Consider the following 67,240-nt stretch of genomic DNA (forward strand, 5'->3'; position numbering starts at 1 on the left):
AGTCATGCTTTATCATTTCTAAACAGCAATTTAGTTTCATAAACTCTAATTGAACAAATCATTTCCTACCTGTTATATGGTTTTAATTCTAGTATGACTGCCATAGACAATTCAAATCAGTTTAGCCTAAGTATTACAATGCCCTTTTGCGACTTGTTCATGCATGTCGTATCGGCTAAGATATCCATTTTTCCTCCTATTACCTTACTTAAGTAATTTCTTCGTCATAACTGAGTTTAATATGAGCATTTTACGTATTCTCCATATAATATATATTTTAGAAGTATTTAATTTTTCGGTTTGTGGTCTTTTACTTACAGTATCATATTAAAGTTTAACATTATAGGAAATGAGGCGAAGTTAATTGACTCTTCTCATGTTAGATTTACTGATCATGCATGATATGTCCTATAAGCATACGAAAGCAGTATTCAATTTTTTCGCCGTCATATATCCTTTGATACATTAGATTATGACTATAATTTGAAATATGTCTTAGCTATATAGTATACGAATTTATTACAACTCTGATAACTCTTTCGGTTAGCGTAATAGCTGCAAATTATTGGGAAGCACGTTGTTATGTATAGAAACAGCTGCAAACTATTTTTCTCGAGTGCCGCATATCGGCTGAGCTTGAGTCAACTAGATGTGGTATGTAGTTGAAATATATAATAAAGTTTATAACTAAATGATTGACAACATATGAGTATAACTAGACCTGAGAGATATGAATTCTATTTGCATGTATATGGTTAGATAGGCTACTGTAGCAATAGCAAATAAAATGCGCACGAAAGTGAATACAGTCTTCAGAAATCGTTGGGTAATGGAACAAATGTATATATATATATCACTACCTTTAGATGTCTTGCCAAAAGTAGCGTGGGTGCAAGTTTATCTTTCGGTTGTGGCAGGGTATCTCTTTACATTAATACTCAATATTAGTTTATTAAAGCCTCCATTAAATTTTATAAGTGTACGCGATCGTCATCAATACGTAAAACAAGAAAATAATTAATGAATAATTCATTACTGACCATCGTGTGGGAATACGTTACATCTTCAGTTAATTTGAAAATTAAAGCGTATATGATAATATAGTCTGTAAATGAATACTAAATTACTATTTACTTGCACTAGAGTGGCCGTTCTCGATAGCCAGTGCACACTGAATCTGTAGCATGTGCTTATAGTGAAGCACAATTCTTTTAATTCTTTACAAATTTTATGCTATAGATGCTTAATAGATTAACTGTAGCATAGATACATCCCCTTCATATATACGCATACGATTCGTATAGATTGAAATAAACAAAATATTTATTCAAAATATACCTTCACTGTTGATGTGAGAGAAGTACGAATACACGTATCTTTCTCACACATATCGAATCAATCTATGCTCATAAACCACCCTTTACTGTACTAAATACACATACCGAGACGATTTAGTGCAGTAAAAGGATCGAATATACAGTAGTAAATTATCTACTCCAATCTTTTGTAGTTATTAAACGCCGCATTAGCGCAACACCTGGGCAGAATTTAAAAAAAATGCGTAAGTGAAATTAGTAACTGTGTAATATGCAGCGCTTATTAAAGGTAGTAGTTACAGAAGCCCGATTTTTTATACAGAGATTAACTAATTATTACTTTTTTAGTAGTCAGATATATATGAATTTTGCTATAGATCCGCATTTTTAGATCATTCGTATTTTACAAAATCACATTCTACCATACCTTAAATTGATTTAAAATCGAAGAAGTTGCTCAGAAATACCTAAATACATGGGCATAATCGACGCTTTGATTATTTAGCTCAACTTTTCCAAATGTATTCGTAAAATTCACTCAACAAGCTATTCTGCTTGTGTTCTACATGCATAGGCAGTGAATTATAGTGAAGAATTATGAAATAATAACGGGTTCACCAAGAGTTATACGCAGTGCTTCGTGTTGAATCATACACAGTATGTATTATAGAATTGTTATTGTTCGCTTGTTCTTTCTTTAATCATTTTAATGCAGTAATAGAATAATATTCTGTCAATGTTACCGTGAGTAAAATTCACAGCATCGTTGATACTGTGTAAGAAGATTGGGAATAAAGCCTCGATAGTATACAAGGTCACAAGTAGAAGTTAGTACTTCATTTTTTATTCTTTTTTCATAAATGCATTATTTTCCCTACATGTTGTAAGCTGTAAAATGACCACAAGTAGAGTTAATTGATGTCGGTATAAAAATGAATAACTGTAGTAAAATGTTTGAAGTTTGCTGTTTGCCAACATTCTACTATACGAACACTTAGTTATTGAATCGCAGTAAGCTTCATCACATTTATGTTCATTAAGGACTTGTTTCACAATAATGACTAAATATCTAAAAAGCATAAATTAAAAAGAAAGATTTAATTACCCTTTACATTTAATGATTTTAATTAAATAGTTAAGCAAACAAAATAACTTATCTCTATTTAATGCAAGGACGTACAGATAGGAATGTTTGTCTTTGAATTAAGATGGCATTCACTAATGCATTGAAGTCGTCCCGCACTAAAGTCATAAAGGAATCCTTTAGCCTTTGCTTTTTTAATAGTTTGTATCCCGAGTTATTCGATTACTTTTACTAATTGTAATAATATACTAAGATATTTTAACAACACAAGTCATCTCGTATGCTAATAAAATGCTGTAATATTATTCAATTTCAATATGCTATACTGCATACCATAATATAAATCCAAAAAATTGAACAACCTTCAAAAATGATAGAAGAGTTGTGACTATCTGGAGCAGTTCGATTTCAGTAATTCAGTTAGCTTCTTTGTTTCAGTAATGGAAATTTTTTTAATAATCTGTTCTACGTAGAAAAGGCAGTTTACAAAGTATGCCTATATTATCTTTGCGTGATATCTCTGAGTTACTTGGTGACCTTCCTTATAGTAAACAATATGATGCATTATTAATAACACAGCTCGAAGTGAAATCATTAGCATGTCATTGCAGTTGCTATTCTTCGCTTAGGAGTTATTGTTAATTTCTGAAAGGTCACATATCGATTTATATTTTGTAACTTTACCTAATAACCCCATTAAAAATCTCCATCTTCGTTATTCTTATGAAATAATGTAGTAAAATAAAACAATAGTTTAAATGAGATGAAAAGTATGACTGCCATGCCATGATCATTCCTAAGATATGCTTGAATACGACTTACATTATTTTATGACCTATGGTTAGAATAATCTGTAACACCTAGACATTCAGTTAAAAATTGAATTATTGACTTGTTAGCATTAAATTAGCTCCATCCTAACATTTTATTCGTTCCCTATATTATTTTACGTCCTTTACTTTCTGTATAGTTTAGAGCTTTAGCCAATTAATTCATAATTTATTCTGTCTAATTATGATAGTGTTATTATAAGAATTATTGTAGTAGTTAATTCGGATATCCGGTAAAACCATATGAATGGCGTTATTTTTTGTATTCTACATTTAATATGACATGTAAGTAAAGATGATATTAAATTCTTGATAGTATTATTTTATTTATTAGTGGTAAGAAGCAAATACGGCATAACTAATAATTCGATTATTTCGGCATATGGCGGGTATACTGTATACTTAAATTCGTTCATTTGTCAGTATTGTTCCTTCGTTAAATGAAAAATAACGTAGTATAAAATAATAACGAATTTATTCTAGCAATAAGATTTAAGAATGATATGCGAAAGCTGTAGTTAATTAGAGTATGCAGTCATTTAAATGGTATGAAAACTTGTTTAAATATTGTGACGATTAGCTAATAACATGTTTTATTTGAATAGCTTTATAATTGTGTGAATTAAATTTAACGGTGATGATTGATAGAAAATGTTGTTCAGTTACGCCATAATAATCATGCTATATTTGATATTAACAATAGTTTTGAATTTAAAGTTCATTCTAATTTGCTTCTGCATAAGTACTTGAATTATTATCGATATGACTAGTTAAGAAAGCCTAGAGTATTGGTACCTTCTGAATCATTCTTTTTGTTCTTAGCCTGCCAACCAAATGTTAGCATTATTATGTCAGAAAGCCAAGCATGGGGTCTGTTCGATGTTGCCCATAAACTTAAAATTTAAGAGTTACTTGCATCTATCCCTGCATTCTTAGTACTATCGATAAGTAGAGATACAGAAAGTTTTTAATCTGTACTAGATTTTCTTTTACTGTTGCTAGCATCGTTAAGAAAATTAGACTTTTGCCACCCTATAACATTGTTAAGATAAGGTGTTACAATAGCTTTTCTTAATACAACCAACCCTTAACACCATGAGATTTTACTTATTTGGGGTCTCCGACAGTATGCAAACCTTATTGAAACTATAAAATAAGTTGAATAAAACGTTTTTTCTAAGTGTATAGAATGTCATTATGAGATTTTTTATCTTTCAATTTTTAATCTTTTGATAAATACTGACCAGTAAGGTGTAATGCAGAGCTAAAACACCTATCGGTTCTAATCTAATACATCTTAATTCTATTCATGTTACCATATCCGATTAATTTAAATTAATCTTTCCTTTCTGCTTTGCTACACCCTAAAGGACCTCCAACGGATCATCAATTTTGGTTATATAGGCAATCCTATTGTGCCGCTAGTTCAGACGACGACCGTCTGTGCCTGCAGCGACAAAACGTCATTGCCGCTTGATTAAACTATTTTGATGACTAATAGTATATTTTTAACAAACTATAGATAAGATATCTGTGATTTTACTATAGTAAATAACGCAATTTCAAGTTACTCAATGGAGTAACCAAAATTAAATTAAAAATGTGCAGGATACCACTATCAAAAAGAAAATTAACTATGTTTTGGTGTGTTAATATTTAGAAAATGATAATGTGCTCACTCGTATTATAATTTGTACTCTTTCATGTACAAAATGTATCACATAATATTAAAAATTTGAAGTAAATTAGAATGATATCCACGTTGTAATATTCGTTAAAGGTAATGCTTACTCTCGAAGGCTATAGCTAAAGTATTTCATACTGAGGACAGCTTAATCTATATGATTGTAATTTGTAGTAATTAACGGTAAATAGAATTGAATACTTTAAAATTTTTTTCTGATTAGTCATTGGTAATGTATTACTTTATAGGCAATCATGATTATTTTCAGGTAAGTTCGTAAGTGAATATACCCTGATCGGTGCATAGCAGTGGTTTATGTCCATAAAATACTGAAACTGGTCTCTAATGTTGGCAATGTTCAAATAAAAAATTAAATTGTTCTGATTAGCTTAAAATATTAGCCGGATGATAATATTGAGGAATTACTAGGTCGTCAAGCAGTCACAGTTTATTGAATTTCTTTGACAGATTTATGAAAATTTTTATACAGTTACATAAATGCAAAAGATAATGTACATACAGTATATATGTATATATATATATATCTATATATTAAAAGTTAATCTATATTTATATTTACGAATACAAGCATAAAGAATTCCTTATCTAGTCTGTATTTTTACGCGATAGTGAAGTATAGAATCTCAATTTTATAGTAGTATTTGGTGTACACATACATTTTTACGAATGTAGTAATTTCTTATCGAATCGACATCTTCAAATAAAGAGTATATTAGAACCGTATATGAATATTTCTATATGTATGTATTGTGTTTTACGAATTCATATCATAAGAAATTAGCTAGAATTATTGTCTAAATATTATCAAATATTGTAGCAATTTCGATAGTAATATATCATTTACTATATTTCAATTACTGCCTAAGAACAGTTAACATGAATAAATCCAAATACCATTAAACTATCTTATATATCAAGTGTTTTACATGAAGATAGTTTCCATAACTTTATCTTATTTAGTGGAAGGGGATAAAGTTATGTAAGGGATAAAAAATGTCACATATGTATCTTATTACTTTTAAGATCCATGCACGCTATTGCTACAGTATCAGTGTGTTTATAGTACATACGAATTTCTGCATGATATGTCATAGGTAGAAGTAATTTTATTTCGAAGAACTTATTAATTATCTCAATAAAAAAGAAGTTTAGTTATGTTTTGTTAAGAAAATAAGTGTAGCTAGTCTATCTAGGATTTATGTGTAGTAGGTTTCTACCTTAATGCGCAAAAAGTCTCCAAACTTTAGAAAATAAGTTGTCATTAATTGTCGGTTTAAGCATCATGTATCTTATATGAACTTACTTTGTGCCTTAATGAACATCTTGAGGTACAAGAGCGGATTTACTTTCAGAAAGTAAGAGAATTACCCGCCATTTTGAAAGTAATTAGGAATTATTCGTGTATATTGAATTGGTCTGCATTATATGCAAATAAATCCAAGTCTTTATATTGCATGTTTTTCGTGAGACTTGCGTCATTCGTACGTATATGTTTGAGGAAGGCCGAGGATAATAAGTTTTGAAGGAATTAAATTGTAACAGACTTGAATTTAGTTCATTATCTACGACACTCGCTACATGCAGTTGTGGATAGATATTAACTTTGGCGATAGCGTATGGATTCTTCTAACACTTTTAAACTATCCAGTTGAAAAAAGTAGCGCAAAATATTTTAAAATTCTATAATAATGACGGCATAGAATATTGATCGATTACCTACTTAATTTACCGCATATTTAATAAAGTCGAATGCATAATGGATAGTTTTAAAGCCTATTTGTAAGAAATTGTTGGAACATAATCATAAAGCTATTTAATCCGTGTTAACTTATGGCATTATCGTATTTGATCGAGAACATCGTATTAAAATGTGTGTATCCATTAAGCTAAAATGTATAAAGTCAATATTATTTTGATGGGTTGATCAAGTGCTAGTAAGGTGAAGGTCAGCTGTCACGATTTGCTGTAAATCTTTTACTCTTCCTATCAATCATTAGTCTTATAATATGATTGAATAATTATTTCTTTTTATTTTATTTGATTTGGATAGAGTCTAAAACAGTGAAAAGAGAAATAGAGAGAAGGAGGGAGGAGGATTAAAATTTACTGTTGTATAGGAATACATGATGATTGTAAATGCAAGTAAATGGAGAGTTTGCTTTTAAGAACTATTCTTATGTTAATGATGTTGTTCATGAATAGATATGGTAATTATTCGCTAGTCAATTATTGTCCTTGATCTTTATCGTAATGTTCCTACTGCTTTTTAGTTGTAAACCTTATTCTAGCGTTATTGCAATGCTATTAAACCACGTGAGCAACATTGTGCATGATGATTATGCAGTTACCAACGACAGAAGGCAACAAGTATACCTACCACCTTTTTTTAACTGGTTTGTCCGCTTTTCATCATTTTACTTGAATCGATTCTTCTTGCGTCAGTGGCTCATCTGCGATCCTCCTTTTTTTGCCTACAGCATTTGGATCTTGAGCTTACAAAAACAAATTCAATTCAATTCATTGATTGGCCTTTGGTGATTGCTATAAGAATCTTTATCTTGATTCTTATCCCACTACTTCACTTAAACAATCTTTGAATATTCTTTTTCAACATACCTTGGGCACGCTATCGTTGCCGATGTGCATCATATAAGCGCCATGATTTACAAGTATTGGATATTGGTGTTAACAGTGGCTTTTACTGTAATGGACTATCGTCACCAAGTTACTGCTGCTTGCTTGCCTGGTTGTACTTGCGGCACAAATCAATATGATTGTAAAAATGCTGATTTAACTTCAGTACCAACAGATATTCAATCCAGTATTGCCACATTGTGAGTACCTATTTGATATTTTTTTTTATTTTAACAGTGCTATTAGAATTGAAATATTGTAACCACAATTTTATTTCTTTTCAATTTATCGCTGATTTTTAACCACAACGTTCTTACGATCTTCACTTATGTTCATTTTTAAATTAAAACTGAATCCTATTTGGGATTCGATACTATCGGGAAAGATCTTGATTGTAAGCCATAGTCGGTATCGCCATAAATTAAGAATCGTTTAAGAAGATATGTAAAAATGTTTACGGGAATCTTTTTTGAGAAGATTATTCCGTTACCCTGACTTTAATTTTTAGTTGAAAAGGAAAATAGAATAAAAGTAGATATCAAGCAACTATAGCACCTGAATGATATTTAATACTGGGTCAATAGTTTTACTTTCATCATCGTCTAGTTTAGATCGAAACTAATTTCCTCTTTTTAAACTCTAAGCCCTTCAAGAGAAAATAATTCAATTAAGATATACTTCTAACGTACAAGTCACACTTATACATCACTTTGAAAAAGCTTGTTCTAATTTTCCCGTCTCTTCTAGTTATCTATAACTTTATTAATTTTTTAAGATTACATAGACCGAATTCATTTTTCTAATAATAAAGCACAACAAAAATAGGAGTGGGGTACATTCTACTTTTCGCATGAGGTGATGCAATCTATTTCAATCCTTCTATACTTGTCTTTACCTACAACGGTAAATTAAGGGATAAGTTCATGTTACTAGATATAACAAAGAAAGAAACAACTCAAGTAGTCCACGTTCACGTCACAATTATAAATTGATTTTTTTCCCCTTTCTCGTCTTGGTCCTTAAGGGATTTAAGCCATTTTTTTAACCTTACTTCTTATTTGTAGCTATATCGAATAAGCATACCTTCAAATGAATTCGAGTTTGTTACAGATAAATCAAGATAGAATTTATTTCTTTCCGAAGGAAATGGCATAAAAAAATTTCGATAGTAATAAATCTATCTATTATCTCCGACTTTTTACTCCTAGCTATAGTATATATATTGACATTCCATGAGGCTAATGAGTATAAAGAAGAACAAACATTTTCTATATGACGACCATTTAATTCGAAGAATTTTGCTCTTTATAACGTATTGACAGTAGAGGTACATTCGACCATCGATTAAATGGAAGTCATTGATAAGTACAATCACGATAGAGTAAATATCAAATTTTTGACACAGATTATCTAAGTTTTATTCCTTATCCACAATTTTTTGCGGGTTTCTTTAATTTTTGACCCCTATCATTTCATTCTAGGATCATATTTTTTCGTCATGATAGTGAGATGATACATATAACGGAAATGAGGACAAAAATACAACATTAATGATTCTATGACAATTATTATCTACATTATTAGTTATTAAAAATGGCCCAAGTTCTAGTAGAGTAGAATACAATGAAAAGTAACCTATTTTACTTCTCCACTATAACCGTGGGCAAAAAATGCATCAAGGGCAATTTGGCGATTGAACATGTTATTAACATGAATAGCGGAGAAAATAATGACTAATTGATATAATTTAATAGGCATGACCTAATACATTAGCTACTTTCTTGGTAGTAAATTTATACATTAATTTAATTTTCAATCTAATTGGATGATTCCTAATCTCTGATATGTCATCATTCAATTAAGATTGTCAAATTGAAAATCTTAACATAGGAATACTGTATAGTGCTTATTATGATTTACAAGATATATATCTATTTAATAGTTTAGTAATTTATTGATAACGATAGTAATAATTTAATCCTATCTACATTATGACATCGTCATGGTTGAAAGTTAAAAGGCGATAGATATATCTTATCCTATTAAATAAGGCAACTGCATTGCTGCCTATGAATAGGTTATTATCGATATTGTTCATCTAATGAGAAAGAGTAGATATAGAGTAGAATCTTTTGCAAATAAAAATTCAAGAGAGTTTGTAAAAGGGGAAAGAGTATGAGGATATAAGTGTGATAGAGAAAAAGAATATACGATAAATTGTTCTCATTTTTTGGCTATTTTCTTTTTTTACACCATCATTTCAATAGGTGATCGTTATTGTACTACTTTTAATCGTAGTGTCCTAGCCATGGCAGCCTAAGGATAATAATAGACGGGGAATTATTGTTTGAGAGTAGATACTGTTAAGGTGCAAAAGGCTGACAACGCCATGTCGATTTTGTTATTCCTTCCTTTTTTATACTATCATTTAATTCTATCCTATTGTAACAATATAAAAATATCGGAACCTTTATAGTTCAAAAGGGTATAAATGTCATCTTAGAGTGATGCTTAAGGCAATAAGATTGAAAATGTCATTGTCTACCATGATTAATCCATACTATCTTCAATGCAGTTAAGCCTTACTAGTAACGTTGGGATTGTATACAGGATCGGCGATACTATAATAGAATGCTTTTATAGCCTATCGTGATCTACCTACGTGGCCATGGAATAGCACCTTATCATTTCAACTTCAGATACACACGTTAAAGGAGTGAAATAGAAGTCGTCCATGATTCATGATTTGAAATATTCAGTTTTAATTTAGGGGGATTTCTTACCGACATCTAAGTTGATCAAGTCATGCATTGGCCTAAAAACATTCTTATAATTGTGAACAATGTTTCCGACTAGACTTTATTAAATAGCGGAAAAATTGTTCAATGGCTGTCTGGTTGTTTTAATTTTGTATCGTAAGCACGGCATCCTTAAGGAGACCAAGAATATCAGACTACTGTTCCACTGTCGCCAATAACTTATTCTTACTCTATCTTGGTTTCCTTCATATGAAAAACAAGTTAGACAGGTGATTCATCCTTATGTTCTATTCAACAAAAATATTATGCAAGTTATATTAGTCCCTACTGATTTGTTTCTGAGAGCTTTGTTGCACCTCGTTAACTAGGCACAGTATGATAGATTAAAAATAATATTGTACATTATCCATATTATTATCCAAGATGTAAATTTACTTGCCTATCCGTTCAAGAAGGACATTAATGTCTAGCTAAATTGCTTCTTTGTTCTTGTATAGACTATTGTTTGGTAGGGTAAACTAACAGTACTTGCTACATTCCAAAGTAATAGCCCACAATGTGGTCATCCAAGATAGAATTAGAGCTTGAATAGCCAGCCACAGACAAAACTAACCGCCTTATTTTTTCAATTCCATACAAGCATTAATCGAACACTTTTTTCTGTCTGGCTCTTGACAGTGGGATATATCGTCCATTTAATATCAACGACTTGCCAAAATACACTTAAAAGTTGGGCTTCTGTACAGTTACCGCCATAACTGTGATCGCTTAATGTTACGCATTGTCGTAATGACAAATGCTAAGTGACAGAGTAAGAGCAATAAAGGACTACTATATATCATCATTTTGGGACATGAATTTTTCGTTATTAGTTATTTGATACTGAAATGTTCCATTATTGACCGTTCCGATATTTTCCCAGTCATAAAAACAACGAATATCCATAAAATGCAACTTTAAAACAAATGCTATCGTAACAAGAAACTATCGTAGTACGGTAAAAGGAACATGTCCTCATCGTCAAAGCATGGCGCAGTCCATCGTTTCTTATACTCTATTTTAGGTGATTGTGATTAAGTCATTAGTAATATGTTTAGGGCTTAATACTATGGCCAAGGATTAGAGTTAATCTTGAAATAAACGCAAACGGTACTGCTGATAAGAATAGATTTACGCGTATATAGTTTTGGATATCGTAACCTTGGCTACACATTCTGCATCCATTTCAAATCAATTTTGTTGATAACTACCTTATCGATTTGAAGCAGCTTCGTTACAGATTGCTTGACTATGACTGTAAGTAAGTAAAATAATTTCGTTTATTGGATATCAAAATTATGCCAGTATGTACCATGGTAAAAGTTAATGAATTGAAGGTTAGAAAGATTTCAAATTTAGACTTCGCCCTAATATGACCAAAGTAAATGCACTACGGACAATAGTTTAAAATAGTAAATAAAGAGGCAACGTAGGGGTCGCCAATGGCTATTATCTTCATTAATCTGCCTTTGAATGATGGGGTTTTCCACATGCTGAGCAATTAATACTTTTCTATTAAGGGTATAGAGGCAGAAGATACGGTAGAAAATACAGAGAGAAGAAAGAGCAGACTGTTTCTTTTGCTCTGATCAGCTCTCAATTGATACACAATAATAGCTGGTTGTAGTTTACCGAGGTTATTGACGAGTATATTCTCGCCATTGCCTGGTGATTGTCGGTACTGGAATTATTCTGATTTATTATTTTAACTATGAATAAAGTAACAGATTGACTGCTTCTTTGTCGATGACATCTTTCACTTCCTTCTATTGATACTGTTATGATTAATATTGTAGGATCCAATAGTAGTCCATTATGATTATTATTAGTTTTGCAACAGCGATACATATTCTATATAGACGAGTGGATACTTTGTATTTTTTGGCGACTTTTGATCGCTACATAGGAGTAGTTAGTACCCAATTTATCCTTGACGATGCTTATCGGTATACGTATACAAATTTGGACGGTATAGCGCAATCTTAGCAGACCAGGCATTTACAAAAAACATGATTGTCATTGTAACCTTGAAAATTAATTCTTACTTTTAGCTTATTACACTTAGGAGTATTTTGTAAGGAAAGAAATACGCTCTTTTACCCCATTTCACGTGCCTTCTTTATCCACATACAAGTGTAAATCATCTATGACCAATACTTGCATACTATACTATTATATATGGCAATTATTATCTAGTATGCTGTAAGTTCTATTCTTGTCTACCGTAAATGGATATGATTCAATTTGGTCATTTTGCATCAAGCTGTATTACCACGGTAAAATTGAAATCCTAGATTGACATTTTTGGGGGAACCGTCAACTGGGACAAACTGGGAAGACTAAAAGAGTTTTCCATAGGCTCATTTTGACTATTGGATAAAATTGTAATCCATGGATGAAGAAGTGTTATCATGATTTAGCAGACTGGTCGTAAGCGAGCTTATTTAAGAATTATGCGACGACATAGTCGAAGAGTAATCTAGCCACCAGTCGATCTTACTAGACTGTAGTTAGCGGATATCGGTGTGCAGTAAGAGTTATTGATAAAGTAACTGCGAATCGGTAAAAGATAATCAGCGCTAGTGACTCGTATTCGTTTCTTGGATCGTTTATTATCCTAGTCTTTTCTCGACTATTTCATAACAGTGGACAATGCTGTCGTTTAGTGATAGACTATTTCTCCACCATTTCGATGATGGTGTAGAGACGCCATAGATCAACTTGTGTTGCATATAGTCAGTATCCATTCACAAATCGATGGCAATCCAATGAATTTTGATACTTTTGACATCTTGTCGCCGACGAGAGCTTATCGTAGACGACTACAAATTAGAATAAAAACTGTTGAAATCTCGATTGGGCTAATGGGAGTCCCATTTCAACTACCATCATGACTACTGTCGACAGCTTGCAATGCCTGTAGGAAACGGCAACTATTTCTTCAAGGCTTGACTGCCATTTTATATACTGTACTGTTCAGTTGAATTACCTTAGTGATTGACTCAACCACTAGGCCGTAGCGTTGTAGAGTGATCGAGCAAAGCAAGACTGAAGTCAGTCTTGGACACGTACTATGGAGAGTCAATGTGGCCACTTCACCTCTCTAGGCGTCATCAACACTGTTGACTTTTGGCAACAAACGACCCAGTCGGCTGATTTACGCTGCAGGTGGTTCAAGGTCAGCGATAGACTGTACACTGTACAGTGTACAGTACTGTACGAGGAGAGAGTGAAGAAAAAACTGTTTTTTCTCAACTCCAAGTTTACTGTACAGTACACTACTACTGTCAGTAGGCACTAGGCAGTACTGTATTAGACACTCCAGATCACTCTCGGATAGTAGTCTACAGTACAGTACTGTACTGTAGACTGTAGTGTACAGTAGTACTGTATAACCTTATTACGGACGCAATCGTAGTGTACTGTATGTACTGTAGCGAGCCAGGCGCGCATTTCACACCGCTTCGGTTCCGATCCAGCACGGCCAACGATTGCAGGAGGATTGACGGCTATGATTTTAGTATGGCGTTCCTACTGTAGGGAAGGAGCTACAGGAGAGGAAGGCCATCTTCCATCTTGGAGGCGAAGGGGATATCATGATGGTCTTATACAGTTAATTTTCCTTGATGTTCATGTCAAGTTGTCTACTTAAGCTGAAGTAGGCAAAAAAAAAAGCAAATAGGTTTTGAAGTGCAATCAATTGGAGAGAACGGCGTAACTACTTTTCTCAGTGGAAAATTGCATGACAGAAGAGATAAGATCCATTTGAACTACTGACTGGAAATATTTCCAGTCAGTGATTGTCAACCGAAAGGGTTCATAAAGTAGAGAACCCATTCACTATATGCCGTTCTCTCTAGTCAATCAATCATTGATTCTTCAAAGCGTATAACAGTGAAAAATGATTTTGACAAAATGGACATTGTATCGGTTTCGTGCTACGATCGCTAATCTCTGGTCTACAGTACACCATGTCCAGCGGTCAAATGGGTTGATTTTGAATTTTACGCTTTTATCACCCTTCCTTCATACAAACGAAAGCAATTCAAAATTTAGGGCTTACATTGTAGCCAAAATCCCACATGTACGATGGAATTCAATTCGGTTACTTTTGTAGTCATGGATATTCAAAGTTAAATTGAAAAAGCGTTTTTCCGCCTCCAATAATGAATCAAACCGATGGATCACGTATGCGTACATTGACAGAGGATAAATGTTTTCGCACATGTGTAAGTCGTTTCAGTACAGTAGTAATTTAATACTGTAGTATAGTAAAAGCTGATTTCCTGCCAACAATAATGAATTGATCAAGACAACTGATCGTTAGGGCACATAGGATCGTGGTTGAGCGTTTTAAGACGTTTCCAAATTTCAACCGTACTTCTTTTCTACTATATTCAAACCTTTCTACTTTTGTTGCACACAATAATCAAGTCAATCAAACACTGTTACACCTATTACTACCGAGATTGAAACTACTTGAAGTCAAGATTGATTGAACATTTGAAGTCGTTTTAGCTGCATTACGTAAAAGCTTTTTTTACCCCGTTTACAATATACTGCAATGATAGGCTATGCAGTATGCAGGTACAGTAAGTTGAATATCAATCAATCACGGCGTAATGATACAACAAAGCAAGAATAACTTTCTCGTGATGGTATTTATATTCCATGAGAAATGAGTTTGTACTGAATTAATGAATCATAAAATCATTCGGTAAAATTGAACAGCGTCAATCTAAATTTACCAGCAGTCTTCTAGAAATAAATCGCTTAAACCTTAACCCTTAATTACCATACTTTATACTACAAATTGATCGATTAACCACTACAGTAGCAGAAGCGCTTATAGAACACAATCTCTTTCCCATCTTAGCCTATACTAACTAGTACATGTCTATAAGTACCATTTGATCGCAAAAGAACACATGTCTAGAATAATATTAAGCTGTATTTGATGGGATGCGATTGTCATCACTGCGGATATATGTATAAAGTTAAAAAACACAAATCAAATGTTCCGACTGTTTGACATTGACTTAGTTGATAGCCCCCCCATTAATTACGCATTCCGGAATAATAAAATTGTAATGCCTTGACCGTATAGCACCCAATGTGTACATTATACCGAGGTAACACAAATAGAACAAATAAATGATAAAATAATCAATAATGCTTCTCTATTTGCTGTTATTCTATATAATTATAATTGAAAGAACAGGCAAATCTGGCTATGCATGATTAACGTCAACAGGCTACAGCAACACCTTGTAACCGTAATACAGTATTACCGCCTGCAGCAATAAATATATTGCTAGCGTAGCTACTAATTAATTATACACATGGCCTACATTTAAACACGTACAACTGTCATTCCTTCTACCCAAGCAATAAAATAAAATTAATTGTATTAGGCTTTCAACTAAAAGAGAATCAGTATTAGCGATATAAGTTATCGATAATGGCTACAGTTTCTACTGCAAAGTAGCTATATCTTAATCGGTAACAGGTAAACTTTTATAATTTAATCCTAATAAACTGGCATTGACTTGTTCATAACATACGGCAATATAATCTGATCTTTCAAGACAACACCGCGTTATGATAATATTAATGAGCATTACATGTACTTTACGGCGACATTGTTATTGATGCGATAGATTTAAATGATTTTGGATTTGGAAGCGATGTAAGTGATTTAATTAGATTGATTTACGCTAGCATTTCTTCTTATTTACCGAATAAAATAATGCGAAAATAGACTACAATTTAAATTCTATCATCAACCAAAAGAGTCAAGAGAAGTATTGTTTATTTACTTAAAGTGACCGCATAGTTTAGTGGAAAATGTTATGACTAATACATTAACTCAACTCGCTATTGGTTAACCTTCAACTTTTTAATCCTTTCTATCTTTTCATCATGTAACGCTATTGTCATTCCATTTGATAGTTGAACAACAAAGAGTGCAAGAATGTTGATTATTTTCTTAGCTATGATCACCTTCAATAGTATTGTTTATAATATAACATGATAAATTCATTAATTATTCATTAATAACATGTATGAAATAACTACCTAATTGTAAAAAAGGAAAAATGTGTCGATAATATAAATTACCAACTATAGTATGCTATTACCTTACCTTTTCCTTCTGTATTAGTACCGTAGTTATAATTGGAGTGGAAATAGTGTAGGAGTACAATAAATGCGTAAAGAAACTGTTAAGCAAATAATATTACTGCAAGTTAGAAAATTTTGCGTTAGAATCTGACTATTTAATACATCAACTTTATTTATAGGTCTTTATCCGGCAATAAGATCGCTGCCATTGGCGATAGTACATTTTACTATCTAACCAATTTGACAAGCTTGTAAGTAATATTCAAATAAATACTTTGTTAATAGTTTACCGCTATTTCAGTATGATAGACTGTTAAATTGAAAAACATACCGTTATTTATATTTAAATTGCTAAAAAGATTAAAATACCGAATAAATAAGGCTAGTCAATTATATAATTACAGTAAATTTGTGATAATGATATTTCGTACTTAGATTGGCAATAATGAAAATCAGATCAATATAACTGTATAGTAATATCAAATATCTTATCTAATTATATAGCGCCTTGCATGTTACTAATTACATTATCTCTCTTCTCAATCGAATTAAAATTTCAATTATAGGGATCTGTCCGACAACATTATCAATTATATCTCGCCTAGAGCTTTTAACAGATTGAAAAAGCTGAGATACTTGTAAGTCTGATCGAGACTGAATGTAATTTTTAGAAGTATAGCGCAATAATTTGCTAAGATTGAACTATAGTGAATTTAAGTAATCCCTATTTGATAAGTGAAAAATTTGGTACAACAGTAATATTGCTAGATCCGTAAGTTGTTCAATTATATCAACCAAATGATACTATTTATACTCACAGATATTTGGAAAAAAACAAATTATCAAATCTTAATGTCAACTTATTCCAAGAGTTACCTGATTTAAGAAGAATGTAAGTAATATAATTTTGATAAATATTAACAGACTAGAGAATACGTAAATTTGGTCCGTTTTAATATATAATTTTTACGTTATGATTTATAGAACTATCAACGATAATCAAATATCTAATTTACCTGCTCAGATATTTGCTAAAAACCCCTTATTGGAAACATTGTAAGTTTATTAATATAGATTATACGATGCATTTAGCTATTAGTCAAAACTATAAACCTTGAAGTATTTTTCTTTAATTAAAAACGCAAATATCATTTTATTAATAAATAGAAACTTCAAGTCCAACACGTTGACAAACTTGCCCGGAAATGTCTTTAAAAATCTGAAGTCACTAAGTACTTTGTAAGCAATCTTAGTACTTCTTGAACTAGTAAAGATGTGTATTTCTAGTTGATCTAGATCGTATATTTAGATTAAGCTTAGTCTAATCAAAATAATATGGTATTTCCGACTTAAAATATATTCATCACGATTTAAGTCTATATTATTCACATTATCCCTATTTGAATACTTGCTAGAACTCTCAGCAACAATCCACTGAAGAAATTAGAATCAACCTTATTTAGGGATCTGACGGGATTATTAGTTTTGTAAGTAACCTTAAAGGATAAAAGTTAACTACATAAAAAGCAAGCCTATTATTTTCAGCCACGGTTGATAGTTACAACTGATATAAACATTTATACATGACAACATTTTTAATATAAAAAGTAAATAAAGAATGAATAATTATTCTTAGCCAGTAGTAACTATTGCTTATCAGTAGGAAATATAATTTGAAATTATTAATAGCTAATGATGACATCGTTAAATAACTAGCTACTTTATTCTTACGTCCAAATCTATAGTCGTAATAATAAAACTGCTGTATACAAGCATTAATTATATTTTTTGTTTTTATTAACGTTAGAAAACTATCTAACTCCAACATAACTGGTAAACTACCAGCTGATTTATTTAAAAATCTGATCAGTTTATTTCAGCTGTAAGTATCGCCTGTAATCGCCTACAGTTCAATTCTTGGAACACCGTATAAGATATAAAATGAATTAGTACTAAAAATTCGAAATATTAAAATATGTATTTCTTTAGTGATATCTTCAGCAATGAAATTAGCGAATTGCCTTATGGAATCTTTAGCAATTTATCCAGAGTCAGCTCTCTGTAAGTTAATTTTTGACTCCATAATATTTTTGTTTATCTCTTGTGTAGTTTAGGTTTTAGAGTCATTTAGTTTAATTATATAATTATCATGAAAACGTAACGTTAATGGACATTGTAAATTTCTGTGAATTTTGGATAGGGACTTTTCGCATAATAAAATTGGATCACTCAAAGATAATATTTTTAGCAATATGACGAGTTTGAACTTTCTGTAAGTATAAGAGTTATGAATCAAATTAAAATAGATATTGAACTGCACTCTTACCGAGAGATTAGCTCCGAAATAGATAAGAGACAAAATTTGGTTAATTTTAATCATCCATTACTAATATTTCTTTACCAGGAAAATTAACAATAATCCCTTCTATTGTGATTGCAATTTAATTTGGTTGAAAATATGGCTAGCTTCTGCGTCACAAAGAAACATTGCTGTCTATCATCAGAAGCAAATCCAGTGTACGAGACCAAGCTTGTTGGCTGGTCGAAGCTTACTAGGAATTGCATCGAATAATATGATTTGTGGTATGTTAAAGTGAACTCGAGCACTATATCCATCAAGCTTATTAATTCAGTCATTGAAGAGCATAAATACATTATTGCCATGAGAATTATTTCAATTTTACTGATGTTAACTACGAATAGTAACAATATTTGCGTATTCCTGGAAGCACATGTCTGCCTCCTAAATACATAACTTGTTCAAAATTTGACTGCATCCTATGATATTTTGACTTGTCTATTTATCATCGAAATTGTAACTAAGTTTGAAGTAAAATTATCAATTAAAATTTTAGAACAATCTACAACCACTCCACCGATGCCAATAACATCGACACAGCCTCCGACAACTAGAGTAACAACAGCCTCGACGACACCTAACGGTCAGATATCGTCTTCTGCAACTCCCCCAGCAGCAAGTTCAGCTGCTCCGTCTACTGCCGGCAATAAAATTACATCTAGACCACCAGTTGAAACAAGATCAACGCCTGCAGCTACAAGGGCAACACAAACTAGCAGAGCAACTACTCTACCATCAAGGACAGGAAGTATGACACCTGGAAGACAGCAAGGTAGAGTATAAGAGTTAAACAGATCGAATGAAAGTAAGAGAATGAGATTAGTAAAGCCAATGCATCAATTTACGTTATTATTTCTTTCTAATAGACGATCTTCCCAAAATCGCCGCTGGATCGGCAGCTGGAGGAGTTATACTGATATGTTTGGTTTGCATAATCATCTACTACATATATAAGAGGTAATTGGGTAACAGATTTATTAAACAATCATCAATAATGCCACCTTAGAAGCACGTGCTTCTGTTATTCCTATGATACGTGTGTTACTGTAATTTGAACTGTTAAAAGAAAAAATATTAATGAAGAATATTACTATTTGATGATGAATATTATAATATTAAAGAAAGTGATTATTTTACTGATCGAATTTAAAATATAATAGGAGGAATCTTCAAAAAAGACAAGAGACTCGCAATCCGGAAGAAGGCCACGTTAGTAGCGATACTGAGCTAGGAGGTGGTGGGCATTTAACTGTTTCGACCGGTTCATCGGCTGGACTAACTCATAATGCTAACAAGAAACCATTGCATGACAGTATAGATTCAGGGTTCACCACGACATCTGTCGATGGTAGCATTTCATCTCGCAGTAATGTCAGATTGATGAACGGCAATCATAATTATCACCACGGCGACAAGGCTGCAAGGTCACAAAACGCACACAACCATAAGAATGGGTCAAACAGTAATAGTGAGCCTAAGGGAAATGCCGATAGAAAAAAAGGAAACCGCAATCTAACCGTAGACGTTGAAAACTACACTTTGAGAAGGGGAAAGTATAATCCAACATCCGATGATGAAAATGATCGTGTTAGTGAAGCAAGGCCGTCTAGTAGCGGTAATGGCCATGCTGAGACTCAAAACGGTATGCGTAATGCAGATATTAATAGCGGTTATAATGAGAGAACGAAAGGAAAGCGCAGTCCTACATCAGACGATAAAAGTAAGCATATTGGAAGACCTGCGAGAGGAGAGCGTCGCTATATTGCAGATGATAGTAACCCGCGTAACAATCGAAGTAAAGGAAGGCACAATCGTAACTTGGATGATGACTACGATTATGACGATAATCGACGAGGAAATGGCAAGTTTTTATCGGATGATGAAGGTAATCGCATCAATAGAGCAAGAGGAAAGTATAATCCCAACTTGGATTATGGGCATATGAGTATGGATAGGATAAGGGGAAAACGTGATTCCGTTTCAGATGATGACGGTAGTTATGTTGCCAGAACAAGAGGAAACTATAAGGAGGTATCGGACGATGACGATAGTCGTTATATTGATAGAAAAAATTGTAAACATAATCCTCCATCAACCCAAACCCATGATCGTTTAATCAGAGCGAGAGCAAAGAAGAATGCAACATTTGCCGATGATGATAATGATAGTCATGAAGCAATTCCAAATTACTCACATTTGGCATCACAAGGTCGTCATAATATGAATACAAGTAGGACAAGCCTAACCGCTAGCCATGACAGACTAAGTCAAACATCAAATGATACTGAAATGAAAAAATTAACTCTTCTACGAGTAGATAAGCATAATCGCCAGCATAACCATTCAAGGAGTAAAACAAATTTAACAGCTAGTCGTGACAGGTTAAGTGAAAATTCAGATACTGTGGTCTAAAATGCCATTATAATATAATTCTGTGAATTATACCCATTTATAATTATAGAAGCAATCAATAAATAATTCTAATATTACTAATGAACATCATTATTAATAATAATAATAAATAATAATAATAATAATAATTATAATAAGAATATTAATAATATTATTATAATAATATTGCAACTAATTGTAAATGGTCGATAAGGAAGTAAAAGTAGTAACGCTACTACATCGCTAAATCTTTACATATTCTAACGCGAATAGTAACACGGTTAACACGCGTTCAGTGTATATTAGATATAATTTGCAGTTGATATGGTTTTTTCAAATAATACACTAGAAAAAGGATTATTGTTACTCACCTAGTGCCGGTCATTTTATGGTAGATTGGATATTTCTTGAAAAAAAGGATTACCAGTAAAAACATTTATGTAGACGTAGATTGATAATGTTAATGATGATAATGATTAGTATTTATCAAGATGCGTTGAACCAACTTCTTGCTACTATTTCATGATATCCAAATGATTACTTCAAAGGAAAACTTAATCATCGTACCAATTGACCGCCTACAATTAAATTTAATAATTGATTAACTACGCCAACTTTATTAATCGCTATGTAAAATAATTTTGGATATGTTATAAATTTTAAAACAATAATTACTAGTCACTGATAACGTCTAGATTTTTTTACTTGCTGTAATCCGTTGCGTTACTATTGCTCATTTATTACTTAATTCTATCCATTCAGTCATTAATAATATTTTCCAAAGATAAAATCTACCATTTCATATTTTTACTTATTTTTTTATTCTTTCGATTTATATCTACTGGTTAATTTTTTATGCTTTTCTCTGTACTATATATCAAAATACGCTTTTATTGGGGTTTTAAATTAATCAATTTTAATTGAAGTTGGTATTCGGATTCATAAACTGCTGGCTCTGAAATTACCTTATAAATTCTATTATAGTATAATTAACTATATTTGCATTTCATCGATATTGTATTCATCGATGTATTGAAAAGCGTAGTTGTTATCATGTAACAAGCAGTACGACTGGTATTTGAGGCAATGCCAAGGAATGTTTGTCACTGTCATGACGGCTAGCTGGTTGCTGAACTTGAATTATAATTGGAAATTTAAATTGGGCGAATTAACAAAGAAAAAAATTATCAATCTTACCTTCAACAGCATACATAATTGCAAGCTTTCATAAGATTATTACGATTCAAGAAGAGTACCGCAAGAACCAGATGATATCGTGTTTAAGAGTACTTTTAGATGGTCTCATTAAATGCTTAATTGACTAATTGCTAATAATTAGCATTCGTCAAATTTGTCTTTGAAAGTGTGTTGATAACCAAAGAGCAAGAGTGAAAAAACGGCGATTATACTATTATATGAATTCACTGGTCTCCAACTGAAGCCTTACATTGCAACTTCAGCAAATCCAGTAACCGAAAATGCTGTGATCATTACAATTGTCGATGAATAGCAATTCCTTGATTTTAAACCTTTCGAACGTAATTGATTTTTCTACGATTAATGCTCATATGGAATCAACGGTTGATCAATATAAGGTATATGTAAACATAATGATAAAAAAAACAAACTGTCCTACAGCTAAATAAATAGCGTTTATTTGAGTACTATTAGCAATCCTTATAATAAAGATACGACCATTTAATTGAATGGTTCTGTCAGTTTCAATTACTGTAATGTATATATCTATACATATTTTTAACTATACGTATGTGCCAGATAATAAACCAGGGCTGTAATTATTTTATATCGTTATCAATATTCAATAAATATTTAACATTTAATTAGATTTGGTGTCATTAACTTGACGAAAAGAAATATTTTTACAGTAACAAGTCTTCAGACTTAACAGTGATATTACCGTAATATTTCTATATCAATAATGAAAGTTATTAACAATAGTAATATTAATTAATGAATAAAACTCTAACTTGTAATTGAAATATTACTCAACCCATCATTGCTACTGTTTCTATATACTGTTACAGCTACTACTATAACTATGCTAAGATTGCAAGATAATGAAATTGTGACTTGTTGTATAATTTCTTCAACAGAAGAACTGGATTTGTATATTCATGTTCAGATAAAATACAACAAATAATTTTTTTCATAAAAGTATGATAATATCTAGGTATATATACAGTAGGCTAATCAATAAATAACTGCTTACGAAACTAAGAGTAAAATTTGATGTGGGTGGAAACTTCTCATTTAATTGCAAACGCAAATGCAAAGGGTTGATTTCGATCAATCGTCTATCTTTCTTCTTATGTGTATATAAATATATATATACTCGCATGTAATATCAATCTATCATCTATGAATGACATTGATTTCAATCTAATATTAATTTTAGTATCTTTTTCAACATACTTGCCATTCTTTGTTACCACTGTTGTTACTAACTTTCTCACCAATACATTCAATGTTCAATATATTATTGTATGGTTTGCTTTACGATCAAAATGTCATGATGGGGTTTTTACAATTACTTATTGAAACTCTTCATGTCTACTTTTGATACCAATAGATATCATCGCTGTTATTATCACTTTCATATTTAAGAATGATTTTCCTTTTCTTAATTTGCATAACATTTTCATGGTCAAATTAATTCTATAATTGTTCTCTTTAAGTAGCATTTACTCGTATACATGCAATGAGTTGATATTAAATCTAATAAAAATCATAATGACTGTTGTAAATGTAGCCTTTGATGAATCTATGTGTATGTAACTTGACTTCGAGGTACTCTGATGAAGACTCAGCGATGGAGTAATACTTGTGTAATCTTTACAAATTGCGTTTATTAACTTCTATCCAAATAGAATTAGAATTACTCTTAGCAATGTAAGAGGTTATATACCACTGATGTTCTCCACAATCGATATCTTAAGAACTTAGCTACTTAGAGAGTATCTCTTGACACTAGCATCCTTGAATGACTGATTGCACGATATACACACTTATAAGTATGATGTCTTTCGGCTACTGATTGGTTACAGATAAGTCAGATAACCTGACCGGATATAGTTCTCATATGATAACAAGTACCAATGCAGTTATCCTATCTTATGTTGTACAGCAGGATGATATCCTTGCATGTTCGTAAAGGTACTAAGTTAGAGTATACAAACTATACTATAAATAATGCCAAATTACAACAATGATACAAAGATTATACTGCTATTTCGCGTAGGAAATTAGCTTATTGGTTGAATACAATTCTTTTATTATACTTATCATATAGAATTTCACGATTTAGTAGCGACGAAGTATGATAGAGCGAGCATAGAACTACGCTATGGTATATACAGTATCATCTAGCTTCAAAATTAGAGTACTTTTAATTTACTTTTTTGCTTGTTTTAAATAATTGAAATCGATTGCAAGCTTCGAATAAGATTATTCATCAGAGGGCTACTATAAATAAATCGAGAATAATTATTACTGTCCTATGTATAGTGCTACCTTTTTTAATTTGGCTCTTAGAAATAACGTAAAATAATCATACTATTCCTCGCTATGCATAATTAATTTAATACAATTTCTAATTTTTAGTTAAAGTAAATAAAAATTGCGATATTTGGAAGGATCTTAAGTTCTGCTAACGTGGGGATCGGCTTTCTTTCGAGTCAAAGAAGTGCGAGTTATCGTTATATGATAGCATAACGAAGCTAAGACATGCCGTAGATCCGTTCAATTAATTATCTTATAATCATTTCATTCTTTTTTATTAAAGGAATAGAATACAATAGGGCAAGCATTCAACTTTACTTTCTGTTAGGAAAGACGTAGCTTGCGGCGGATTCAATGAATCAGCCTTTATTTGCGAACGCAGCATTAATTTTTTTACTTATCAGCGGGCTAATTATTCACATGTTGTTTCTTTTCATATACACAGGATATGACGTCTTTATCAGTTTAAGGGAAGCTTTTGCACCTCCTTAGCGACGCTAATTGCTGATGGCTTGCTGTTAATTTTCAAAGACGACTGCTTTTTAAGTAAACAAGTTTCTATCTTGGCGGTCGGGTTTATCCACTAGTGATCAAATAGCAACGGTGCTAAACTATGAATAAGAGAAGAGCACTTGGAGTAAACGGATACGCCTTTAAAATATAAATGTTGTGAAATAAGATTTGATTAATTATTAATAATTAAAGCTATAAACCTAGAGGAGTATAACAAATTTTATATTCTATTTTGCGATTACTGAATTAGTCTATTACTGTATATTCAGGAGTTTAAGTGATAGAGAAAAATTGAGGAAATAAAGCTCTTTGGTGGTAAAACATTATAAAGTCGAAGGAATTCTGTTATTTTTCCATATGCCTCGTAATAGTTTACCAGATTCCTGACTATCATAAACTTCCTTTATTACTTCATTGTGGGCTATATGTAACTTAAAATGCTTTTAACATTGAAAAATTGATCCAAATGCTAGAGGTACGATGTATGTAATATAAAAATGAAGCAGTAAATTATGAAGATAGACTAGTAGTCACTTTAAGTGCTAAAGGTAGTTTACAATTGCAACCCGACTGGTTTCCTTATTATGCATGCTGTAAAAAAGTTGACAATATTTTTGGCTGATCCCACCCACCCGCATTGGAGATTCATGGAAAATGTAGGCAGCAAAACACTTGATGTCGAAAACAACGAAGAAACACTGCTCAGCTTGGAATAAAGGGAAAACCTGGCGTAACTCCACCTTTAAAATACTTGAAATACATCTTCCGATATGAATATGGTCATGTCAAAAATTTTCAGTGAAGTGCCGTGATACTTCATACAGTATCATGCCTATGCGTTATCCAAGACTATCAGTTGTAATTAAATCAAAATTATAATTGCTACCAGAGTAGTGATGAATTCTGTCGTATACGAGTATATTACAGTCTTATTATTACCATGAGCCAGATCCGTTAGGGTAAGGAGTATTTTTGCTAGTGCGTCTAAAACTCCTTCGTAGTTTAATGTTCTGAAACCAACGCACGGTGTGATTTATGTATAAAGTTACTTGCATCAGTACTACTTTGGGCTTCTTACGAGTTTAAGATTAGCTTTTAAAAATGTCGTATAATGAATGGTATGGTCCTACTTTGCGAATGAACATTGGAGCTAATTTACAAATTTTATACTAGCATGCTGTTGAAAATGATATATCCTCGATTAACAAGGGAATCGAAGTAATATCTTGAGGCAATAAAGGATTTAGTAAGATATTATTGATGGAATGGAAAAGAGCCGGAAGGAGAGAAAAGGGCTAAAATAAGATTCTTATATGAATGCTTTTGGAAAGTTCATGTATTTATGACGATAAACTGACATAGTATTCAATATATATAGTAAATAGAAAGACTATACATAATGATAAGAGCATACAATAGAACTTGTTATTCATATCATCTCCTCAATAAACTATGCTTGCTATCTTGCTAACTCGATGAAATTTATCCATGGTAAAATAGTAGTGATAGCGCCTTTAAGCGTAATAGATAGACGTGCTACAATTTTATAAGTAACGTTTGTAGACTGCATCACTGCAGCCTGGCAAATGTCTAGTTTTTGTTTTTTGTCGCGAATATTTTCATCCAGATTGCAGCCATATGTTGATGCAAATGTCGTAAGAAGCATTTTCAGATAATTATGTCTTAGCATGCTATCGTCAACTTTGTGCAGTATAAATCGAACTTTACAAGCTTCTGAGGAGGAATGTTTCTAGACATTAGGTGAAATGATAGATGCTTAGAAAATAATCTATCATTTGACTGAATTCTCTATATTGGAATAGGTTAGTTTCCTTATAGAGAATGTCTCCGAAGTTAGTCGGAGATTAAGTCGAATGGATAGACTAGTTTAAGTCCGATCACCAAAGATATATTGTGATGGGGCGTTATTTGCTATTATTGCACTGCTTGTGTTTTTCTAGTTATTAGTTCAATGCCTTAACTGTAGAATCCAGCAAAATTCTAGAAAATAGTCGATAGATATGTGTTATGTGTGATCGTACTACTGTGTATAATAGTAATGAATATACATATATATAGGGTGAGTTAGGTTACTAATAAAATTTAAAATTATAAAACTATTCATTATAGGGAGAAGGGCAAGTGAACTGATTAGGGACTTAACTGTAAGAGAGCAGGAAGGTCAGATCGTGATTCTATTGTAATTAGCCTTATGTTACATGCTTTAAAGTATGAAGTTGTAACTCTTTGGATCTAAGATTATACAAATACTGACACAGCTGTTTAATGTTCAATTGCAAGTATGCACTCTGGTAGTTGGCCGCGACTAAAGTGAAAGATAGATAAGCTGGTAACTTTTCACAATTAAGAGAGTTTTGGAGAAGACTCCCGTGTCGGTCTTTTACTGATGTTGCACTGTTTGTTACTCAAGTTGAAGTAGCAGTACAGTTTGCCTTTGTTGCATTGCAAGTTCTATAGTCTATAGATATTACGTTTCTAACTTCATAGCAACAGGAAAATATTAACGCTAAGTAGATATGATTATGTCGAGTGCGATATACAAGGCTAAAAATGAAATGGAATAGGTTGATTGAAGATTTCTTTTGATTCGCTGTATGCTTCCAATGCAATATCTAGTAAAGAATATGAGCTATTTGAAATATCTTAGCTAGATAGTAGATTTTGCTACTAGCACATGAATGCCATATCTTGTTATACTGTTGACATGTTCATATCCTTAAAAATATCTGTAGATATTGTTGAGTACATTGGTGTTGAATAGTTTTGGAAAGTAGTCATAAGCGATTTTAACAAAACTAAAAAATTTTTATTACCGTCAACATTTTACGGTGCTAGAATACAAGCAGAGAGACAAGTAGAAAAGACAAGCAGACAGAACTACGTAATAAAAAGTATAACAACTTGTTTCTAAGATTTGCTCATAAGCCAATCATTGCTTTAGTAGACAAATAATCGGGAAAGGTTCTTTTTCACTGGTTACAGGTCCACGCAATGACAGTTTCCAAAGTTATAATTTAAGAAAGCCATTTAAATTCTCGCCTTCAGCGGCCTCCATAAATTCTGTATAGCCCTAAGAAAAGTAACAATGATGCAATGAGTACGAATCACTCTAAACTGAAGTTATATTATCATGAATTCTATCAGTAAGATTGATCTAAACTAATTAAACGAGCGATATTTTAGTAGTATGCTTCTCCTTCGCACATTATAGTCTGTTACTCTAAACTACTGCAGAGATAAAAGGCCCACTCAATTATAGTTATACCATTTGTAAAATAGAGTATCATTCTACTTGGACATCATCACTATTTTTATAGTGTAGAGATACTCGTACAATTGAGATGAGCATTTATTTAATTCTAGTTCACTTTCTTACCCCACAGTAGGCGCTATCATTGAAAAGTTGAGGGGGTAGCGCTTTAGGGTCGCCGCTCAGGTCTCGCATTTTTTTCTTCATCTCTTCACTGGTTGCAACATCAACTCTTTCATACTGGATCTTTTTAGAATCTAGTATCATTTCAATTTGCTGCTGTGCCTTTTTGACCTAATAGGGTTAGATATTGTTGCATAAAGATCAGATTTTTGAGCAATTCAGCCTTCCAAATTCAAGGAGAAAAAGGATAGAAAGTCTCAAATTTCAATACTTGTTTATTACCATCAATGATGATCAATTCTTCTCGTATACAGTATTAACACTAACTTGTCCAGTAAACTAGGACTCGATCACAACTGCCCAATCATAGCGAATGCTATAAAGATACCGTTTAATCCAAGTGTAAAAACTAAATACTTAACACGAGAGTTCTGCATGCATTATGCATCTAGTCGGTATACAGTATGAGGATTATGCATCCAGGGCATTTAACTCGATTATGGTTAGCCAATAATTAGTCAGTATCCATTTCGCTCGTTGAAAGTAATTGACACTACCGTGCTCTGTCCTATAACTTCAAAAGATTGTTATTTGGCAGCAAGCATTGTCGATATTCTTCTAGGAATACGTACTGTATGCTTATACTGTCCTTTCATCTTGAATACTATGGTCCTAAGTTGTACTTCGTTGTGAGATTGTAATATCAATTCAGATTTGTCGACAAATAGACAGTGATGTTAGACTGCTAGACTGAAAGGTGAGTCAAATCTGTTGTGGTTAGTCCGATGCACTATCGAAAGTGAACCATAGGCCATGGAAAAGAAATGCTGTCCACTCGTTTAATGTAACAAGTTTTTGGGGGGGACTATTCTTCTTACCGATAGCATAAGGGAAGTGAGATCCACTATCAGACTCTTTCAAATACAGCTAGCGTATACGCCATTGTAGAGAAAGTTTATTGATGAGCTTAGTAGTTCATCCCAAAATAGTCCTGTCGTTGGACTATCTGATAGTTCATTATCAAAATGATCTAAATTAAGGGCAATCAGCCGATCTCGTTGTACACCAACAACAAATGATATTATTGCATTTGCAGTTCTCTTCAACTGATTGATGCTAACACTATCGTAGCAAGTAAGTGATCTATATCATTCCTAATTCTAATTGTCATCGGGTGAAAAAGAAAAGAGATGGAGTGGAGACCAGGCCCCATTTTAGAAGCTGGACATGGAAAAGGGCTTATCCATCGATCATTGATGAATTAGAATCTAGCCCAATGGATAGATTATGACCATACACTCAATCAACATATACAATCAGCTAGCTAAAGCTGGTAATAGCTCATCCTTACCTGCAAATTACCGGAAACAGATGACCAGTAGTAAGTAACCGTCATTTTGGATCTTCTATGCCGCAGTTTACCTCTTGGAGAATCAACACCAAATAAACTTTACCGGCTGCCCAACTGCATATCTAGTAGGGCAATAGTTTGCTTTTTCCTGGCCCAAGTTGCAGAGGATAAACAATCCATTTTGCATAGTGAATGACTAGCCGAAATGATACGTATCAGCAACACCCTTTCAACTTGAAGCTGTATTTGCTTTACTGTCCGAAACACCACTGTGACTAGACTCACCAACGGGACTACGCCCTTGGTCTTGTGACTCCAGCTCCCCAGGGACTGAATTGCGGACATGCGCTGTGCGTCCGGACCTTGATCATGTCTTGCGCGATCATTCTCCAATCGATTTTCCTTTATCAACAACGGACCTCCAAATGATTCCTAGACTGGAGTTTTTAGTCAATCAATATGCATAATCTTTCTGAATAAGTATGCAGGTGTTAAGAGATTAAGGGACCTCCAAATGGTTCCTAGACTGGAGTTTTTAGTCAATCAATATGCACAATCTTTCTGACTAAGCATGCAGGTGTTAGCCAGTACTGTACTTTTTCGTACTTGATTTAATATGCTTAATGGGATGACTGATTTGTGTCATGTATAGGATTGTTTGTAAACCACCATACACTCTCCTATTTTCACTTAAAAATAAACTGCAATCTTTAAGATTAGGATTTAGATAACACAATCACAAGAACACCTTTCTATTTTAGGATGGACGTCAGAAATTAGCTGTCTATTTGATGGATGTGATACAATGCCCGTTATAGAACGTTATTTTCATTGTTCTCTGCTTATAACGGTAATAATATGGATAATAAAGTTTAGTTTAGTACACAAGCTCTGCTAAACTCTTCCTACTGTGTGTTATACTAAATCTTAAATAAAAGAAATCGTAACAGCAAGTAAATGTAAAAGCAGTCACTACAGGGACCTCAGAACTCTTTCTTTTAGCAGGAACTGCTGAAAAGAAAGAGAGATGGATTGTCCATGATTTTCATTGAAATACGCAGGTTGACTATTTTGCAGATCATTTCGCTATATCGCAAGACTGGAAGCGTACATCGAATTAGTGTTGATATACTGCAGGCCGATTGAACGTCCCCGCTTTCTTTTTATAATTTGGGAAATCAGTTCAATTTAACTAAGGGAGGTTAAGGAAGGACAGGGTGCCGTATGAAACTGTCAGTCACAGTTATGATTTACTGTAGTAGGCCCCATGGGCGGTAGTCTCATTCTTTTAGTACTGTAACTGTGTACTTTAGTAGTCTCTGGTAAAATTTATTTTTAAACCATACATGTATATGAGGATTTGCAGAGTCGAAGATTGATATGGATTGTGAATTAATAATTAATTACAATATTATTTAAGGGATTATAGATTGCATTCTTGACTGAAGTATGTTTACTGAACTGCACTCTAAATAGTGATTGCTTGCGCGCTGGAGTTCTGCGATAGTAATAATATGATTCCATATAGTTTAAACGTATCAATTGGAATTACATAGTCGCGCAGAGCCATCCTTCCAATAGTAGCCAACACCAATTCAAACATCTGCTACCTCTATGTCCTCATCTGACCAACTTTCTTGCAAGAATAGTTAGGTGCGCAGCATTTTAGCTCCTCTTTAAACAACTCCGCAGAATAAAGATAGCCTTCATTGATGAGGAGTATACCAAAGAAATACAATACTTGTAAAAATGGATGACTAATTGCAATCTCTTGTATAAAGTGATGCTCAATTTTTTTATCCATATCACTAATATACTCGTATATCAATTGGTGCGAAAAAGAGATCTCAATAACCGTTTTGAACCATTTTAATTATCGTATACAATGATGCTTGTTGACGTTTATTGTTGCGTCGGTAATAATTTTAAAAAATGTTGCATTCTACGGACTGTCAACAATATACATATTACCAAACTGATGAATGCAGCCATTGAAGATACCGCAATAAAAATAAAAAGAATAAAGGAAAGATATTAACAATTACGGCAAATTATCGCTGTCAACGTTCTATTGCAAAAAGTCAGTCTAGAACTAGAAAAGTAATCTCATAAGAAGTCATATAATGCATTTTACTCGATAGTGCAATAGTAGAATATTAACTAAGAGTTCTCATTGATCATTCTACTAATAACGTAGTAAAATGACTGCTTGCGAAATGCAAACTTTACACTTGAACATTCAACATCCTTAGGCATGATAAAAATTTGATAGATATAAAAAATGCAGAACAACGTTTATATTTGCAGAAGTAGTTCAATCGGGCAGTGATCGCTGCCTTCAATTTCTGAACGGATGATGCTATCTGCTACATTTGGTATTAAATTTTTGGAAGTAACAAAATAATCCAGTCTCCTATACGTACAAAATATTCAAACGGATAACAAGTTCAATATTACAAATACCGATCGTTTTTCGGCATAGAAGTTACGGCAAAATAGTTCAAATTTCTTACCATCCAATATTTTTAGATCTCGCATTGGACATATAGCTCCAAAAGGAATAAGCACTAGTTTTGTTTGGGTAAAAGTGACGAAAAGTATCAATAAATCCGCAATCCAATAATTTCCCAAATCCTTCCCTTTCTTCTTTAGTGAATCCGGCAGTTTTTGTATTTGTTTTCGGATTAGCCAGATCTAAAATCAATTTACAATTCGCTTCAGTTATCTAGTAATAGTAGAAATGAACATCAGGCATTGAAGAGTAGCTATGACAAGGACATGACATAACAGTACTATACCAATTTCCAAGTGAGATACATTTAAATCCCCGCAAAGTATGATAGGCTTAACTTCTATCAAGTCCTTGCAAGTATTTACGAAAATCAGCATCCCACTCTTGTCTATAATCCAGTCTAATAGAAATGATTATTATAATAAATTTTTACGGAACGTCGTAAATAGTATCATAATTACGTAAGCTGCCGATGCTTATTACCTGACTAACTTTCTACCTGAGTTTGGAATATCTATTACAAGCAACGAAGACACGCATACCGTTATAACAAATTGAACCACAATTTTCTAGCCATGACAATTGGTCTAATAGTTGGCAAACATTATGCAATAATCTGCCACTTACAAGCTCCAACGAGGAAAAATTTATCATATTCTGCCGTAATGACACGCCCTTCTTTATCGTGCTTTTCAATATCTGTACGAAATTTTATATGCAATATAATATTTGCTATGATTTAATTAAAAATTATAATAAATAAAAGATGTACCGACGGAATAATAAGAATTTTCAATCATTTTCTGTCTACTGAAGGCGTTCTATTCGCACAGACAATATAGCTGATATTTTGTGTATGCGATAGTCAAAACTTACTGATTCCGAAAGTAACCTTTAGGGGCTTCACCTTTGATAGCAACCTGAATGAATATCAGGAGTCGTTTAATAAAAAGTTTATTCATACTACCAACTTATCTAGGTCTACGATATATTAGAAATCTAAACTATTGCACAGAACAGCAGCTACTAGTGTCATCAATAAAATTGAGTTTGATCGTAATGATGGGTTAACAGTAGCGTTTTTTAATGGCGTCGTGTGATCGATAACCGATTGGCTAAGAAATACATATATCCTTACCCTGTGCTACTGTAGCCTTTTTGCTCTGCAGAATAAAAATAGGTATGGTAGCCATCTAGTTTAATTTCATTTGGTATCTCTGATTCGGCACATTTCGTTTCTTGCAGACAGATGATATCTATGTTACTGTCAGTCAGGTAGGAATGTCCATTTTTCTATGCCAAAATAAATAGCAAACACTAGAGCCTCATGTCGTCATCAGCTAACATTGAAAATAGCAGGCAGGGTATTCTAGCTAGGTTGAAATAGACTCAACACTACACAGTGATATTATGATAATGGTAGAAGATACCAAATGATGATAATTTGATCCTTTCAATGTTTGCACAGTATATCTAGCTTGTAGATTGGGTACAAGTATGACTGTGCTTCGTAATTAATAATAAGATAAATAAGAATCTTGCAATTAGGATGTGCATTTACCTTGAACCATGCTTTTATACCGTTAACATTCCAAGAAGTAATTTTTGTATTCCAGTTTGAGCTACATATTTAGAATTAAAATAAGAATATTAATGTCTAGAGATAGGTTGCTTCAAAAGCAATTTTGCTTTATCATTTACTGTATGTCATCTACAGCAATTTACTTTTGAGAAAGAACGACAATTTTAAGAACGGATCAAACTTGGTCCGCTTGAGCTATTCCATGAAAAGTGGCAGACATAGTCCCTGCTAGAACATTATCATAATTACCTCGATTTACCATGAGATTGATTTTCTTTCTCTACAGACGATTGGTCATGTTTTATTTCCACAGTTGGCTCCTTATCCACCTAGATGTTAAATGATCTCATTAACAACGATTGTATCTCAGCACCATGTTTGTTACAGGCTTACATCTATCAGCCCAGCAGAAAACGGGTGATTCTTTAAAAGTAAAATCATACAAGTCTACGTCGGATCATGAATAAAGATCCATTTTGACACGATCCAGTATGTTCTTATAGAGATTTGAGAAAAAATACAGTATCTACTCGTATATTTTACAGTACTATACGAATATCTCCATGAATCTTGCAGTATCTTACAGTAAGTTTTTTTATTGGATTTTCATCCTACGCGAATATATTGCGATTTTCGAATGCAATGCTAATGTTATCAATTAATTACTTCATTAATACTATGCTGAATTACAGCAATTTCACATTTGCTGCACCGTATTTAATATACTGCATATTACCGCAGAAGACTTGCCACCTTTAGCTTTGCTGCTATCCGCCGCTTTTTTAGCTTGCTTCTTTGCTTTCCCTACTGCAGTTACACTGGCCTATTGCATACAAACAAACACGTGGGAGATGATTCGGTGAATTCTGCAATGATTCTGCAAGCATTTGTAGTTGTAGCCTTATTTGAACATAATAATTGCATCAAGCTCGTATTTGCTTGCACACTGTGCAGAGTGGAGCTGGATCAACTAGCATGAGCAGCTTACCTTTCTCTTAGGCATATTTACTAAGAATTGCAGGCACGTTTGTGTTTTACCGATGGGATAGTGCGGGTTAATAGTACGATTTCTACTAATAAGGACAGATCGTCGAATTAAGGTTAGCATGCAAATGATGTTGAGTAATGCCAATGATGCAATTGCACAGTCGAGCAGGGGACCAAAAAGTAGTCGAGGTCTGAGCGACCTGTGACCTGTACGATGAGCTCTACTACCGGTACAGTACAGTAGAAGAATGCCTGGACTGGCCACTCTTTTGGACAGACAGACACCTGGCCAACTTTGGTCATCCAACACGTCATTAGGACAGTCCTTTAGGTATGTCGACAGTCGATTCCGAAGGAACTGATTTTTTCTAAATGAAGTAATATTATATTGTATAGTATTGCCTGTTACTAAGTTCTGCTTGGAAGCAGTCGCTTTAGATCGTCCATGTTCTTCAAGTTAGCACCAATGATTTCGAAAACAGACATGGAAGATCCATACTGAGTAGATATTTTCGGCAGTATACTGTAGGGTATGAAAAGTCTGTCCATCCGAGAAGAGGGTCCAGTCCAGGTACAGTACTGTATTTCCAGCGGTCTGTACTGTACTGTACTATAGGCAGTACTGAACTACGGATAGTCTGATTCCGTCTGTCTGTGTCCATTGTTACCACAGCCAACAAGTCATGGGCGACCAGATGATGATAGATCGGTATAGCACGGTAGTAAGCGGAAATATGAACATTCTTGCTCAAAACTGCCGCACCAATGGCATTTGAGGTGCCTAAATAATTGCCAATCGCGCTTAAAGAATGACTAAGCGATAATTAAGGAACTTCTAAAGAGGAACTTCAAAAGCAATCGCGGCAACTAGGACAACAATCAAGTCCTGCACAGTGTACAGTACTGAGTATACAGTATAAGGTACTGTAGTCAGTGTACTGTACACTGTGCAGCGGGTCTCATAATGACAATATTTCTCGACGTTTGAAAATACAGTAGATCCAAATTCCAATCGTTTATTTTACTATACGCATTTGGGTATCTATCTATTGGAAATAGAATGCTTTTTGCGACTGTATAATTTATATTACTAAAAAGTCTGCCCATTTGCTAATATTAGCAATTCAAGTTGACCGTATTTGTACAGTACAGTATGACTCTTACGCTTTTGGACCAACATAGTACCAAGTACTGTGTTTTGTAGTACCAAGTACTGTATATTACAGTACTGCATACTCTACGGTACTGTACAGGAATACTTGTACGACAAGCTGGCATCGACAGTTTGGTACTTGTGGGCCCAACTAGGCCCAACTGCTTCAACATGGCTTCCATCCACCTATCTTCCAGCGCTCTCAATCTCATCTCCATATTTCTTTATATCTTTTTTGTACGCTTTGCTTATCTTGTCATTCATAAACTCTTATTAACGGTGAGTTTTATTCTTTGCTCTTTTCCATATCATGCATTTCTATCCTAGTGCATTTCTTAGTCCAAAGTCTTAAACGAGCTAGCCAGGTTGTCAATGTTGAATCAATCAATTGATGGTGAAGGAAACATTGTTGTAGACAATCCAACGCTGTAGTAATCAATCATAGCAGTAGAACACCTGTACTGTTAGCTCAATTTTCTTTCTATCCTTTAATTCAAGATAGTATGATAAAATATTGCATGGTAAAGTAATAACTCAATTCTATACGACCGAGTGGTATACGGTATTGTCTGCGTTCACTCTCATCCTATGGCACCGACATTAACTTACGAGTAGGAATGGAAATAAATGTCATGAAATAGTGCTTTACAATGGTCATTTTGCCTTTAGACACTTTGTAAGAAACATCAAGAAGAAGAATTAAATCAACAAATCCAAGTTTTACGCCAAGAAATGCGAAATATTAGTATGGTGGTAAGTATCCAACTTCATTAATCGTACCCATGACAGAAATTTAAAAGAAAAAAAAAACCTCCCATTAGATATCTCCAAAGTGGAATTACACTTTATAGTTTTCAAACCAAAGAAAGATCAATAGTCTTATTGAGCATGATATCCTTCGTTAGTGGAACAGTGTGTATTCTCCTTGCTCTACTTGTGTTAGTTGTTTAGCTCTAGTTGTAGCAAGGATGGCATGGGACGCGATGAAACATCGCCTTACGTATTAATTGAAAATTTCCTTGTGAAGGCTTTGTGTATTTTATTAACAATTCAACACTGTACCATGAGAAACAGTCAAAAATTGGGTCACTTAACTAGTGAAATACGTTCATGATGAATCAATTCATCATTTTCGTATCTGAGACATGCATTACTTGCAGGCCATAATGACTCGTCAATTTGCTACTTTATTCAATAATTGCTTTAAATAATACTTTGTGATTTATTTCATGGATTACAGGACAACTTTGCTCCTTACTCAAAGTTAAATAGAAAAGTGGCTAAATTGTCATCCGATTACGAAAATCTAAGTAAGTGACGTATTTAATGCAAATAAAATTCAACTCAGAGGATAGAGCTCAGCGACTGGACAAAAATTTCTACTGTTAAGATTGTTGCATAGCTTGGGTCAAACTTTGCCAAAGCGAAATGATGATTAGTTTTAATTACACATTGATCAAGTGATTCAATATCTATCGAAAAGCCTTTGTTGTAAGTTTTTGCTGTTATTGTCCATTTAGTTGACTGAAATGTGTCACCATTGAATTCATAACTTAATCACAGTTTTCAATTGACATTTTACCGCACGAGAGAATGATGATTAAAACTAGATAGATGCAGTTATTATTCCATAGAAATAATCCGATCAATGATGAGAAATTTCATCGGAGAATGGAAAGTATCCTAGCAAGATAGTTATATCTTTAAATTCAAAAGAGAGCCTACTTGCATTGAATGTACAGTAATTGGTGTTTTATCTAGATAAATTAATCATAACTGAAATAGAAAGGACTTCCAATTTGCAATACTGTATTGGGTAGCCTGTTTAAACTAGATGTTGACCCAAATGTAGGAAATTGTATTAGATTGAAGCAGCTGAAAACATACCCTAAGGCCTAGTAAATACTGTCAATGGACGCTCCATTGTGGGTGGGTTTAACTTTACAAATATATAGCAAAAAAAATTTGGCATTCGTGGTACTGTATATTGGTAGAATTGTTATTAGAGTAAATCAAAATTGCTTCACTTAGCCTACTGATTAGAGTGCTGATGATTAAGTCATCATCGAGACGTGTCTTAGTCAAGGCATTGTAAAAAATTGTTATATGAATTGAGGATCTAACCTGACAACAGATTTGCCACAACATAATATCTATTGCAAATAGACTGTGATAGCAATTGAATAGTGTTTGAAAAATATTTGCAGTATTTCATTCTCTTCGGCGCAGTGTCAATAATGACTCTAACAACAATTGACCACAATTTTATTTCAATGAGTTCTTCCCATACAATACGATAGAATGCAGATTTACCATATAGTAGCCAATCTGTATCAAATGTTATTACGATTATACTGTACTTACTTAATTATACAGTACAGTATATTGCAATGACCAACAATCCGCAATTGCAAATGTATTTCTTAACAATATTTACATATGAAGAAAGTGCGTCATCGGTACACTCTTTTACCACGTGATGTCAATTTGTTGGCCACGCAAGATCATACTTCTATGAGTATTCATTTAAATTTTATAATTACAAAATTGAATAAAATTGAAACGTTTTCCTAAATAAAATTATCATCCAATTGATGATGTGATATCTCGTCTATACGCTTCCTGATGCCATGTTGTATTTGCTCTACATGAAAGTCCTAGTTTTAAATTATTAAAAGATATTTTACCTTTTTTAGGTACTAAAAGAAAGAAGATGGAATTTAAAATTAATGCGGCATGTTTCCTTGTTTATGCTGTTATCACTGTAAGTGTTACATTGGCACTATACTATACTCTTAACTATAAATATTATTATTTAAATGCACTTTGTATAGGTACTTTATGCGACTGGTTTACTTGTTAATGAGTTTTACATGATGGTGGAGTTAGTAATACTGTGTTTATTGATCAAATGCATTAGAAAACAGCTACACACTATTAATTGATATGAAATTGATGTTAGATTGGCGTTCATGCTCGCCTAACATTTATTTGGTACAAGCATCCCTTGTTGCTTATGCCTGGCGATTGGATGGTGCCTATAAATATATTAATATCTGTTCCAACTGGTAAAGCAGGTACATAGGCAAAAAATGATACTATGAATGTGAACAGTTTTATAGTTTCAAAAATCAAATATAGAACTCTGAGTGTATTCGATATTTTAAAGATCAATTGGATGTTGATAGCTGTTAAGAAAAAATGATACTAAAGATAATAACTTGAATTTGTTTTAATATATTCAATCTTGCAGGAGCTATTGGAATTTGTTCATGGTTAGCAATCTGTCAATCAGTTGTCTATCATTTTCCATTCAAATTAATTTTGTAATGGCGAAATGAAGAACATAGTTAAGCAAAGATTTATGACTGTACACGTGATAATTTATCATTTCGAATACACCAAAATTTTAAAGGACTCATAATTGTGTAATTAATAAAATTAAGTTATAAATTTTCTAATTACTTTTATCGACAGTATATACCCACTATGTTACCTAGATAGTAAACTTGTTGTTATCTTATTTATGCGTCAAAAATATTGAAATGTAACTGTTATGATAAGCATACCTAATGTATTAAAGTATCATAGTGTAAAGGTCTATAGCCGTAAACATTTTTGAAAATAACATAAAATAGAAATTTGGATGCCGATAAATAATTTTATAGTAAGTAGAAAATAAACTTAGATGCTTACTATAAAATTATATCATTAGTAGCATCAAATATTGCAAAATTTTGATTGAACTCGGATTAGCAAATAATGAAATGTTAGTTTCTATATCTATGCCTTGAAATTATTTATAATAGTTTCTCGTCATATAATTCAACTATCGAAGGAATATATATTAATTTAAATATGAATCGCACTGTAAAAGTTTTATAGTAAAACTGTATGTATTCACCTTTACGTAAACAACTGTATCGAAAATGATCTGAAGAAAAGATTAAAGATTTTTATTTACTGTAATATCAAATGCTCTTATAAAAGATAAGAAAATCTAGATAATAAATCGTCCCTTTATTTCACTGATCATACGTCTTTAATGTTTAAAACTGCAGTATCTTAGATTATTAGCGCTAATAATGCTTCGATTCAATTCTCAACACTTCGCAGAATTATTATTACAGAAACAGAAAAATTTAGATATATTTTTGTAATATGATTTGTGCTATGCCCTGCTTTGGATATGAACATGATCCCAATGATAGATTGATTTTTAACATTAGAGTGATAATAGATTAGCGTTCAATGTTGTAGTAATAAAAATGAGACGTTGTATGACATAAAAAATCAAATATCATGAATACACTTGTTAATATACGATGTGAACGAGAATTAGACCGATGCAAGCATTGATGGTTATTATATGGTGCTTCAATACTATCAGATGCTTTGAAGCTAATAAATATTACAATAAACAGATCATAAGTGTAAAATGCTTCTATCATCCATGCCTCAAATTTACACCCTTAAAATTGAGCTTTGAAATTGTTTTGCAAATAATGTGATTATACTTCTAGAGCGGATTTGAGACATGGCTTACAATTCCTTTCTTTCATATACACAGATCATAAGTAGTCCTTTCGTATCCTGTCTAGCTTTGTTGCCTCCATTAAATTTTTTAAACGATGCATGAAAATATAAGTAAAATTATAAGCTACATACCTACAGTTGTTACAAAATGAAGTAATAATTGCTATTCATTATATAAATATTTATGGTATAGGACAAGTGTTACTCGTATTTCTACGATCCATGCTTGTAATTAATTTCCGTTTTATATGTAAGGACTTACGTAGAATTTATTATAGCTTAATAAGAGTGTTGCCAATAACTAAGAATGAATTGTCTAAATTACTACTTGAAAATAAACGGCAGAAAGCCGTTAGAAAATAAAGCAATAGACTCGCGGTGTTTATTCAGAGATGGTGTATGCTTCAAAATTATTCCTAAATTAAGGTCTATGAATATCAGTAGTAGTACAAGCTATTACGTAAACTATCATGTGATTGTATGTAAGATATTGGTACCCATATGCATTGACAGAATTGGTAAAATAAATCAATAGGAAACGAGATTAATACAATTCATGCGCTTCTTTCTTAGGCTACATATTCTCGTCAATGGTAGACACAGATGGTGCTAAACATATGAATGTTTGTATATATCGAATCTATGCCAGAGGATACGTTTATACTGCTGATATATGCATTTTTTTTACTGATGGATTGTCAAATTAATTATTACAAGCCAATCTTAGGAAATAGAAGTGACCGAATGAAAAAGTAGAGGTGAGAAACTACGATTGTTAGGTATAGGCGTAACCAGTCATGGTCTATAGGTGTTACATGATAGTCATATAAAAGCATAATTATTATTGATATTAGCTGAATTCGCACATCATGTCCTTCGAATAAGAGTTCTGATTATATCGATTAATGCTATACTCAGTCTGTCAGTAGAATATTCCAACTCATTATCTTTTTGCTTGAAACTTTTAATATAGTATTTCCCGTATACTTCAGTCTACCGCAGTGTTATATTTCTATAGAAATAAGTTAACAACTGTGATGGACTTCATCAGTCTTTAACTCAGTGAAAATTTGTCAACACAAACATTTTATGTATTGCATAACTGTACATAATTAACAGTCACTAATAGTTGATTTATTCTATTTTTTTTACATATATTTCAAAGTAATAGATATGATTCCCAAAATAAAAATCAATCTACGGCAAAATAATGAGGAAAAATTTCGGCTGTTATATGTGATCCCCTGTAGTCATATCAAGAGTACGGATAGCACGGTAAAGCTTAGCGACTCTAAAGCCTAATTACGATTAATATTCAAATAGATATATACATATAGTATACTGTATGTTTTGCTGATAAGTTGAGTTTGACCTAACATTGTATCTAATGGATGAGAATATATAGTAACGCCAATATATTTTTTTATAGGCATCTTATTTCAAATTAACTCAATTATCGTAAACCAAATTACGGAAGAACAGTGATAAACTGCTGTTAGCAAATGCAACAAAGGGCTCTGTATTTCTATTATGTTGTAACAATGGCTTGATAATAGGAGTAAATCTTATCAATAATAAAAATTTAATTTCTAAATCAAAATAAATTTATGGCAAAATGATAAAGAAAAACTTCGGCTGTTAGATGCAATACGTGATCACTCATAGTCATATCGAGAATAAGGATAGCAAGTAAAGCTTGACACCATTAAAGCATAATTTAATGTTAATTAATATTCATACATAGGTATATATATAATGTATATATATATATATGGCATATGTATTACAGTTAAGTCAAATTTAACTTAACATTTTATTTAGTAGATGAGGATGTATAGATGAGCCAATATACTTTTTGTAGATATCTTATTTCAATTTACCTTTATTACCGTAAACTAGACCTCAGAAAAACAGTGATAAACTACTGTTAGTAGACATTTAAGGATTTTGTATTTGTGGCGATGACTTGATAATGGAAGTAAATCTTATTAACAGTAAAAACTTCAGTATTATGGAGATTAATATAAGAATATGCATATGTAGCTTTAATGGATATAATTTTTCTTATAGATCATCTCTATCGAATTTACTCAATGACTATAAGCTACATCCTTGAAAAGTTGTTCTAAATGAAATTGATAGATAAATTATTGTCATTAAACTGCGATTATTAGATGTTATACGAGATCGCCTAAGGCTAATTAATTATTCGAACAGTCATTGTATAGTTTATAAATTAAAATTCTTTATCCTCTACAAGATAATTTCGCACGAAATGATGCGACTATACACATACAGCAATATTGCTTATTTGTACCACGAATATTATATAACGTATCTTACTTCAAAATAATTCGATTATCGTAAGCTATGTCTTAAAGAAATTAATGCCAATCTATCGAAAAATGACAAGAAAAGTATAGATATCAAACGCAACAAGTGATACGACCATGACAACAGGAAGTAATGACAGCATGAATACTTTACAAACAATCATGTACAATTTCCATCATCGTAGCAATAATGATATCTAAAGTGAACAATAAGTTCTCAAACAATAGCGAAACAATAGGATATAATTTACATTCACTAAGAAAACAAATTATCTATAAGTGTTCAGCAGGTGATGATTGAAAAGAAGTGATTGGAGAAGTATCGTAGATATAGATACACATAGAAGTTAGACGTATTAGCATATTTCATCCGAAATAGCTTTAATATAAAATAGCGAACTAATTAGAGCAGTTACTATTTTTAATTATCACGAATATGTTAATAAGCGCCATAGCGATAGATGGTAAAGAAACAAGTTAATCTTGAAAGTTGCCTAGGTGAGAAGAGTAAGTAAATTAAACTTCAGAGATGACTAGATCTTATAAAGTAGTTACCATTGATTTCACTTCTAGATTTTAGCAGATTGAAGCTAGAAGAAAGATTTAAATCTTTATTTTCTAAAGTTAGGAAAGAGTAATTGATTGGTTAACATTGTATTTATTTTAAATCTTTAGAGATCAAATAGTGGATTAAGTGGACCTTGAGGAATACTTTGGCTAAACTTTTATCGATAGTAATCTGTATCCAAGAGAAACGATATCGATAAGTCATCAACTGTTATCTTAAATACTGGAAAAGTGAATTAGAATCGAGATATTACTTTTGTGAAACGTTTTATAACTACTTCACATCATCAATGGGTAGTCGTCCTAGTAAATCAAGCGTGCCTGAAGCAGTTAAATCTCTCCGCCAGAAAGGCCATAATTATTTTAATGCTAGAAATTACAATCAAGCACGAAAATGTTACGAACAAGCGTTAGATAAAATTGAGGCAATCACATATGCTAGTATCGAGCAAGATCAGTTTCGATGTGATGTCTATGTTGATATTTGTGATACATATCGAGGACAAGGTAAAAACTCAAAAGCGGATAAATTTAATCAGATAGCCAGAAAAATTGCACTTGAACTCGATGACGGCATTCGAATTGCTAAATGCTTAGATAGACAAGGCGCTATCAAAAGTTTGAAAAATGATTTTACTGGCGCATTGGAGTATTTGAAAGGCTCGCTGGAATTAAAATTGAAAATATTAGGCGATCATAATTTAGATGTTGCTGCCTCCTATTATAACTTAGGCAATATTTATCAAAGGCAAAAGATTTATGATAAAGCTGTCTCCATGCACCAGAAAGCCTTAGATATTCGTTTGACTCTAAGAGGACGTAATCATACTGATGTTGCTAATTCATACGATCTTATAGGAAATGCTTACCGCCGTCAAAATAAACACATCGATGCTTTGTTAATGTATCAGAATGCTCTAACTATAAGACAGGAATTACTTGGAGAGTATCATGCTGATGTCGCCGATTCATACAACAATATGGGAAACGCCTATAAGAATCAATCTATGTACGATAATGCCCTGTCTACTTATCAGAAAGCTTTGGAAATTTATATGAAAATAAGTGGAGAAAACATACCAGAAGTGGCTTTATTATATCGTAACATGGCCAATGTCTACGAGAAACAGGATAATACTAATGATGCTGCAGCAATGCACAAAAAATTGACTGCTGTAAAGGAGAAATTAAAATCTGAAGCAGAGAATAGAAAGAATGTTCGAAACTCGAAAAAACAAGAAGGTATATTCACTATTGACTTCTATTTACTCTTAACTTATTGACTGCTGAGTTGTTTTTCTATCAATGCGGCATTCTACTTGGTTGATCATAACAAAACTGATTTATTTGGAAATAGGATTAATTGAAGAGGAGACGGAAGTTATGACTGACGATGAAACTTTCGACTGAAGGTATTTATTTTTTTTATTATTTCCATACTTAAAAAATAAATTGCCGAAATCAATTTCTATAACGATTCAATGGCTTTTTGACAGTTCTAGCTCATTTAAAAATCAGATTCGTATTTTTGAATCTAATCAAGCACTTACTAATATTTCATCAATTACAGTCTACTGCTGCGAAGTTATTTGATACTCGTCAGCTCGTTTATGTTAGATACTTCACGATTAAAGATTGTGACGGACAATTATGCGGTTATTTAGTAGCTGAGAGCTAGCAGTTTAGTAGTTTAATTTAAAGTCTAGAGTAAAATTTTAGATTAATTTCCAGAAATTCTGCTTAAACTTGTATGACAGCATTATTAAATTTTTGTAATATAACATCTCAACTTAGTATTTTTACCTAAGCCATGCTTCATTAAAAATTATAATGGTGTTTTTTAAAGGCATATAGCGAATAAATTTTTTCATTTTCTCCTATATTACATATTAAGATATAAGGTAGTCTTCAAATAGAAAAATTATTTAGGAATAGTATCTGTATGAATTGGAATATGGTATTGCTACAGTTTCGATAAATAATAATTCATTCTCTAATTATGCTTACTTTGCAATCATAATTATATCCTAGACTTTGAAAATGACTTTAAGCACGGACTTACAGTATTTACTACTGAGCTTGGATCAAAATGTGATATCTAAAAAGCCTAAGCGCAAAAAAGCAAATCTGAAAAGCTCAAAAACAGTAAGGTTCTCTTAACTTATGTATCAAGTGCAGAGTGCAATTTTATTTTCTAGCACTATAAAATAAGACGCGGCTTTAGGAATTTTTCTTTGTCAAATGAATAAAATTTGACTCTACTACAAAATTGCATAACACCATATTTATAATCAAGTAAACTATCGTAACTACATGTTAACAAATATTTCTATTTCAATTTTCATTCTAAGTACAATTCAAATGATAAAATTGAACATCGCATTAACCTTTTCATAATATTTTAATGGTTAAAATACAACAGTTAAAGTGATAATCATCTAACTCAGTAAAATAAAATCATTAGTATTCATTACATTAGTTGGATACGTCTAGGCTATAGTTCTAAATAGAATCTATAAATAGCTGATGCAGCCGAAATAATGATAAAATTAGATCTGATTATCATATCAAGCTTTATTAGTACTGTAATTTCATGTTATAATACTTATATTCCCGATTTAAATGCCGTCATATTTCATTTTCTATTTGTGGTACTGATCCGTTAGAACGGTAAAGGCACATTGATTGTCAGAAATTTTATTTAATGATCATAACTATCCATATTGTAATAAATATATTCTGACTTAAAAGAATTAAAATCTGCTGAAAATTTTGTATTGATCTATTTGGATTGTCATGCTATATACTATATAACAATAAAATAGGCTAGTAGACAGTATCTTTCTGCATGATTTCTACTGCATGGTAAATTAAAAAAATTTGAAGCTAGACACCCGGGTATTACGCGTAATGGCCAATATTACCGGGCAATACGCGTATTGGCCAACTTCGGGTTTTGACCGTAACTTATATACAAGTACTGATAATTTTTTGTATTAAACATGATTCTCTGATTATTTTGATTCTTGATAAATTTAATCCTTGCCGGCATAGTTCTACACTCTTCGAAATGGGTATAAACACTGGGTACTACATTTAACGCCTGTTGCTAATGTGGTCGTTGTTAGCAACCTAATTTTTTCAACTTTTAATAAAATTTGATGTATTTAATCTCTAGTATATTTTCGCTAGAAAGCCTTACAGAGACGTATAATGCACCAGTTTTTACAGAAAATTAGAACATTTACGGGTGTTTAGATATATCTTTATCACATTAGAGCTTATTAAGCAAACAAATCTTGAGATTTACGTACTTACGTGAAGACAATATAATTTCGAAATGTCTTTCCTGTCGCAATTTACTGTAAACACATCGAAATAGCATTTCAATTTATTCTCTTATTAAAAATAGAAATAACGCGTTCAGTAACAGTTACCAGAGAATTATTTGTTACTACTATGTTATTATTTGAATATTACGTTCTTTCGGAAGCGTTTATTTAATTATACTGATAGCACAATTGTATTTATGAGCCAATTTGCCATTTCTTTTAATTTTAGTTGTGGAATTTTTAATTTAAACTTAGTACAAATTTTTGCTTACTACATACCATATTACTTGAAGTTTTAATCGAGTTCAAAGGCAATAAAATCAAATTTTTTCTAGTCTTGTTTTTTTGGGCAATAATTACATCTAGTCTATCTATGATTCTACAGAATTTTAACTCTAGTTTTTGGATTGGAATTTAACTTCCGGTTAGCATCAACTTCTATCTCTATTGTAGTATTTAGTTTTATGTACATCACCATAATCACAGTGCTTAATTTCAGTGTTTATTTACGGTAATATATTCTTAATAACGTAAAAGACCTAATCTAGACGGATGAATACAGCATGTAATTGAAGTAAAGTAGGTTTAGTTTGTTGAAATAAAATCTCAAAGGGTAAAATAAAGGGATAATCCAAAATCTTTAATCCTGCTTTCAGCTACTATAATAGAGCCGCTGTCTACACTGATTTCGTTTTATTAGTTATAAATATATATTATGCGGATTAATGATGAACATTAATTTAGATATTTCCATTGTTATCTACGCACATGACCATAATGACAACATCATTTATTTGCTGTAACACGATTCGAAGGATCCTATCTATACTAAGTACTGGATTATATTACTCGATGCCACATTTAGGGTTTTATAAGCTATTTACCTGATACTAAATAAATTGTAGTTGATAATTGGTCACTGCATTAAAATTATACTTAATGATGCAAGACCGTAAAATGGCGAAGAACATTACAAAGAATCGTTTTAAGGCTGAATGGTTGATAATAATGGCAATATTGTAATTAACAGATATAAATAGAAGTAGGGTACTTTCCGAGAGTAATTTTCATATTAGAGATAGTTTTTATATTTGTAATAGTATTAAGCTTAATAAACTACATTATATTGAAAACTAAATTATCCTTGATGATGACTCCAAAGCTGTTTAACCCTTTAACAGAGTAAGTACAAGGTAATGATGACTTATAATTGCCTGCGGTCTAAGCGGAAGTAAAGAAAATACTATCAGCTTACTAATATAACCACAGCATATTCTATCTGCAATATAAATATATCTTAAAATTACTGTTAGTTGGCAGAACACGGAATTATGAAATTGTATCTTGTGTAGCTCATATTAAATGGGGAGAAGAACTAACTAGCACTTCAATTTGAATAGCTTATCTAATAATTATTAAATAGTAGTCATGAATACTCATTCAATTTTAAAATATTATCCGTCCGTTATGCAAAAATAGCCCAAAATGTTCATTGGTTATTGCTTATGATATCATGAAATTAAGCGATGTTGACATGGACGATCTAGTAACGAAATTAATTGTCCCACAAGAGGCAAAAGGTGTTCAACGATAAAGGTAATGAAGATTATAATTGGAGGAATTATTCTTTGGCACGGTTTTATTGTAAACAGGCCTTGAAAAAAGTTCAAATTCTCTATACGAATGCTGTTTGCGATCAGTTAACATGTCATTTTTAACTTCTAATTTCTGATACGTACCGAAGAGAAAATTAATGGAAAAATGCATGAAAATATTTACGGAAAGCAGAAAACTAGGCTAATAAACTTGATGACAAAGTACAGATTGCTATTTGCCTGGATATTCGAGGGATGGTAAATCTTTCAAAAGAATACTATTGTAAAGGATAGCAATATTTAAATCGTTCACTTCGATTAAAATTACAAGCACTAGGACAAAAAAACATTAATATTACTGACTCGTACTATTACATTGGAATCACCAGTTTTCATCAATGTTATTATGACCATGCACTAGCTATGTTTTGGCAAGCCCTCACTATTTTGCAAAGGATGCCTGATCATAAATCTAAAATTGCTGGATTAAGAAATAATATGGAAGTTATTTATCATCATCGATCAAGGTATCAGGATGCTCTGGAACAGTATCAACAGGCGCTACGTCTTCGATTACGACTATCAGAGGATATCTATTCGATGTTATCGGACCCTACAAAAATATTGGACTAGTTTATGAGAATCAAGGCCAATACGATTATGCATTAAATATGTATAAAATGGCTTTAGATATGGAGTCGAAACATGCCCGTGCAAATTATTCAGCTACAAATGCGGGATTTGCTACTTTAAAAGAATAAAGAGTTCAAAGCTTTACAGATTCTTTCTAGTATCTTGCTAGGCGCATAACTTAAATATGGACAATCTTCTACCGTCAGTAAATCGTGCTTAAGGTATATTTCTAATCCAATTAGACTAATAGTTAATTCATAAATTGCATTTGTATATTTTTCGCAATTTCTTGCAGGTAATTTGTTTTATAAAAACGGTTGTTGGCGAGTATGGTCATTAGACAGTTTTATCTGGCTTTATTGGTGGTTTGTTTTTGACTATTTTAAGCTAACTTGAAGCAAACTCTTTTGCTCAATTGAGCCGAATTTTATCTAGTATGCTTAGAAATTTTTCAATGGGAGGTTCTCGAATGAGATTAATGCTAACTACTCGTGTAATTATTTTATTACTTTAAGTATAATTATTGATATATAATTGCCGGGTATTGTTACAAATCTCATCGGAGAATAGGGTTCTAAGTCTTTAACTAATTACTGTAGTGTATTTTTTAGTGCAACCAATTCATATAAAATCATAACAAGTATATTTTACGCACTTTTTACAGATCATTTGTTTCATAACAACAGTTGTTGGCAATAATCATCATTAGAATATTCTATCTAACTCTATTAGTCATTTGCTTCATGATTGCTTTAAACCAACTTATGATGACTGTGTTGTAGATTTGTAATACCGTGCATGATTATATTAGAAAAGGCGGATCGATAATTTACTATAGATAATCATATTTTGTAAAGTAAACTATAGCTAGAATAGTTAGTAATTAAATGTATGAGTTAAATGCTACAACCCACAAGGCGAAAAATGTAAGCTGAAATATCTATAAATACCCGGCATTTTTAATAATATAGCTTTAGTCGCAAATCTCCCTGGCAAAGTAGAACTCACTGCGTAATAGCAGAGCATTCGATATATGAGTTAAATGCTACGACCCACAAGGCAAAAGGTGTAAGCTGAAATATCTATAAATACCCGGCATTTTTAATAATAAAGCTTTAGTCGCAAATCTTCCTGGCAAAGTAGAACTCACTGCTTAATAGCATAACATAACATACTTTAGTTATGTCATCTTCATTATGGGTTGAAATAAATATTAAAAATGTTACAATTGCTTATCATAGGGAATAGAACTCCATCGATTCCGAGATTTTAGAATAGTTTTGCACTAGCAGGAAATGCATGTGGTTGAATCCAATAGCTGATAAAATACTGTCATGATTTCAGCTAATTGCAGTAGTTCTGCGCTATACTACAGATATTTTACTATTGCCAAAGATTGGAGTACTGGCACTATCGTTAGCCTACTTTTTGCAGTAAAATCTTCGGTCATACCTTGAATAAAATAGAGGTATAGTGTGTGACTAATAATACGTGTAGAATAGCTTGCTTATTATCCTTAGTGTCTAGAGAAAAAGTTATTGCAGTAAATTACTATCGTATTTCCTTTGATGCCTTGCTACTAGTAGGATGAAATTGAAATTCAGTACGTTAAGCACCAAGGAAAAATGATTCATAAAATGGTGGTAATGAGTTTTTAGCACGAATGAAAGAATTCTTTTTTAATCTCTAGTCGGTACTAGTAAGATGGAATTCAAACTCGGTTCGTTAAGCTATATAATTGTGGCAATGAGTTTAGGGGCTAATGAAAGAATTCTTTTTTAATCTCCAGCACAGTACTAGTAAAATGGAATTGAAATTTGGTTATTTTCTCCTTCAGTTAATCTCAAATCTTCAAGAATAACCTTTCAAAGTTTCAATCATTGACAACACATGTTTAGCCTGAAGCAATCGATTTATTGATTGCCACTGATAGACATCAGCAGCAATAGAACTTGTTATTATATAATCTACATTGATCGAGTACCAAATTCTTCTTTTCCATGCTTTGACAATTCAATCTGTACTACGCCCTGTACATTAGAGTTATAGAATAAATTGAAATTTGAAAAATGATCTAGTTAATTTAGGCGAAATAGCGTAGATATGTGTGTTATATTATTATCTCTTTATATTGATATGGATTATCGATGAATTGCTTGAACTAGGGATAAACTTGTTAAAGTAGACTCTTCTACTGATCGTAAAATGAATGAAATCGAGATTTAACATTTTAATTAATAACTATTTTCATAGTAGAGAACGCAATGATTTCTATAAGTACATTATTCAATTAGCTCTAGCTATTTCAATGACGAAATAGGACAGCCAATTTAATTTTACACAATTCATTTTTAGAAGTTATATTCAATTTTTCCAAATCAACGATTAATTATTAATACATTAATGGAAATTTTCATCATCAACAAATGGTATAGAATTGGAAAACACTGCTTTAATTAAATAAGAATTTCCATAAATTGGATATGAATAGACATCAACCATCGATTGATTTGCTACATCGATGTAAAAAGCTATAAATGATAGCAAACGGATTGCAATATCTTATTTTATAAGTTAATCTCTTCTAAATCATCATCGAATCCGAAATCTTCTATAGCTGTTTTATTGCTTTTGGCAATGATATTATCGTTTTTAGCTCGAGGTCTACCTAATGTTACTCGGTCTCCATTGGATTCTTTTTTACCCCAGGGATATGATTTAGATTGATTTTCAGATAGATCAAAAGGACCATCGTCGTCATTTTTATCGTCTATGGATTGGATTGCGGTCGTTGTTTTAGAGCTTTTATTGGGCTTAGTATGGAAAAAATCATCGTCATTATCGCCAAAAACCGAGGATGATTTACTCTTGTTGTGATCGTTTCTTGATCCGCCTTGTGGGGAATCAAAGAGACCATCGCGATTTCGACTTTTTCCTCTTGAGGTAGGATTACTCCTATTTGCTGGTATTTGAAATGGATTCTCATCGAGATCATCATCATCATCGTCATCATCATCATCTAATAAGATTGTATCCTTTTTGCTCGTTGTATACGATTTCTTTGGTTTTGTATCGAGTAGGAAATCTTCACCATCGTCTCCACCACCGAAAACATCGATTGGGTCATGATTACTTGGTGTCTTGTTAGTATTGCCATAAGCTCGACGTCCATGAATTGGTTTTTGTGGAACTCTAGGGGATAAATCTTCATCCATGGCTGAATTCGGTTTACTACCTTGCTTGCTGTCATTGGAATTGAGTGTAGTCGATTTGGAGCTTTTACTATTTTTAGTGCCATAGTAATCGTCGTCTGTTGATAAGGCTGGACGTCCTTGGTGGAGGTTTTCTGTTTTAAAATTGGCTTTATGGCCACTTTTAATTGCATGATCATTGCCAGTGCCTCGGCCAGAATCGTCATCAATTTGCTCTGGTGGCGATGATAGAGTAATTTTATCTCTTACTGTATCATTTTTATAGGTTTCGCTTGCTCGTAAACGTGCCAAGAGTTCATCTTTTTTGCGGCGTTCTTCAGCCGCTTTTTCTGCAGCTAAGCGCTCTTCTTCTTGGCGCATTCTTTCTTCCTCTACTTGTCGACGTTGTGCATCTTCTTCGCGTTGTCGTCGCTCTCGTTCTTCTCGTTGTCTTTTTTCTTCTTCATCTATTTGACGTCTCTCGTCTTCCAATCGGCGCCTTCTTCTTTCTTCTTCTTGCCTTTCAGCTTCTAATTTTGCTCGTCTTTCTTCTTCATCACGTCGTAACTGCTCATCATGGCGATGTCGTCGTTCCTGTTCTAATTTTCTCTGTTCATCTAATTCTTTCTGCCGCCTCTTCTCTTCCTCCTCCTTCCTTCTTAATTCTTCTTGGCGTAACTTTTCTTCCTCTTTTTGTTTCTCCTTCTCCTTGGCTAAACGTTTTTCAATCTCTTCACGTTCTTTCTGGATATTATGACTGCCATGTTTTAACGAAGTACTTAATATCGAATCAATCGTGTCTTTCTCGCTACGATCTGTTAATAATTTACCATTGCCCTTAGATTGCCTAACGCTGTAAATATTGAGTAGGTCTAATTCTCGTTCTTTTTCCTGTCGGAGAAAAATCAAATAAGCAATGGTTACATTTCATGATGATGTTGAAGAATAGCGGAAGAAGTAACATATCTTGAGTTGATCCTATACTGTAATTTTATACTACGCGTAAGTTGCCTTGATAATTATTTTGATTCTCAGGGCTAGTTTATGACAGCTTATTCCATGCTACGGTATCACTCTGCAGCTTATTTAGATAGAATGCATTTGCAAAGTGTTTGTTGTAGAGGCAGCTAATATTACAAGTGTTGCATAATCGTGTAAGGGCTAGTGGAAAGGAATGAAGATTTAGTAGGAACTGATGAAGGTTTGTAGCAAGTGCAATAGATTGGATATCCTTCTAAGCAGGGTTCTATTCTACTTCATTCTTGGTTCAGGAGCAATTTATAGCCGCTGTATCTTCATTTAAACTTCGACCTTCTCATCAATTCAATAGAATCACGAATTATATTTCTATTCCATGTTGGAAAATTATCGAGTGGGGCTGTATAACTACAACTTTTAAAACAGTAAGAAAGACTTTAATAAATGGATCACTTGGTCTTAATTGATTGCACAAGGTTATCGTAATACTGCTCATGGATTGACTGAGGCATTTTACCTACTCCTATAGCATGCCTGATCAAGAAATGAATTTACTAATAAAGTAGTGCTATATCTTTGACTTACTTTTAATGCATGTTGTAGTTGCCTGTTCTCTTGAAGGGCGGAATCAAGTGTTTGTTGAGTATGTTTAAATCGCTTGCCTTGTTCTTTCATATCTCGGTTTTTAAAATTAATTTCAAGTTCTTTCGATTTTTCTAGATCCTGTATTAGATTAAGGGATATGATTCAATTAAATTGCAGTAACTTATACCAGGCTATATTTTAATATAAAATGCTAATGTCTAGAATCATTTTACAGCAAGGCATTGATCGCATATTTCACTGCGACTGTTAGCATTCACAATCTCGATCTATCAAACATGAAATTGCGATAGACTTTGCCATTAAATTAAGAAGGTTTGTCTTTTAATATGCGAAGCTAATATTATGCCACTGCTGCAGCTCTTAATTTTATCCTGTAATTAATCTGTGGTTTAGAATTGAAACGCGATCGATCGTGAACTAGAGAGGCTATCTGGACTTTGCATTTAAATCCAGAAATGAATATTGATTGTGTTTAAATATTGGATGATCTGATTCGCTATGGTACCGCAAATTATCGTTAATATGAATAATTCAATGGGTGAATAAAAAACGATTACCGATGGAATAATCATGTTCCTACTAATAGTCTAATACGAGTATTGCATTAGCGTAGAATAGCGTAATTAAAAAGAAAAATCAAGTTACACTTATGATGTTGATTAGACTAACCATGATTTTCTTGTCTCTGTCTGCTAATTTCTGTTTAAGTTCATCTACTTCCGTGGATAATTTTTCTCTCTCAGCCAAATTGTTATCCTCTACTAATACCTTTAATTTTTTATTCTTGTCTTCTAGCTTCCATAATCGATCGTCTTTTTCCTTCATTTGTTGCTGAGAAGTCTGTAGATTCTCTTGGGTTTTTCTTAATCGTTCCCGTAAATTATTGACTTCCCTCATATGATTTTGAATTAAGCTTGGTAGCTCGGCATCTTGACCTTCGTATTTAGTCAAGGCTTTAGACTGTCGTTGCTGGACATTTTTAAGGATTTTATTTTCTTCTTTTAGGTCTTTAATTTGTCTTTTCATGTCGGCCAATTTATCTTGTAATTCGGTAATAACACTACGATTGGCATTAAGTAATTGTTGAGCGACAAAATCTTTCGGTTTACTTGTGTAATTATTGGTAGCACTTCCAGCATAGTGACGTTGAAGTCCGGCTACTTTTTTGGCATTTTTGGATTTATTTTTTCCTTCTAATCCAATGACAATAATAAAAAAAGTCATAATTAGAATTTTTAAAATGGATCTATCGTGATAGTATGGCTATTTCTGCCTTAATGACTTTGCAATTTCCCTCAAAATAGGTTGTGGTTATATTTAATTTTGTATCCATCCAGTGATATTAATAAACATTAAAATAAAGGTAAATCTATATTAATGATTGCCTAGGATAACGTAGGAACGGGATAACTTGGACAGAAACGAATGATGCTATTAAATATAATTATAGAAGACAAATTTTGTATTAGTTGACGAAACTACTAGTGTAATGTATCTATCAATTTTTCCTATATGTAGAAATGGAATAAAAATTTCTTTTCGTTCCATCGGTGGCTGTATCAATGCACTAATCGGACGCATTTCTTAATTTGCAATGTCTGTGATGATACTCAAACATTGAACAAAACTAAAAAAGAGCACAATACTAATTAGCCATTTTTTTTTTGTCTAAGATTGAGTTTGGCCTATACAGTAGGTATTAATTTAATGACAACAAGTTCAGATTGGCAAGTTAAAGCTGTCAACGTCAGTACTAAAACGTGTTGTAGGTTAGGGATTTACCAGATTATTCAAACTGAAAAAATTTCCATATTTCTAGCGATTGCATATGTACTCTTGCTGTGAGTTCATCATCTTGCTATCATTTTGTAATTAGTAAGCAAAAAATAGGACTATTATCATACTGCTGGTTCATCATGAAAGCAGATCATCAAAATGAGTCAGTTTACGTCTATTTAAACCCAAACAGTCCTAGAAGAATTTATCTTTAATTTATGTTACAGTCTATTCTGTTGTAAATCATCATGTAAAAAAGTTTTTTATCACTTTAACACTTGATGACTACCCGTTCTTGGTATTTCTAACGCCATGATTTGATTATACCAATCATTTTAGCAAAGCAGGATTGACCTACTTACAGAGATACATGACTTACTTGCTCTATTGGTTGAAAGCTTGCTGGTAGATCCTTTAAGGCCTTTTCGAGGCGATTTTGCTCGCTCAGGTGTTCTTGATCTTGATCGACTACGTAAGCTATTACCATCTTCAAAGTCATCGTCATAAGTAGAATAGTCATCTTCACTGTAACTTTTCGATGATTGCCGTGAATCGTAAGATGCCATTCCAACAGGAGTTATCTGCTTCTCTTTCATCAATTGGAGTACAGTTTTTTGATAAATAAAATAGTTACAGTATACGATGACTAGTTTAATGTGTGGGTAATATTTTGGATAGATTTGATTGAAGGATGAAATAGTTCAAAATCAAAGGAATAAAGAATAAAATGAGCAAAACGCTGCCTGATGACTGATGAGATTAATTGTGTGTTGATACTATTAAGTTGATACTAGACTATTTACTAATAATCTTATATCTTGTATTCAAGATGGTTCGGTCGTTCTTTTCTTGAGATAAATCGATTATTTTTATCCAGTACTCTGTTCTGAAGAGGTTGCTTAATTAAATTGGATAATGGCAGCAAATTCCAGATACTTTATGATGATTTTTCAAATTCAACTTTTTTGAAGGTCGTAGCTTCGTCTTTTAAGGTGTAATGTTTTAAGTAGAAGAGGGATTTAATGTTGTTCACTCAAGACTGGCTTGATCTATTTTGGATACTGTATGATTGATGAATAAAATGGTTAATAATTTCAATACCTAATCAATTCGGTTTTTCTAGTAGGATAAAGTAAAGGCTGGAGGCGAATAAGTTAGACGTCCATCGTGGATTTAACCAGTTGCGATTTGCTAACTTTCCAACTAATTTCAACTGTATTTGTATGTTTCTACGTCACTACTAATAGACGATTTGATATTAAAGCTTTAGGTAAAGTGATATTTCTATTTTAAGCCCGATCATATAATATTATATATGGGTAAAGTTGAATATGCTACTCGAAATTAGCAACCCGATCATAAAGGAGTGTTATGGCGTTTCTATGGTAACCTACGCAACAAGCCCATTGTCAACATGGATGACTAATTTGCATTCTGCTCCTGTCTTTACTATCTCGCTGGCAGCTTGTTTTACGACAGTGAATTCTCCTACTAGGTCATGAACGAATTGAAATAACTGTAGTCCAAGTGTAGATTTAAAATTGCATTGTTTGTACTCATTTTTGGCATTGTAGTATAAAGATTAGTAGGTCAGGCCAGGGACTTTCGATAAAAAACGATTCCTCAAAAATGGAAGAAAGACTTCCATTTTTATAGATTATATTTTTCATTTTTTAGGAATCATTTCTATCGAGAAGTCGCTGGCCAGACCATGGTCTGGTATAGCCAGCTATGCATTGCAAAAAAAATAATATTTGTTTATGCTTGCTCGATATAACAGTATTTTTTACTGATATCTAACCGTAATTTGCTCGTCAACCTCGATGCATTTATTCAAGTGGTGAGGGCATATTTATATATATATATACGCGTACTATATCTATACGTAATTTACTCCTTGATGCAGGCTGTTGGTCGTCTGGCCGATTTTGTAGTTAGTTTTCAAAGCTTTGGGGATATGTCTTATCATGAGAGTTGGATTTTAAGCAATTTCTTCACAAAGTATTGCACCTACTCATCAATGCTTGCTAGTTAGCTGTGCGTTATAAAATAGTACTTTGCGATAGATTATATACGCGTATATGCACGCGCTAGATATAGTGTTAACAAAAGATAATTTATTTATCAACGCTGGCTACTTGTCTGAATTATTTTGTAGTCATTTATCAAAGTCTTGAGGATATATTTTATTATAAAAGTTGGGTTTTAAAATTACTTTTACGTAAAAATTTACCTATTTATCAACGCTGGTAACTCATTGCCTATGCTATTTTGTAGTCAATTTTGTTAAGTATTGAGGACAGATTTTATCATGAGAGTTGAATTTTAAGTAATTTTAATATAAAGTTCTTTGCCTACTCATCAATACTTGCTAAAAGTATTGAGGATGAATTGTATCTTCAGCTTTGAGTTGGAAGCAATTTTTATATGAACTTTGCCCACTCATTAATGCTTGTTAAAAGTATTGAGGCCATGTTTTATTATCAGATTTGAGTTGGAAGCAATTTTTATATAAACCCTTACGTACTTATGAATGCTTGCTAAAAGTATTGAGGACATAATTGATCATCAGATTTGAGTTGGAAGCAATTTTTATATAAACTCTTGCGTACTCATGAATGCTTGCTAAAAGTATTGAGGACATGATTGATCATCAGATTTGAGTTAGAAGCAATTTAATATAAAACTTTACCTACTCATCAATGCCGGCTAACAGTTATCTGAAGTACAGTATTTGCAGATATGCATTAAAGTTTTGAGGGTCAATTTTATCATGCTTCGTTTCTATAAGTGATGAGCCACTAGTTGATAATATTTTATAATAAACTACAGCAGTCATTTTGGAATGGGTTGATACGATGCTAACAGAATATTTCCCGTTTATCAATGTTACGATATCATCGTAGCTCTTATATCATGCGATGTATCCGTACCTACATAATGATACCGCATTTATGGTAGTGATGCTTTAACTTTAATTTAATATACTAGCAAATACAGGGTGAATGATCATGAAACACTATTATTAATCCAATGAACATAGTTATTCTATAAGAGATGCTGTATGGCATTTATACTGAGATTTTGATGTAATGCTTGCCTACTATGAAATCTGTTATTTTGGGAAAAATTTTTTAGATTTCACTGCATTCATAAAATGTCTTGCGTCGTAGCAGCAAAACGAAATATTATTTGGGTAGTAAGAGCAGGAATAGCATAAACTGAATGGACCATTATCCTGTTAGTACAACAGTAACGCTCAATATTATAGTAATATAAAATTGGCCAAGTTAAAACTGGAAATATTTCTTTTCATTGTAGCAAGTAATTGGAATTGATAGCATCTTCTTAAAGAGCAATTTTTAGTATCCTTTGCTACCACGGAATCGAGTTCGATTATCCAACTAAAACAGTAAATAGATAGAAGAAAAGTTAAATATCAAGTAAACCTGGGTGTTATTTTTTATACAGTAGATCGTCTTATTTTACAGCTATGTAGCACTTAATAAATTACACTGTCAAGCATCGAGCTGGCTGCATGCATTTCAATGGTCATTTATGCTAGTAGCCTATGAACTACAGTACTGTATAACGACCGGTATATCAGTTCAATCAATTGGCATTTATCGAATAGAACTAGGTCTTTTCATGAGTTATAATTGAAATCAGCTTGCTGTGATCAATGTTACAGTAATTTATCACGATGACACATGATACTATAACGAATAGTAGCACCCCCTTATCGAGCAAAAGGATAGACTTTTAAGGATTTCATTGGTTGAACAGGAAAAGTACATCCAATTATTTGAGGTGGAAAAGTATATCCTAACAAATCTAGCCTTGAGTACTCGTAACAATTGAAAGGGCAACATTGGGACATGATCATTCGCGTCTAGCGAGCGCTGTCTAAGGTATTTCTAGCATGCACTAATCGAACCTAGTCATCGACTGTAATAGACTATCATGGTTTAATTATATGAGATGGGAAAGTATCTCCATGGTAAATCTAAAGGGGGCAGGGGTAACTCATTGCCTTGGTACATGATACTGTACATATAGCCAACTCTGTCTCTACGAAATGGAACATGTAAGGGTTGAATTATTTGAAATGGAAAAGAGTATCGATGATAAATCGAGCCTTACACCAGTACTCGTAACCATCTGAAGAGCAACAACAACTGATAGCGTTGATATGTCGTTCGCATAACGTATTATGTCTTTACCCAATGTAACAGCAGCCAGCAATGGAACATGTAAGGGTTGAATAATGTGAATGGAAAAATTATATCCATGCCAAATCTAGCCTTAGGCAAGCACTCGTAACAATCTAAAGAGCAACAACATCTCACGGCCTTGATAGATGATACTGTATGTACTCGTATAACCAACTCTGTCTCTGCGAAATGGAACAGCAGGGCAGTTATGAAATATACTCGTAGAAGGGTTCAATTATTTGAAATGGAAAGGAGTATACGAATATCGATGGCAACTGTAGCCTTACGCAAGGTCTGGCAACAATCTGAAGAGCGATAGTAACTCATCGGCATATGCTATTGTACGTATAACCAACTCTGTCTTGACCAAATCCAATAGTAGGCAATGATTAAACAGGTAAGGGTTAAATGCTATGTAATAGAAATGTACATCGATGGCAAATGTAGTCTTACGCAAGTACTGGCAACCATCTGAAGAGTAACAACAACTCATATTGCATTGATATAGGATATTGTATGGACGTATAACCCATTCTGTTTTTGTGAGATTGAACCGTAGGCAGTTATGAAAGATAAATGTATGCTTTAAGGGTTGTCTACGTTGAAATGGACCAGTTGACGAAGGACAAATGTAGTTGCCAAGCATGATATGTACAATTGTACATAGGGTAGTATCCCTAGTACTACTAGCTTGTAGTGAAAGCATGAGTTTAATAGCATATCCTAGCAACTTACCAGCGATCGTTTACACTCGAAAAATGAATTTTGCAGTGTTCTACATTCATAAGGGACACCTTGATTTTCTTTCTTAAGGCATTCCTTAGGGGTCCTACCGTGCTAGAATAAAAGATGATCCATCATTGGCAAGTTGTAGTGGATGATTCAATGTACTTTGATACAGCTTTAGACTATTTGTAGGAGTGGTAACCTACAAAGCAAAGAGTAAAGAGCTAGTTCGCTCTCTCATTGCTGACTACCTTACCTATTGCCAGTCCATCAGTCTACAGTAGGTGATTTAGTTATTAGAGTAAACTCAACACAAGTGAAAGAGATCGTTTGTATCCTAGCACTAGAGATGAAGAAGATCAAGTTTACCTTTTGCACACAATCACTAGCCAATAAACAATCGATTAACTCTTGTCTTAATCCAGCACAAGCTTTCCTGCCATATTTGCTAGGGGTTTCATCAGCAGCTTGAGGTTGGTCCGCCATGAATGCAATTGAAATTGATTGGGTCGAATTCAACTCAGCGTTAAATGGAATATCGATGCAATAACACTCTTAATGGAATAAAAATAGCTTTGCCATGCAGATTAGCCTTCAATAACATCTATATCATGGCAATGGAAGGAGAAATGGAGCTTTCTTAACGTAGCTAACAATGCTGCAAGCGATCAATTTGGGTGCAACCCTTTCAACTGGATTGGCAACCTTGCGTCTGCCTACTGATGACGATAGTGACGATAGGGTGGGTGCTAGAACGAGAGCTGGTGCTGAGTCTATTGAATGGATCCGATAGGGCTTATGGGGCGTAGTTTACCTTGCGGTAAATGGCTTAATATGCTATATTAGACTTTATTCATGGATCTCCTAGCAAGAGTCTGTAGACCGATTGTTTTGCCATCTCATTTTATGAGCGTCGTAGGATACTTTTGGTGGCTTGCTTGATGCCTATATCCTGAGTGCTCACACCAAAATCGATGGACTATCCAATACTATATAGTGGTAGGCAAAGATGGAGCAAGCATGTCGGGCTGAATCTCACTTACAGCAGCTATACTAGACTTTATTCATGGATCTCCTAGCAAGAGTCTGTAGACCGATTGGTTTGCTATCTCATATTATGAGCGTCTTAGGATACTTTGCTAGCTTGCTTGATGCCCATATCCTAAGTGCTCACACCAAAGTCGATGGACTATCCAATACTATATAGTGGTAGGCAAAGATGGAGCAAGCATGTCGGGCTGAATCTCACTTACAGCAGCTATACTAGACTTTATTCATGGATCTCCTAGCAAGAGTCTGTAGACCGATTGGTTTGCTATCTCATATTATGAGCGTCTTAGGATACTTTGCTGGCTTGCTTGATGCCTATATCCTAAGTGCTCACACCAAAGTCGATGGACTATCCAATACTATATAGTGGTAGGCAAAGATGGAGCAAGCATGTCGGGCTGAATCTCACTTACAGCAGCTATACTAGACTTTATTCATGGATCTCCTAGCAAGAGTCTGTAGACCGATTGGTTTGCTATCTCATATTATGAGCGTCTTAGGATACTTTGCTGGCTTGCTTGATGCCTATATCCTAAGTGCTCACACCAAAGTCGATGGACTATCCAATACTATATAGTGGTAGGCAAAGATGGAGCAAGCATGTCGAGCTGAATCTCACTTACAGCAGCTATACTAGACTTTATTCATGGATCTCCTAGCAAGAGTCTGTAGACCGATTGGTTTGCTATCTCATATTATGAGCGTCTTAGGATACTTTGCTGGCTTGTTTGATGCCTATATCCTAAGTGCTCACACCAAAGTCGATGGACTATCCAATACTATATAGTGGTAGGCAAAGATGGAGCAAGCATGTCGAGCTGAATCTCACTTACAGCAGCTATACTAGACTTTATTCATGGATCTCCTAGCAAGAGTCTGTAGACCGATTGGTTTGCTATCTCATATTATGAGCGTCTTAGGATACTTTGCTGGCTTGCTTGATGCCTATATCCTAAGTGCTCACACCAAAGTCGATGGACTATCCAATACTATATAGTGGTAGGCAAAGATGGAGCAAGCATGTCGAGCTGAATCTCACTTACAGCAGCTGCTACTGGATCGTATATATGTTATATATATAATAATTAATATGCTATACTAGACTTTATTCATGGATCTCCTAGCAAGAGTCTGTAGAGCGATTGGTTTGCTATCTCATTTTATGTGCGTCGTAGGATACTTTGGTGGCTTGCTTGATACCTATATCCTAAGTGCTCACACCAAAGTCGATGGACTATCTAATACTATATAGTGGTAGGCAAAGATGGAGCAAGCATGTCGAGCTGATTCTCACTTACAGCAGCTGCTACTTGGTCGTTTGTTCCAGTACTGTATTGCAGAAGGCTTTGCATATCTCTATGCATTGGATGTGATTGCGAGCTGCTGCACAGCTGGAACTCAGGCTTAGCATGAAGCAGCTGCAGAGTTGCCGTTGTTGTGATATTGGACGCTGCTGTGCTATCCTTCGATGATCTGTATTAGTCTGTATACATCGATGTTGAACGCCAAAAGAAGAAAATTAGCTTGCAAACATGGCCAACTGTACTCCTGTAGAATGGCTGTCTCCACAGTGGTGCGACTTAGTATGTACCTTACAACAAGCAAAATTTTGGTACTAGGGATGAGCGAAATTCAGACAGTTGCATACATGATGCAGCATTAGGTTTATTTCTGGGCTTGCAAACATGGCCGATTGTACTACTGTACTAATATGGCTGGCTGTACTACTATAGTATGACTGCAATCACAGTAGTGCGAAGAAATGAAACTTACAACAGTTGCATCCATGATGCTGCATTAGACCTCTATCTGACGTGGAATGAGGGCTTGCAAAACATGGCTGATTGTACTACTGTACTAGTAGGATTGCAACTGCAGCAATGTGACTTAGCATACTGTCTCTACATTCGAAGTACTGTACCTTACAACGAACAAACTTTGCACAAGTGATGAGCGAAGAAATAAAATTCACAACAGTTGCATGCATGATGCTGCATTGGACTTCTATCTGGCGTGGAATGGGTGGGCTTGCAAACATGGCTGACTGTACTACTTATAATAAATCCGTCTCACAATAACTATCTTCGTCAAATGGTATTTTCTAAAAGGCTTTATTACAAGGTTTTAGGAATAGTAGAGCAATAACTAATTACTACAAGAATCGAGTCTAAAATCCAAAGTATTCCGAGCTCAAAGCGAAGTGAAGTCTCTTCTCTCCTGCCAGCTCATCTTTGCAGTTCTTATAAACATTTCGTTCAATTCATCGATGACAACTTGATTCATCTACAATCAGACATGAGTCATCAAACAAAATACTTTTCTCTAATAACACATCATTATTTTCTACCATTTAAATCATTGCACTTGAGATGTTCCTACTCTTCTATGAACGTCTAGCTGCTTTCTCCGAAGGGCATCTTAACAACGACAGTGTTTCTAGCTACCTAAATCTTGTACCATAATGAGTCAACTGGCTACGATTAGTCATCAACAATTTGTAACATAGTAGTTAGCAATCATTTAATATTAGCTTCATGATCATATCTATTCAAAGTAACCTAACTATATCAAATATGGTTATCCGTATAATCCAATATGGATGCATGACTACATGTACTAGTATGGTTGCAATCACAGTAGAGCGAAGAAATGCAACTGACGACAGTTGCATGCATGATGCTGCATTGGACTTATTTCTGAAGTGAAATGAGTGGGCTTGCAAACATGGCTGATTGTACTAGTATGACCGCAACCGTAGCAGTGTGACTTAGTATACAGTATACCTTAAAACAAACAGACTTTTGCACAAGTGATGAGCGAAGAAATGAAACTGACGACAGTTGCATGCATGATGCTGCATTAGACTTCTTTCTGACGTGGAATGGGTGGGCTTGCAAATATGGCTGACTGTACTAGTATGATTGCAACCACAGCAGTGTGACTTAGCATACTGTCTCCACCTTAAAAGTACTGTACCTTACAGCAAACAAACTTTGCACAAGTGATGAGCGAAGAAATTAGTTGCATGGATGATGCTGCATTGGACTTATTTCTGACGTGAGATGAGTGAACTTGCAAACATGGCTGATTGTACTACTATACTAGTATGATTGCAACCACAGCAGTGTGACTTAGCATACTGTCTACCTTAGAAGTACTGTGCCTGACAACAAACAAAACTTTGCACAAATGATGAGCGAAGAAATGAGTTGCATCCATCATGCTGCATTGGACTTTATTTGTGGACGTGGGGTCAGTAGCCTCTATCGTCTAGCTACGATTACCTGAGTACTATTGCGCTTAAGCTCGAGGTAAAGGAGCCCAATGACCACTCATGACCTTTCTTAGGTCTACATTGGATGCAATCGTTGTTATGCTACACATTGCTACAGTACAGTTGCTAGTTGCAAAGCATGCCCTGCACCACTTTGCACAAGATTGCCTTGAATAGTATCATCGGATAGCGTGATCATGATTGATGGATTTCAAGCCATACAAAACATTGGAGGCAGTATAGTACCGATAGTCAAGAATGCAACAGAAACAACCTTCCTGAAGAATGCATTGAGCTGTATGAAAGGAGAAAATGCCCCACGCAAGACTGGAGCTCATCTCCATGACCACCGTTTGCAGCAGAGGCAAAGGCTGCAATCAACTCTGTCCAACTCCATACTAGAGGAGAAGGAATGGAGTAGAGTATGAAAGACTGGAGCTCATCTCCATGACCACCGTTTCCAACTCTATACTACAGGAGAAGGAATAGAGTAGAGTATGCAAGACTGGAGCTCATCTCCATGACCACCGACCGTTTACAGGAGAGGCAAAGGCTGCAATCGACTCTGTCCAACTGCATACTACAGTAGAAGGAATAGAGTAGAGTATGCAAGACTGGAGCTCATCTCCATGACCACCGACCGTTTGCAGGAGACGCAAAGGCTGCAATCAAGTCTGTCCAACTCCATAGCTAAAGGAGAAGGAATAGAGTAGAGTATGCAAGACTGGAGCTCATCTCCATGACCACCGACCGTTTGCAGGAGACGCAAAGGCTGCAATCGAGTCTGTCCAACTCCATAGCTAAAAGAAAGGGAATAGAGTAGAGTATGCAAGACTGGAGCTCATCTCCATGACCACCGTTTGCAGGAGAGGCAAAGGCTGCAATCGACTCTATCCAACTCCATACTAGAGGATATACCTGCAGGAGAAGGAATAGAGAAGAGTATTTGCCTATTTTTGGACCACTGATCCACTATACAATCCTGTTTGTCGCTTGATTTCCATACAAATAGCACTTACACTCTGCTGTGTTTCAGCCACACCATGACGTGGCCAGGCCAAAGCCAAGCTGGCGCGTCCGTCCTCTTTCCTTCTGTCTGTCAAGATCATACAAGCTATCTACCAGCGCTAACATGGGATGAAAGTGGATAGAAATCCTGTACAAGGGATCCTATTGAGGGTTGGTCGTGGATAGCACTCCAATCATCCTATAGGCTAGTATACAATCAAGAACATCCTCTTACAAATCACTCTTATCGCCACTACTGTTTGAGTTCAAGTGCAACAGCGCTACCTCTAGTATCCAACAGCTCGCCAGCGTTGGCCATCCACGTCCGTTGGCCGTCGTCGTCCAAAAGGCAAAATTGGCCAGCAAGGAAGGCCAAAATCGACTTTTAATTGCTTTTCCTTTTGCTTTAATCCATTGCAAATCAGCCATCAGCATCCTATTGGACTTGATTGCATCGTCGATACCTTTTTCTGTGCTGTTGGAACCTGTGAAATTACTTTTTGGAGCGGCAACGCAGTTGTCATTGCTACATTGGGTAGGTGTCTTTTTCTTCTTCTTTTCCCCTCTCTTGTCCATCCATGTTGCTTTGCATTTCTTCCTTCCTTTTCTAATGGCGGAAAGATTGGCCTACCACTTTGACTTACAGCGATGGATTCCACTTTTACGGCTATTTTCGATCCTTGTTGCTTCCATTACTTTCTTCATGTTGAACTGGATCGACATCGATCGCAGTGTTGGCTACTGCTAATAGATAGGTTGCCATGGGGGGGGGGGGCTGCTGATATTTTCCAACTTTTTCCTCTATCTTGCCCATCCTTGTTGCTTTGATTTCTTCCTTCTCCAATGGCGGAAAGATTGGCCTACCACTTGGACCTACAAGGGATGGATTCAGCTTTTACGGCTATGGGTTGATTACTTTCTTCATGTTGAACTGGATCGATATAATAGGATAGCGATGACAGTGTTGCCTACTGCTAGTAGATAGGTTGCCATTGGGGGGCTGATATTGTCCATCTTTTTCCTCGATCTTGTCCATCCTTGTTGCTTTGATTTCTTCCTTCTCCAATAGCGGAAAGATTGGCCTACCACTTGGACCTACAAGTTATATATTTAGCTTTTACGGCTATGGGTTGATTACTTTCTTCATGTTGAACTGGATCGATATCGATC

At 33.6% G+C, this 67,240-nt stretch overlaps 5 protein-coding genes across 5 annotated transcripts in view; 2 read left to right on the forward strand and 3 right to left on the reverse strand.

Moving 5' to 3' along the window:
* Window positions 1–32,312: 32,312 nt before the first annotated feature.
* On the reverse strand, window positions 32,313–35,114 carry TRIADDRAFT_60990 (uncharacterized protein; the record flags this gene model as incomplete). Its single annotated transcript, XM_002116966.1, has 9 exons — window positions 32,313–32,430; window positions 32,531–32,711; window positions 33,157–33,261; window positions 33,406–33,449; window positions 33,668–33,822; window positions 34,091–34,151; window positions 34,361–34,440; window positions 34,848–34,934; window positions 35,100–35,114. The coding sequence occupies 9 exons, from the start codon at window positions 35,112–35,114 to the stop codon at window positions 32,313–32,315; spliced, it is 846 nt and encodes a 281-aa protein (XP_002117002.1).
* Window positions 35,115–36,422: 1,308 nt separating this feature from the next.
* On the forward strand, window positions 36,423–39,581 carry TRIADDRAFT_60991 (uncharacterized protein; the record flags this gene model as incomplete). Its single annotated transcript, XM_002116906.1, has 6 exons — window positions 36,423–36,530; window positions 36,921–37,004; window positions 37,492–37,561; window positions 38,948–39,015; window positions 39,214–39,328; window positions 39,505–39,581. The coding sequence occupies 6 exons, from the start codon at window positions 36,423–36,425 to the stop codon at window positions 39,579–39,581; spliced, it is 522 nt and encodes a 173-aa protein (XP_002116942.1).
* Window positions 39,582–44,349: 4,768 nt separating this feature from the next.
* TRIADDRAFT_6357 (uncharacterized protein) lies at window positions 44,350–44,871 on the forward strand (the record flags this gene model as incomplete). The annotated part of the gene is made up of 1 exon (XM_002116907.1): window positions 44,350–44,871. A coding segment is annotated over one exon (522 nt), but the record flags the coding sequence as incomplete, so codon positions are not given.
* Window positions 44,872–59,160: 14,289 nt separating this feature from the next.
* Window positions 59,161–61,224, reverse strand: TRIADDRAFT_31742 (uncharacterized protein; the record flags this gene model as incomplete). Its single annotated transcript, XM_002116967.1, has 3 exons — window positions 59,161–59,202; window positions 60,748–60,849; window positions 61,108–61,224. The coding sequence occupies 3 exons, from the start codon at window positions 61,222–61,224 to the stop codon at window positions 59,161–59,163; spliced, it is 261 nt and encodes an 86-aa protein (XP_002117003.1).
* Window positions 61,225–65,088: 3,864 nt separating this feature from the next.
* TRIADDRAFT_60994 (uncharacterized protein) overlaps window positions 65,089–67,240 on the reverse strand; it is a gene marked incomplete at both ends in the record, with an annotated part of 2,352 nt that continues 200 nt past the window's right edge. The window contains 4 exons of the mRNA XM_002116968.1: window positions 65,089–65,230; window positions 65,814–65,980; window positions 66,082–66,180; window positions 66,356–66,697. Of these exons, the coding sequence (XP_002117004.1) occupies window positions 65,089–65,230; window positions 65,814–65,980; window positions 66,082–66,180; window positions 66,356–66,697 (750 nt within the window). The remainder of the gene's footprint in view (window positions 65,231–65,813; window positions 65,981–66,081; window positions 66,181–66,355; window positions 66,698–67,240) is intronic.

Source organism: Trichoplax adhaerens, genomic scaffold (assembly GCF_000150275.1).
Source record: "Trichoplax adhaerens TRIADscaffold_19 genomic scaffold, whole genome shotgun sequence".
Taxonomy (NCBI): domain Eukaryota; kingdom Metazoa; phylum Placozoa; class Uniplacotomia; order Trichoplacea; family Trichoplacidae; genus Trichoplax; species Trichoplax adhaerens.